Source organism: Muscardinus avellanarius (genome assembly GCF_963383645.1).
Source record: "Muscardinus avellanarius genome assembly, chromosome: 9".
In the NCBI taxonomy this organism is placed as follows: domain Eukaryota; kingdom Metazoa; phylum Chordata; class Mammalia; order Rodentia; family Gliridae; genus Muscardinus; species Muscardinus avellanarius.
The window spans coordinates 6,078,475-6,150,563 of NC_137795.1; the positions used below are offsets into that span (position 1 = coordinate 6,078,475).

The 72,089-nt window shown below is 43.4% G+C and overlaps 1 pseudogene across 1 annotated transcript; it reads left to right on the plus strand.

Moving 5' to 3' along the window:
• The first annotated feature begins 25,424 nt into the window (after window positions 1-25,424).
• LOC308267146 (U6 snRNA-associated Sm-like protein LSm5) lies at window positions 25,425-25,686 on the plus strand (annotated as a pseudogene). Its single transcript has one exon. The product of its transcript is annotated as a U6 snRNA-associated Sm-like protein LSm5 (transcript).
• The last annotated feature ends 46,403 nt before the right edge of the window (window positions 25,687-72,089 follow it).

Below are 72,089 nucleotides of genomic sequence, written 5' to 3' on the forward strand. Positions count from 1 at the left end.
TATAATTGATTCAGTTTGATGAGTCTTCAAGCCCTTGAAGGTTTTGTCATCCATTCAGTTCATATTTACTGAGCACCTTCTATTTGCCCAAACCATGCTAGGTTCTGGAGAGATAGGAGTGGATAAACAAACATGGCCCCAGTCAAGTGGGGAAGATAGAGATTATACAATGACAAGTATAGCAATTGTTATAAAAGGGAGCTTATAACAAAGAGATTTAATAAATCCTTAGAGATGCTAGAATATTGGCAGAAGTAACATTTAAACTCATTGCATGGAGAATGTTTCAGGTAAGGGCACATTATTAGAAGACATTTTGAAACAGCTGCTCCCCGTTTAGAGTTTCCCTTGTTCAGTTCTGAGTTTCCCTTGTAAGTTTAGAACAGTAAACCACGTGCCGTGTGCACGTACGTCTGTATCACATTCAATCCCACTATGATGTACAATTGCATTGCACCAATAAAAGTATTTTTTAAAAAGGAAGAAACAGGACTGCTGGACCTCTGAAAATATTTTTAAAAATAAGAAGAACTCATAAGAGGAAACCCACTTGCATGAATTTCTAGCACTAAGTTTAGATAACATTTTAGATTCAATCAAAACTCATTTGCACTATTAGCTTTTCCTAGAAAACCAAAATTTTACAACTTGATTAAATAACTAATTATATGCTCCTCTTCTGCCTTTCGAAGTCTTCAAATGTTAATTAAGTGGCTTACATCTTCCTTCTAACAGGCTTTTTGTTTTACTTATTTTATTTAGCATGAATTAGAGCTAACACAATCCCATTTTTAATAGCTCTCTTTCAAAGTCTATTGATGTGCTATTTGGTATGAATCATCCTAAATGTCCTCTCTCGTGGGCAAGATCCATCTGTCAAGATCTACAGAACGATTTTTCCTGCTTAGGAGAGTCATCTCTGTGGGGCTGAGTGCCCTGCCAAGGAGAACGCCACTGAAGCTGCACACTGATATTCCAGTGTCCTGCAATCTCATCTTCTGGAATTTTCAGAAAAATCGCAAATCTGATGGGGCCCAAACAAGTAAGAAAAAGCAGTAGTTTTCCTAACTTGACCTAGGAGTGAGCTTTTCCATGAGTGTAGGCCTGCCAGATTTAACAAATAAAAACACAAGACAAATTATTTTTAGCATAATTATATCCCACACATGGTATGCAATTATGCTAAAAAATGTTGTGTATTATTTATGTGAAACTTTCTCCTTACGAAGCATTGTGATGTTACAAAGCTTCTGCGTGGTCACTTCCTCCAGGTCTTTGCTCAGATGTCATTTTCTATCACCCCTGATCATCCTCTCTAAAATTGGATGACCTCCCATCTCTCTTTCCTGCCTTTGTTCCCTTCCGAACATTTATCACTGAAATATTTATGCATTTTGTTTATTAGCTGTCTTCCCTCTAGAATGTAAATGCCTTCAAGTCATGGATTTTGTTTATTTTATTCAATACAGGATCTCCAGCACCCAGTGCAAGCCTTGGCATAGAGTAGGTACACAGTAAGTAGCTATTGAAGCCATCCATCCACCCTTTCATTCATTCATTCATTCACTTGTAAACTATTGTGATTATGAGCATAAATCTAGATACTTGGTCATTTGATTCTGAGTTCCGGGTTTATAACTTACCTGTTGTAATGTCAGATGCAGTGTATCACTTTCTGTACCTTGGTTTCCTTCTCTGTAAAATGAATGTTACGAATAGTTAGTACTTGTTGGACAGAGACATTAGGAATAATGGCCAAAAAGTCTCTAGAACACTCCCTGGAATTCTATAAGCATTAATAAATGGAAGTTATGATGCATGTAACAAATATTTGTCGAGCATCCTTTCCATAAAGTGTTCTAGGTGTTGAAGGGACCACAATGAGCAATGCATGGCCCTGGCCTCGGAGAGCTGACAAACCAATGAAAATTGTCACAGATTATAACAAATGTTCGGCAGTGGTAGGACAATGGCCCCTGAGAGGATTAGGACCCCTGACCCAGGGCTGGGTTGGGAGCAGAGGTGGTAGGAAAGCTTTCATGAAAATAACTGATAACTAAAAATGAATAGGTTGTACCGAGCCAGAAGATGAGATGGGGACGGGTAGGGTGGAAGTATTCCAAGAGGGTACTTCAGAGTGGATACTTGGAAAAGAGAAAGGTCAATGTGACTGGCTCTTGGGGATAAGTGTGAGGGAGAGGTGAGCGATGAGCAGAGGAGACCAACAGGCAGAATTAGGAGAGACTGCATAAGCCCTGTCAAGGAACTTTAGACCGTAACCTGGGGAAAGGAGGCCACGGAGATCAAGCTGTCTATTTTAGGGAGAGCCTCCATCTGAAGTATGGGGCCTGGAATTTGGAGACTTAGGGTTGCAATAGATAATGGGAAGAGAGTGAGGAGGCTTGGGCAATTATCCAGATATACCAGAAAGGGGTCCTGGAAATGAGAAGTGACACCGTTAGAGGATAAGCAGAAAGTAGAATAGAGGGGATCGGAGGACCCGTCATCTCCTTAGAGCCCATAATAACTTTGGAAGGACCTCTATTTTCTGTGAATGGTGTTGTTGTTATTGCAATATCTTTGTATAATTTGGGTATCAATGCAATGCTAATGTCCTAGAATAAGTTGAGAAATATTCCATTATCCTGAAAACTGGAGGAGTTTATATAGAATTGCTACTATTTCTTAAGTGTTTGGTAGATCTCAGTGAATTTTCTTTGTGGAAATGTTTTCAACTACAATTTAATTTATTTAATAGATACAGGATTATTCAGGTTATCTATATTTTTTCCTTGGGTAAACTTTGATGATTTCTATCTTTCAAAGAACTTTTCCACTTTAAGTTGTGAAACTATTTTATATAATATACAAATACATGGACATTATATACACATACATATGTAAGTATTGTGTATTCTGCTATATTTGTTTTCATGCCTATAGCATCTGTAAAGTGACCACCTTTCTCCTTCCTGATATTGGAAATCTGTGTCTTTCCCCTTTATGTCGTAATTAGTTTGGCTAGGGCATTTTTGAGTGCAGTTCTGGGATGCAGTTACATTACTTAGAAGTGGTTTGATCTCTCTGGATTTTGCTTTCCTGATTTGTAAGACCTTCCTGAACTCACGGCTGTGGTGTGTAGTTTCTCTGGTCTGGTTGGCAGGGGCAGGCACCATTCCCAGCCTTGTGTGCATCCTGGACACCATTTCCACTTACCCTCTTGAATGGTTCTTTCTTCAGTTATGGAGAATTTCTTCACATGCACACACTGACCAATACCCTGTGGAAAACTTAGGGGTGCCTACATATCTCTCTTGAAACTGTCTCCTCAACTCAAGGAGTCCCGTGGACTCTTCCTGGGCTGCATCTTTCCTGTGCTACCCTCTAGAAGCTTTCTGAATGTGGAAGTCTTAGCAATCACAGGCTCATCTCTTTCTCTCCCCACCTCTCAGGGAAGACTGTTCCTTGTTTTATGATGTCCACTGCTTATAAACCATTACTTTATATATTTTGTCTTGGGGGAAAGTTATTTTGGGAAGAGGGTAAGTCTGGTCTCTGTTACTCCATCTAGGCTGGGAGTGGAAGTTCTTGCTATTTTGAACCTGAGAAATTGAGTTTTACTTATAAGTACCTTTAGTATAGACCCCTAAAAGATAAGTTTATTATTCTATTTACTGTTGCTGCAACAAAATACCTGGAACCTGTTACTTAGTTTGGTTAGCTCACAGTTTTGGAGGCTGAAAGTTCAAGATCAGGTGGCCCCATTGGTTTGGCCTCTGGCAAGGGTCTCATGTTAGATGGTCACCGTGCAGGGGGTATTTATAGGAGGGAGAGATCATACCGTGAGACAGAAAGCCAGAGACTGGGGAGGCTCTATCCTTGCTCTTTTTGTGACAACATAATCTTTCAGGAGCTAACTCATTCTGTGAGACCAGCAGCTCCAATGTCTGAACCACTTTCCACTGGGACCCATCTCACAGATGTTCTACCACCTCCAACACACCTTTCAAGACTTCTCTTTATGAGTCCCTTACAGGACCAAGCTTCCCATACAAAAATCCTTGGAAGGACATGCTCAAACATGTCCACACCATATCAATAAGAATACTTTTTAAACCATACAATTATAATACTGTTACCTCGCTTTTTAATTTTTGAATAATTTTTAAAATCTTCACTGTTGAAATGTTTCTTTTCCTTCCTTCCTTCCTTCCTTCCTTCCTTCCTTCCTTCCTTCCTTCCTTTTTCTCTCTCTCCTTTCTCTCCTTCCTTCCTTCCTTTCTTTCTTTCCTTCTTTCTTTCTTTCCTTCTTTCTTTCTTTCTTTCACCAGGAATGGAACCCAGGGGCATTCCACCTCTGAGCTATACCACCAGTCCTATATTTAAGTCTTTATTTTTATGAAACAGGGACTCACTGAGTTGTGAAGGGCCTCTCTAAGTAGCTGAGGCTGTCCACGAACCACGATCCTCTGGTCTACGCCTCCTGAATGCTGGGATTACAAGTGTGCACTTAGGACTTTTCATCTATGTGTTAACCTTTCATTTACCTCTTCCCCGGTGCATGTCCTCCTAGCCCCTCTTTCTGTTAATTTATTGAAGGAACGCGTCTTGTTTTGTAGAGTTTTCCGCAGCCTTGATTTTACTGGCTAAGCACCCATATTTCTCTGGTCTCTGTATTTCCTGTAAATTGGTAATGGGTCTATCAGATTGATCAGGTCTAGGATCCATGCCACTTCTTAATGTGCTTTACTGGCTCTTTCTATTTGAGCTAATTATGATTAAATTCTCAAGAAAGCCGCAGAAAGTGACTGCTCTATGTTCTGCTGCCAGCGCCTTTGAAGACTTCTCTTTATGAATCTACATTTTCTTCACCATGTCTAACCTCTGGTCATTCCCCCATGGCAAGAAGGAGCAGTTGGATTCAGCAAGAGTTAATACAGGGAAAGAGAAATCCAGAACACCTAATAATATTCCGAACTAAAATATCAAGCTGAGTGCCCTAGAAAGGACATAGCAAGGAAAACTGGAGATGGTTGAATTGAGGCTGGTCTGTGAATTTAATTTTAGGTTTTATTATCCTAATTTACACATTCATAAAAATGAAATAGGTCATTATCCAGTGCTTAATTTTCAATGCAAGCCATAAAAGTGTATATACATATAATACAGCGAGGAGTTGTAGTTAGGATTTTTATTCCAGCCTCAAGTGATACAGCACCCATAGGCTGAGAGAGATGAACAGTGCTGGTTGGTCTTATTCCTTTCTTCATTCAATCAATCAATCTTTCATGTCTTCAAATAGTAGGTTGGACATACACCTGTATGTGGACAGAGCTGGCAGTCACAGGGCGTACGGTGATGCACGGAGTCCTGGAGGTCTCTCTTCTTGAATGTCTCAGGCTCAGGGAAAATACAACACAAAGCATGGGTGTTATGAAAGAGAGCTGTTGAAACGCAGCGGGGTCCCAAGAGCAAAGTGGCTGTATCTGCCACACAAACTCACGAGTGATAAGCTTTTCTCCGCTCTTTGGATTTTATTACCCAAAGCGCATATAACTCTTAATTGCCCTCTTATAAAAGATAAAAAAGGAATTTTAATGTATTTAAAGTAGATGCCATCCAAGGTATTTTTCTTCTTCTAACATTCAATTGAATTTACTTTTGACACTAAATCTGTGGTGGGTTTTTTTTTTTTCTTTTACTTTCCTTCAAACCAACCAAGTCTCCAGTCTTCTGGACACAGCTGGGTACCCTACAATTAATTCCAATTCTGACACTATCTACCTGGAGTTAGCATCACAGCCCATGAGTGAAAGGTTTGCCCTGCTAGTCACCACCTCTTCTTTAGACTGCCCCCCTATGAATTCAAAGATTCCCACAGGTGAGCTTGACAAAATGGCTCACGGAAATCAGGAAAGCATTTTATTTACTATTGACAGTTTATTATAAAGGCTACAGCTAAAGAAGAGCCCAGTGGAAGCGATTCCCGGGGCAAGGTGTGGGGAGGGGCTTCTGTGCCCTCACTGGCCGGGCAGATGGATGCCAGGAGACACCAAACCCAAGGACATGAAGACAAGATTTCTCATCGCTAGGTATCGCTCGCAAAAATCAAGGCCTGTACTGACTACCCAGCACTGACTACATACCATGTACTGTGTGAAATGTTCTCATTTATTAAATGCTTAGATGAATGCTTTGGGCTTGGTTTTATTATTAGCCCCATCCTACGGGTGAGGAGACTGGGGCACTGGAAGGTTAAGTGAATTATGATTAGTAAGGAGCAGAGCTAAGATTTGAATCAGGAACATCTGCTGCAGATGTTACTGTATGTTGTCTTCTTGAAGTGTATAGGAGGAAGTGTGACATTCCAGAGTGACATTTGAGATAGCATTGGTCCCTGCTGTGATCTTAAAGGTTATATAATTTGTTTTACTAACGGGAGCTTCTGCCTTGCAACACTATTTTCAATCTTAGTAGCATTTAGAGTTACCCAAAAAAAAGAGGTTCAAGATTACAAAATTAATCTCTCCCAGAAAAAAAGACCACTGCTCCCTCCCACCCCACCCCGTTCACCTAACACGCTGAACATTACTGCTTGGTCACATCATCTTCTTGTCAACCTTAGTCTTCTTAGTGCTCCAGAAAACCTTCCAAACCCACTAGCATGGAGATGAGAGGGGATTAACATGATTCCTTTATTTTCTAGATGAGGACACTAAGTGCACATGATCATAATTTCCTAGGAGAGAGTTTCCTGTGCATAGTAGGATACATAGCAGTACCCCTGTTGGCAGGACCAGTTCTCCACTCCCATAACTTTGACAAGCACAGTTGTCTTCAGATATTGCCAGACGTCTCCCGGGGTTACAAGATTGCTTCCAGCTGAGAACCACTTATCTTGGAGCGTGACATTTGTGGTTACCAGTAGCATGGACACTTGACGAAGGCAGAGCATTCAAGAACTTGGTGTTGCATAAAACCCCAAGCACTCTGCTGTGTATCTACGGGTTACCAGCAGGGGAACGCATCCCCAGAAGATATATAACAATGCAAACAAAACATTGATTTGCCCAGAAAAAGACCCTAACTAAGCAGGGAAAGACAAACCTATCAGTGGTGGAGAGGAAAAGTTGGATTCACAACTAGAAAAGGTAACGTTTTAGCAGGTATAACAGATTTCTTCCAACATGTATTTTCTTTATTATCATCATTAGTATTATTACTGGACTTTCCATAGTATGGTATCAGGAGCTGAATGTTTGCACTGACCTGAAATTCATTGAAGCCTAATCCCCGGAGTGTTGAAATTTGGAGGTGGAGACTTGGAAAGTGATAAAGCCCTGAAGGTAGAGCCCTCAAAAATGGTATCATGCCTTTCTAAGAAGAGACCTGACTTCTGCTCCGCCCACAGCCATCTAAACACCAGGAAGGGGCCCTTACCAAACACCAGATCTTTTAGCACCTTCACCTTGGGCTACCCAGCCTTTAGAACTGGGAGAAAAATATCTTTGCTGTTTAAGCCACCCAGTCTATGTTATAGTTGTTATAGCAGCTGGAACTAAGATAGATGCTGTTAAAAGGCTCTTTCCTTGTGATGCTTCATGCCTGGAAGCATAAAAGTGGAAAGTACTGGGTTTTTGTTTGTTAATGATAAACATTTCACTAATAGCTTATATTTCTTCTATTTCAAACCATTTTTGCTTGTTTATAATGAACTGTGTTGTGAATTTAAATCCAGACCAGATGAAGGGTGTTGATTGTTATGTGAAATGTTATGGCAAGCCAAGCGTGGTGGTGCCTGCTTGTAATTCCAGTACTTGGGAAGCTGATTCAGGAGGATCACAGGTTCGCAGCCAGCCTCAACTACTTAGTGAGGCCCTCTACCACTTAGTGAGACCCTGTTTCAAAATAAAAACAATAAAAATAGGACTGGGGGTGTAGCTCAGTGGTAGAAGGTACCTGGGTTTCACCCCTGGTACCACACATAAAAAAGAAATATTATGGTGAAATCAAACTCCGTTTGTTACATGGGTTGGAATAAATATTTGAGAAAGCCATTCACAACTAGAGAAAAACTTCAGAGTTAAGCAAGGAGGCTCTGAAGTCCTCCCACAATAGATTTAAAATGGTGGTTTTCTGACCTTTTCAAGCTTTCAGGTTTGGAAAGCTATTTAACCTTTCTGCGCCTCACTCCGTTTACAGCACTACAAATGGAATTAAATATAGAACCAAGTTTTTATAGCCGTTTGAAGATGAATGTAAAAATAAGACCAATACCTGATCTATAGTAGATATTTAATAAATATTATCTTGAAAGACAGTAATTGAAGAGGTGATGCTAATTTTTCCCTCTGTGTGTTTCAGAGTAACTGGTTTTTATGAGTAACTGGTTTAACTCTAAGTCAGTATATTAGGCAGAGCTTTAAAGGTGTAGAAAGTGTGTGTGTGTGTGTATGTGTGTGATATAAATCAATAAAATAAATTTACTATAAAAATTGGCTTTCATGATTAAGGAACCTGACAAGTCCTAAGATATACAGTCAGCAAGCTGGAGAGCTAATGGCATCCATACTTCTGGTATGGGACTGAAGGCCTGAGGACCAGGAAAGCCAATGATGTAGTTCCAGTCCAAAAGCAGGGAGGGGGGAGGATCTGATGTCCCAGCTCAGGGAAATCAGGCTGGAAGAGTCCCCCTTTTCTGAATAAGAGTTAGAGGGTGTTTGTTTGTTTGTTTGTTTGTTTGTTTTGTTCTATTTGGGCCTTAAACTGATGGGAGAGACTCACTCACATTAGGAAGGGCAATGGGTTTCACTTAGTCTATTGAATCAAATGTTAACCTCACCCAGAAACACCTTTACTGATATACTGAGAATAATGTTTAACCAACCATCTGGGCACATAAAAATTGACACAGAGTTGAAACATAAAGCTGACCATCCTAGTTGGACACGGTCTTCTACCACCATCTTCTATAATCACCTTTCTCTTTAGTCACAGACCTGAGGTCATGCCCCCTGCAGTAGTTTTTATCCCTAGGTCTGTTGGAATGACAAAGGAGATATAATTTATGGAGCCCATGAACCTTACCAGCTACTTCTTAACCATTTATGGTCCCATATCTTCTAGGTGAGCTGCTTGTGGCCCTTACCAAAGGGATCATAATGTAAATTATGATATCATATTATCGATTTTATAATTAACCTTGAAATTATTATTCCAGATGTCACAGAAGTCATGATTCCATAATCAGTGAGGTCCTAGTTCATACAATTTATTTCCCCTCAAATCCAATTACACAAAAAAGACAAAACTTTTAACCTCCAGAGGGTAAAGAGATATGGAAATTGTGTGTGTGTGTGTGTGTGTGTGTGTGTGTGTGTGTGCGCGCAATTAAGCTTTCAACTGGCATTTTAGCTTCAGAGCATAAACTGGCCCGAGCTATTCCAACATCTGAAAGCATTGGGTAAGGGAAATCAACCTCTGTACATGTGAAATCAATTCACAAAGTGAGATCTGGGCTGGGAAGTGTTCCTGAACACTCGAGTAACGACAGAAGCTTTTTATGAAGCAATGTTAGAGAACTGCAAGGAAGCTTCCTTGGAAGGCCTTTGACAAAAGAGGGTTTGTCGAGTTTTTCTTTTGAGTTAACAATTGCAGAAGAGGACAGGATAGTAACCCAATGGTGGTAAGTGGTAATGGTATGACGTTATCAGAAGTTAAGTGTTTGCTCACACGTTCAAGTTCTGGGAGGCAGTGACGCCTCTCTCTACATTTCCTGGGGTCATATTTTCCTCTTGGTTTCTCCTGGTCATTCTCTGATGTCTTGTATGCAGTCACCAATTGCTTATATTCTTTGAATTTCCAGTTCTACATAAAAGAAGGCTACCAAGAGCTCTCTGTGTGTAGGATGACAGTCCCTTTTAGGGCTAGGTGGCCAGGAGAAGCTCTGTCCTCTGTGCCCCCTCTTATGGTCTGGAGCCACATGGGGGCCCTCTCTTAACTCTAATGGTTTTTGAATACATATCCGAGGTAGAGTTCTTCTGAGAAAACAAGCACTGTGTGGTTTTATCCCTGTCTTCTGCTCCTGCCTTCTCAGGCTGTTTTCTCCTTCTTCTTCTACTTCTTCTTCTTCTTCTTCTTCTTCTTCTTCTTCTTCTTCTTCTTCTTCTTCTTCTTCTTCTTCTTCTTCTTCTTCTTCTTCTTCCTCTTCTTTCTTTCTTTCTTTCTTTCTTTCTTTCTTTCTTTCTTTCTTTCTTTCTTTCTTTCTTTCTTTCTTTCTTTCTTCTTTTTTTTTGGTGGTACTGGGGTTCCTGGAAGCCCTTCTACCTCTGGGCTACATCCCAGACCTATTTTTACATTTTTATTTGGAAACAGGGTCTCCTAAGCCAGCGCGCGTGGCTGGTTTAGAACCTGCGTGATCCTCCTGTCTCTGCCTCCCAAGCACGGGGATTACAAGCGTGCACCACCAAGCCCGGCTTCCTCCTCCTCCTCCTCCTCCTCCTCCTTCTTCTTCTTCCTCTTCCTCTTCCCCTTCCCCTTCCCCTTCTCCCTCCTCCTTCCTCCCTCCTCCTCCTCCTCCTCTTCTTCTTCTTCTTCATCTCCTCCTCCTCCTCCTCCTCCTCTTCCTCCTCCTCCTCCTCCTCCTCCTCCTCCTCCTCCTCCTCCTCCTCCTCCTCCTCCTCTTCTTCTTCTTCTTCTTCTTCTTCTTCTTCTTCTTCTTCTTCTTCTTCTTCTTCTTCTTCTCCTTCTTCTCCTTCTTCTTCTCCTTCTTCTTCTTCCCAAGCAATAAAAAAGCTGACAGGTACCTAATAGTTCTGGTCACGGCTCTGCCTTTCATTGGCTTTGTGATCCCAGAGAGATATCTGAACCTGTCTGGACCTCAGGTTTCTTATCTGTCAAGTGTATGGCCTTGATTTCTAATATCCCTTTTAGCTCGACAAGTGTAATGATTCTAATTGAAATTCATAAAACATTAATAAGAGAAATTCCCCACTACAGACACTCGCTGTGGATGGTAGATACCATTCACTGTGGCTGCTTCTACAACCCTCCTCCTGAGCTTGAAGCTTCCTATTCAACTGGAAGCGTCCATTCCCTCCCTGAAGGTGCTCTCCTCTTTCTAATTTCCAGATCCCTGCTCCCCACTGGCCCATTCCCTGCTTCCTGAAAGCAATGCCATCTTGCCAAGCAAACTGGAAGGATACAATTTTTTTACCCTCTTGGAGTTTTCATAAAATTTTGTTCGTAAACTTTCATTGTACAAACACACTCTACGTGGTATTTACAGTTTTGTGACCAAAGCTCATCTCCCCTTCTACATTCTAATGTCTTATAAAGCAAGAAGATGGCCAACCCTCTTTAGTATGTCTTCCTCCCGGAAAAGCCCCTAGTGGAGTATCTTGTAAATAATGGTGCTTAAGCCTTAAAAACAGCTACTGAAAGGATAAATAGAATGAATGTAAAAGCAACCAGTGAAGGAAGAAATTAGTAAATGCCTTTGGCCATTAATCAAAAAACGTGTTTAAAAAAAAGAAACAGAAAAAAAATGTTGCTAGCATACAGAGTGAAATCAGCAGAAATTAGAAAAATCATGCCAAAGAAAATAAGTTTGGGTTCCCAAAGAGTCTCTTCCTCTACTTCTAGAGTATTATAAAAAAAAAAAAAAAAGATTGAGACCCACGCTGGCGGCCATATGGAAGCCAGGTGTCAGTTCTAGGGAGACTTGTGGGTTAAAATGACATTTGGTTTTGTCAAGGAAGTCCAAGGCACTGTGGAGCAGGTCACACTGAACTCTTGTGAGGTCACGAATTTCTATATTTGTTCTCCCCCTTCATGGGTTTAATTATAAATTATTCCTTATTCCTCTGGGTTTCTGTTTTCTTTTCTAAAGCTTGTTGCAGTGATCTAGAGCCCCAAACAAAAAGTACAGATGCTAAATTTCCCTGTTATGTTAAAAAAATTTAAGAAGACTATGACAGCACATTCAAAATAAACAAGTCCCCTTTATAATCACCTTGTTATCACGAGGGGAGATTTTAACAAATCTCAGCCTTAGAAAAACAGTGCAATAGTTTAAAATGCCAATGCATTAACTTCTAAGAGTGTTATTTTGGAGGGATTGAACTCTACCTTCCAGCTATACCCCAGCCCCCCCTTTTCTTTTTTACTTAACCAGAGTCATCTGTTTTATTTATTTAGTTTTTTTACTTTTATTTATAAGTGGAACATATTGATTGGTGCCCTCTCCCCTCTCCCATTCCCTTTCCCCCTCCCAACAATGAGCGTCCAGATTAACCGTGCTATATTCATATCTCTACACATATTGGGATTGCAGAGGCTGGTCTAGAACTTGCGATCCTCCTCTTTCAGCCTCTCGAGTACTGAGAATACAGGCGTGGGCCGCCACACCCTGTGCTGAGAGTCTTAATTAAGAGGAAAAAAACAAACTAGAGGCCGAGACTGGAGAATCGCAGGTTCAAGGCCAGAGTGCAGTAACTTAGTGATGCCCTGTTTCAAAAATAAAGAAATAAAGCCGGACGTGGTGATGCTCGCTTGTAATTCTGGTACTTGGGAGGCTGAGACAGGAAGAGTGCGCGGGTTCGAAGCCAGCCTCGGCTACTTAGTGAGGCTCTCAGCAGCTTAGTAAGACCCTGTTTCCATATAAAATATAAAATAGGTCTGGGAGTTTAGCCCAGAAGTAGAAAGACCCTACGTTCCATCCCCAGTACTACAAAAATAAAATAAAATAAAGTAAAGTAAAATTAAATTAAATTAAATTTTAAAAGGGCTGGGGGTGGAGCTCAGAGGCACCTGAAATTTTAATTCCTAGTACTAAAAGAAGAAGGAGGAGAAAAAAAGAGGAAGTGGAGGAGGAGGAGGAGGAAGAGAAGATTTAAAGATAAACTTTGGAATAATTTATATTATCTAATATTGCAGAGTAGGTATGACTTCTTCCTAAGATGGTTTGGTTTCCCTTGGAAATTTTGGAACCAGTAAGTGGGAGCAGAGCAACCTGAGGCCGAAGGTAAAACGATTTCTTTAGCGCTAGATGCAAAACGAGGTGGTGAGAGCAGACAATTTCCAGGAGAGAAATTGCACTGCATTTGGTGTGGCCATCAGTGGCCCCATATAATAGCAATATCATTCACACCTAACTTGGTTTTAGTGGCGGATATTAAGAAAAATCGTTGCTTGTAGAATGATGCACACGGCTGTCAAATTCACACTTACCTGCCCTTTGATCTGAAAGTGATTCTGTTTTTATAGCATCTATTTGACGCTGCAAAGTTCATAAATTTGGGTTAAGACTATAAGGGCCACATTATATCACAGGGAGAAAGCCAAACCCTGTTACTGAGAAAATGTAGGCCTATCTTCTGAATCGATGTCCAGGTGCGGCTTATGAGTCAGTGGAAATTTTCTAGAAATCAATGTGGGACATAGCTCATATTTCGAAAAGGTGAGATGTTCAAAGGGGTCTTATTCAAAATTTATGATACAGGTGATTGCCTAGGTCTCTACGGTGACACTGAGCCTCGATCGCCTCCACATAGAACTTTAGTGCTCCAGTGAGAAAGCGACCTAGATAAACTCTGAAACTGGAGAGGTTTCTCTTACCAAGGGAACTGAATTGGTGCTTAGAAAAAGAAAAAAAGAATGATGGTATCATCAACTTAATCCAATAAGTAGTGCTAGTTGGAGAAGTTTGAAAACAAGCCTGTAAGGACAAAACTCAAACTCATCATTTTATTGTAAGGGGAAACCAAGGAGAACTCAAGTCTCAACACCAGGACTGGAAAAGTTACTGGAGGGCAGGATTCTCTGTGTATGTAGTTCTGGGGTTTTGAGGAAATCAGGAGCAGCAAGCTCAGCTGATGAAAGATGGTGACTGGTTGGCACCTGGCCTCTGTTATGCGTGGTGCTTCAAAAAACAACTATTTGTTTAGAAGAATCTAGCAAGAGGAATATTGCCATCCAGCCCTCTACACCCTGCATCTACAAGGTTTCTGAAAGCAGAGAGAAGAATGCTTTGTTCCAGGATTCGCTCCATTTTCTGCACTCTGGAGTCAAGGAGAGATCGGAGAGATTTTCAGATTGAAACCACATTTAATAAGCACTGGATTTTGAAAAGTTAAATGGAAAACAGATAGGATCTATGACACAGTTGTTCTGGGAATAAAAGCCATGTTTCAGTGGACCAGGATATTTGTCCCCAAACCCAAAAGAGTCCAACTGTGATTAGAACATGCTATTCTCACCCAGTATGAAGCCAATGGGCTAAGAAGTAAACCCGTCCCCCTTCACCAGCCGCGGGTCGTACCCTTGCTCAAGACCATCCAACGCTCTTGCAGATCTGGCTGGGTATGGATTTTTATGACAGTGACTTTCTTTTGTAGTATTGCACATGCAGCATAGCCTGACCATATCCGCTGAGTCCTCTCCCAGTGAGATGGATGAACAGGACGTTGCGTGTGGATGCTACGCCTTTGTCGGCACATGGTCTTGTCTATACGTAATGGAAAACCAACACCCTTAGTATTTGGAATCTGTCTTCAGCCTGGTAAGTGACACCGTGTCTCCTAAGAACGAGGGTTGGCTCTGGAGGGAAAAACTGAAATAGGGCATCTACCTTCTGGTCTGTGTCCAGAGTGCATGCTCAACACTGAGGTTGGCTATAACAAGGATCTGTTTTGATTAGGGGATACTGAAAGCAGTACAAGACTCGGGAATCCCTCTAATACTCGAAAGATGGCTTATGCATATATTTATAAGTGTCCCCAAGTTTTACATCGCTAACTCCTTTTATTTCAGTTTGAAAGTAATTAAAGATATTTAACTGAACCAGAAAACCTAAAGTCAGCACTGCTTTTATTGCAGCAGCAATGAAATTTATCCTATAGGGACTCTAGGCACATAAGAAAAGAATTCAAGACCCCTCCATTAACCCATTTTTCTTTATCCTAACAAAAGACCCCTGTGCACAAACAATACAGCAAGGATGTAGCAGAAAATGCAATTGAGGGGTCAAAATACCTCACGGTAAAAAATCAGACCTCTCTGGTTTAATAACTGAGCCAAGGTTTACAAGACAGCTTCTTTGGGAGAAAGACCAGACACTTGGTTTTTTCCCCCCAATATTTGGTGTCTCATTTTTGAAAACCACAGGAACTTTGGTTTCTTGGCAGGTTGGGAAAATATTATGTGCGTCTGAAATTATTTTCCTTTGGGTTTCATTCCATTAAAGCAACTGGCCTTTTTCCTGAAAGATTAGCAGCCCACACATTACAGGGCTCTCAGGAATTCACAACCAGAGAAAGCACGAGCATTCAGATGTGGCCTCCTAGTGCTTTATGTGGAGGATGGGACAGGAGGATGCACACAGGGGTAAGTGCATCCTTGGCTCCAAGAGAGGTCTGCACGTGACAACCCTACTGTCCACCTAACCGTATCTAGGCAACGGGCCAGAGCCGGTTGTCCTTAGGGACTCTTGTGATGGTATCAAGCAAATCTGTAAACTGACACATCCAACTTCTCCGAGTTTGCAACTTTACCTACACCTTCTCTCACACACACACCCGCACCTGCAGACTCCTCTCTTCTACTAGAAGGGCAATGGAGCGACTGAACAAAGACACAAGTCAGAAACAAAATCAGTGCTGCAGGAGCATCTCCGAGAGAGAGGACAGGCCACAGGGCAGGGGGTACAGCCTGTACCCACATCTGTCACCGCTGCTTCCCTCTCTGGCAATGCTTTTGGTTCCCAAGAGCTTAAAAGACTACAAAGAACATTGGTGTGGGTATTTCTCCAAAGTGGTGCCAAGTGCACTGTGCTGTCCCAGTAGACATTTTAACTAATCTGTGTTTAAACAGGACAGGGAATGCTCACTTTCCTGGGAGGACTGAGGGGTGGTGATGCACCCAAGGAAGGAAATGGAAGAACCAGCTGCCCCAGTCCTTGGGTTCTCTGATTGCTTTCTTATCTCACGTATAATCACCTAAATGTGGCTTATTACTTTAAAGCTTTGGGTTGGATAAAGTCATTCACCCCAAATTCAGTGATAACGGCCAAGTACTGTTTGTGATCGGCATTTGTCAGCGGGGTTCTCGGGTCCTTCGACTGCTTCCGGCTGCAGAAGCCTGTTCAGCTCTTCAGACCACCATGGCCAGCTGCTGCTCTGCTCCAGCAAGGCCATGGTGAATATTAAACAGTAAAAGTACGAGAGATGGAGGTGATGGTCCAACAGTCTGCTGACTGGTCGCAGCTCCTTCAAAATGCATTCTGAGAGCACACGTCAAATGTGCCTGGAATCCATGAGATCCATGTTCTTTCAAAGACAGATATCTCTAGATCTAGGGATCCTGGAGATCCCTAGAGCAGCAAGTCAGGAGTCAGAATGTCTGTCTGGATTCCTGGTAGCATGAGCCATGCCAGGAAGATCAATGATGCTGAGCCCAGCAGCAGCATTTGTTCACAATCTGCTGCCCAAGTTCAGCCCACACTCCCAGGAGTGAGGCATTTCCTTTTCTCTCTGTTGTGTTACTCACCTCCTAAGCTAGGATGAGGTATCTTACACTGATTTCCAAAGTGCAAGAAGATTCCCTCGTGTGTGAGAGGGCTGTTTGAAAACCACTTCTCAGTGGGTCACATCCACACCTCCGTCCATTAGCACCCATTCTCTGACATAGCTGGCCAATCCGCACGGGTGAAATGCCATGGGAATTATAATAAAAGTAACAAACCAGCTCTGGTCCTTAAGATCCTCTGATCTCATACAAGGCACAAGTTATAAAAATAAATAACAAAAAAGGCACAAAAATGTCAAATGTAAAAATTCACTCCCAGAGCCATCTGTCAAGACTTGAACAGATGTCAGGAGATTGCTTGTGGAACTCAGAGTCCTGGGATCCACCCTGATGGAGAGGGAAGGAAAGCCTTCCCTGCAGGGCAAATAATAGGGGCTGCTGGTGAGTTTGGTGGATGTTGGGAGTGGGAGTCAAGACTCATTTGTCTGAGGGAGTGATCCCAGGGGAAGCCTGGGCCCAGAAGTGACAAGCAGCCCGTCAGGGTATGCTGGAGAAGAGAACTTTAGTGCCGAGCGAGTTGCTTAACCACTGCAAGACTTCTCTGTAAAACACGGATGATAGACATACTTATTTCACAGCGTTTGGAAGTGCATGTATCACAGCTGACATTTTAGGATAGTGCTTTGGCAATGAAAGTTCTCAGTAAACATTGTCTGTCAGTCCCAGGTGTCAGTCTTTTCTGTGTTTGCCTGACTCCAAAGCCTTTTCTAGGGGAGAGAATCCGGCCCATGACCCACAAAATTTGGGATTCCTAAACGGAGAGTTCCTAACCTAGGGTTCTGGCTAAGTAGAAGGAAACCAAACTGTGTGCATGAGGCTGAAGGTTGCTCCTCCATATCACCCCTCAACATGGTCAGAGAGAAAGAGTTTCTCAACAAAAGCTCAATGGAAAACTTAAGAGGAACCAGCAGGTTTCCAGAATTTAAATTACATGTAGCCGGGCGTGGTGGCGCACACTTGTAATCCCCACGCTTGGGAGGCGGAGACAGGAGGATCACGCAGGTTCGAAGCCAGCCGCGCTGGCTTAAGAGACCCTGTTTCCAAATTTTAAAAAAAGTATAAAATAGGTCTGGGAACGTAGCCTGGAGGTAGGAGGACTTCCAGGAACCCCAATACCACCAAAATAATAATAATAATAATAATAATAATAATAATAATAATAATAATAAATTACATGTTCGATGTTGGTTGACACTATGTGAGAGCTCCTTTGGGAAGGGGGATGAATCATATCTATAAGGAAAGATGATTGATGTTTGGTTTTAGCTTTAGCCAAAAAAGTGCATGATATATATTGAATTCATTTTGAAAGTTTGACATATGAGTGTTTTAGGGCCAATGAAGTTGGCACATAGATGGCTCAGAATGATGTTCAATAGTCCCATACTATCTCTTCTGTTTTTCATATCAATGCAGGTTGACTACTTCATTCTGACCATTCTGCTAAGAAAAATTAATCTCTATACATAAATCCATATATATGTATAGAGATTATAAATTAATTATGATTTATAAATTAAATTAATTATAATTATTTATAATTATAAAATTAATCATAATTAATTAAAAATTAATCTCTACACACACACACACACACACACACACACTTAACAATTGTAGCTTCCAAGAAGAGGCATGGGAGAGACTGGAGCAGGAAGAAGGTACACTTTTTTCTTTTCAGACAACTTGAATTCTCTAAATCTTCTGTCCATAATCCCAGCATTCTGAAGTCTGAGACAGGAGGATCGAAGTTTGCGGACAGCCTCAGCTACTTAGCAAGGCCCTTTGCAACTCAGCGACACCCTGTTTCAAAAATAAAAAGACAAAAAAAGGGCTGGGGTGTAGCTTGGAGGGACAATGTCTCTGGGTTCAATCCCCAGTACCACAAATAAATAAATAAATAAATAAATAAATAAATAAATAAATAAATAAATAAATCACCTGTCCATGTACAGGATTCAGTTTTCCAATGAAAGAGAATTCATACACAGAACTGCAAGAGGGACCAGGTCACAGGAAGCAGGGGAGTCTGGCAGAATCACAAGGCCCAAATCTGCTGCTCTTTGTTGCGTATGGGTTACAGATGGTGAAACTTATTAACAGAAACTAAGACTTCAGCCTCCTTTGTTTCCAGCTCAGGTAGCCTTGGGTCTGCCGATGTCGACTGCCTTTGGAAAAGCAAGGCAGCAGGTAAGCGAAACCCAGGCGCCGGGGCAGGGAGGCCTCGCCGCAGCACACCTGGCTCATTCTTTTAGAGTGTAGGATTCTCTTTGCTCTATTACTTACCTGTCCAGTTCTCAGAAAAACCTGGGCTAGGGGTAAGTCACCGTCCCCAAGGTTACTAAGAAAATTCCGAGCATTTTGTTGACCGTAGCAACATGGCTAGGGCGGCATTTCGGATCCAGCGGAATATGGATCCTAAAAACACAGGAGCTCTTTCTCTGGAGCTCAGTGCAGGGGTGGGACAGAAGACGTGGGAGGAGTTTTTAACCAAGAGTGCACAGGAATGGGGGGCTTGCTCAAGGGAAAGCAGTGGGAGAGGATCTGGCCCCTATAAAAGATTTCCCCCAGGAACATCAAAGAATGGACAAGAGGAGGGGGCAGGAGGACAAAGGTGGAGCTGGGGATGTTGGCTCTTCCTCAAAGGCACGTCCTATGCGTTTTCTCTTCTGAGAATCAAATCCAGAAACTTGAATGATAATGACTCTCATTTTATGACCGTTTTATTATTCAGGGTTGGCTCAGGATTTTCTCCCCAAAGGTATTTGAATGAAGATGAAAAGTGTCAAGTTAATATCTTGAGCGCGCCAAGCCGCCCTCCTTCTACAACCAAGGTCTTTGTGCACAGATGTGGCGCCAGCTTGCTGGTGGAGCTCTGTCTCCGCCATGCCAAGGACCAAGGCTGTCTCTAAGTTGTGGGGCCGGCATTTCTGAGTGGAATACACAGTGGAATACACAGTTCTTTCTTTCCTTCCTTCTTTCTTCCTCCTTCCTCTCTCTCTCTCTCTCTCTCTCTCTCTCTCTCTCTTTCTTTCTTTCTTTCTTTCTTCTGATCCCATCAGCCTACTTTTGAAGCTCTTCCCAAGACAAACCTGTAGTAAAGATTTTCGACCAAGCATACTGGAATCCACAACACTGTGCTGTGAGGCTCATTCCAGGAACACTGGCTGAGTTCTGGAGGACAGCTCTGATCGTGCCACGGCGTGCCACCACTCACTGACTGTCAATCCGACGCCAACTGTGAGTCAAGAGAGGTCAGGAAAAATCAGAATGGCATATTAAACAGATGGCATTAAAAGAAACTTGAGGCTGGGTGTGGTGGCACATGCCTGTAATTCCAGAACTTGGGAAACTGAGGCAGGAGGACCACAGTTTGAGGCCAGCCTCAGCAACTTAGCAAAACCCTCAGCAACTCAGTGAGACCCTGTATCAAAGTAAAAAATTAAAAAAAGGACTGAGAATATAGCTCAGAGTAGAATGCCCCTAGGTTCAATCCCCAATACCCAAAACAAAACAAACAACAAAAAAACACTTGAAGGTTAAACATGAAATTAGCCAAGTTATGTTATGTGTGTACAAATATATAACAACAAATCTCACTCTCACTATTATGTGTAATTATAATATGCTAATAAAAATTATTTTTCCAGTACTGGAGATTGAACCCAGGGGTATTCTACCTCTAAGTTATACCCCCAGTCCTATTTTTTATACTTTATTTTGAAACAGGGTCTCACTAGGTTGTGGAGGCCTCACCAAGTAGCTGAGGCTGGCTGCAAACCTGCAATCCTCCTGTCTCAGCCTTTCAAGTCCTGGAATTACAAGCATGGGCCACCATGCCCAGTATTAAAAAAAAAAAACTTTTAAAAAAAATTAAACACTTTAATGATCAAGAGCTTCTTGTTTGTGTCTAATTATTGTTATTATTATTATTTACCAACAATAGTGGTGGCCACAACTTCTTTCAGACAAAAGGGAAAATCTAACCTTTATTGGATGTACCCACTGATTAGAAAGAGGCATCTGCCTGTGGCTCCTGAGTTCAATGCTGTTACCAGCCTATAAACCTTTAGCAAAACTCATAAACTTTTAGCAAAACTTCTGTATTATATTCATCGCATCTGTAACACATCTGAGAAGTTTGATCTTAGTATGAAAAAATAAATAAATCCATTTGCATCCGATTGGGTAATTTCTACTACAGGGAAGGGAAAAGGTTTCAAAAGTCTTATAAAATCCAAGAAAAAGTTTGTGCAATACAAACCGGAAGCAGGCATTTTTTATTTCTTCATGAACTGGTTGAATCTGTGATCGTAAATGTGATCAAGATGGTCGATCTTCTTCTATTTGGCTCTTTACCATGGCCAATTTATGGGATGTTTGCCAGAAGTAGAAAGGAAAAGCATATACCAAATTTAAAGGAATTCTTATATAGCCAGGTGGTAGAAATTTGTTGAAAACTATTTAGTTGATATTTCAGGTCATAAAATTGGTCTGGGATTTTTTTTTTTCCATTTATTTACCTGCAGAGCTTCATAAGGTTAAATTTCCTTGCCCATGTGGCACAGGATCACAGGAAAGTGAAGGAAAGAAGAACACTGCCTGTCTCTCCTTCCTTACACATATCGGCCAGGCCAAATAAATAAATGTGTAGCTGGAACAATTAACAAGTGGAACCTGAGTCTGTTTCCCAACATCGTTAACTATGAACGTCCAGCGGCTGGGATATTGTTTTGTTGTCGCTGTTGTTGAACAAGTCCCAATTTTAGAAATAATTCACAGATTTACGTGGCTTTTAAAATTTCTATAGGTCCTCTTGGAATATAGCCACATTTGTCCAAATTATGGAATAATTGTGGGTGGCAACGTTTCAAGAAGTACTGATTAAGCTAAAACTTCCTGCAAAGGAAATATACTATCCCTGAGATTCTGGGTATCCATTTATGAATTCCAGGCCTACCACCAAATGTTGGGCTACTTGGTCTATGTCTGAATAGTATTTGGACCCCCTTGGCTCTGGAAAAAGACATTTTCTCATAGAGCCATTGACAGCGGTGTAATTCTGCAGTCAGAATTAAGATCCCCTCCCACAAAGCAAATAGTAGTTCTAAAGACTAGCTCCATTTGTTAAATAATAGCTGTAGCCCAAGTTGCCTACTATTGGAGGTGGGAGAAGGAGAAGGAGACAGAAGAGGAGAAAGGGAGGGAGGGAGAGAAAGAGAGAGAGAGAGAGAGAGGAAGGAGGAGGAGGAGGAGAAATAGAAGAAGAAATAGAAGAAAAAGAAGAGGAGAAGAAGGAGGAGGAGGACAAGAGAGGAGGGAAGATAGATATTGAGATCCAAAGGACTACGCTGGCTTATAAATTCAGAGCTAGCTGACTTTATTGTTAAGCAAAGCAAATCTCCCCAATTCACGCAGCTATCCAGCAGGTGACCACAAAGCTCTGCTTAAATGAAATTAAAGGTACGATTGTTATATGTCATCCTGCTTTCAGTGGGCAGATGTTCCGTTGGCAGTAGTGGTTACACCGAGCCTTCTCTGGCAGCCTGTGCTTCCGTCCTTCCTTATCAGTCTTGCTCTGACGTGTCACTCTTCATCTGCATTTCCTACAGTTATCCCAGATCGTGTAGATCACAAATATGATGAGTCCCATCCTCCAACATTTCTAATAACCAAGTGACTTCAGTCTCCCTATAGTCTCCAATACTGCCTTTTCTTTTCTTCTCTAGTAACAGAGACCCGGTTTTCAATAGGGGCAGCACATGTCCAATTCAAAGACTTTGCTTCCAGACTCTCTTGCAGCTCAACATGGATGGCCGTGTGATTGGCCAGTGGGCAGGAGAGCGCTGTGTGACTCTGCAGAAGAGAGTTCCTTAAAGGGAGCTGACTTGACTGGGAGGTGCATTCTATTGGCTCTCTCCTTTCTCCTATTTTGCTGGAAAGGACCATCTTTCTCTTTAAGAATCAAAGTCAGCCAGGTGTGGTGGTACGCACTTGTAATCCCCGCGCTTGGGAGGCTGAGACAGGAGGATTGTGCAGGTTCGAAGCCAGCCTCAGCTGGCTTAAGAGACCCTGTTTCCAAATAAAATATAAAATAGGTCTGAGAGTGTAGCTTGGAGGTAGATGGCCCCTGGGTTCCATCCCCAGTACCACCAAAAAAAAAAAAAAAAAAAAAGAATCAAAGTCACATATCAATAAAGACAGAGCAAAAACCTGGGTCTCAGTCTCTGATAATATCTGGTCTGTACTTTCTACTTTGGAATTTATTTTATGTGAATGAACAAACTCGTTTGTGTTTAAGCCACGTGAGTGAGTGAGTGTGTGTGTGTGTGTGTGTGTGTGTGTGTGTGTGTGTGTATTTAACAAACTTATCCTTAGCAAATATACCAGAGTACTTTTTATCTTGGTAAACTTGACTAACTTTATCCTGAAGTAATACCCCCTTTTTATGAATAGAATATATCTGCCTACTTTTAGACTGTCTTTTTATTACTGCTGATGCTTTTTTTAGACTGAAGAGATTCATCACTGTTACAGCAAATTATGTGTGGTCTATATAGGTTGCCGATACCAAATTGACTACCGAATAAAAGCTCGACTTGGGCTCTCGCAGAAGGGCCAAAATCTGAGAAGCAAATGACGGGAGCCGGGGCCTGCAGGAGTGAACAGTAGCCTGGTGAACACAGAGGAGGCTGCCCAGACACAGGAAATAGCTGGGGCAAAGAGTGGGGCTGGAAAGCACGGGCATTTGGGGGAAGTCAGCGTCTTGTGACTGCAGAGTGTGATGTGCAGGGGTTCGAGCTTGTCTCCTGTCTCCTAAAGTTCATGCGTTTCATGCTCAGTCCTCAGTGCAAAGTGTTAAGAGGGGGACCTGTAAGGGGAGATTAGATCCCAAAGGCTCTGCCCTCATGAGTGGATTCTTATTGCCTCTATTGGGAGAGTGAGTTAGTCATCGAAGGAATGGTTTCTTGATCCAAAGGACAAGGTAGGCTCTCGCCCCATATTCTCTTGCCCTTTCACCTTCTGCTATGGGCTGACGCATCAAAAAGGCCTTCACTAGATGTCATCCCTCAACCCTGACCGTGCCAGCCTCTGGAACTGTAAGGAATTGCCTTTATGAATTACCCACCCTCTGGTATTTTGTTATAGTGGCATACAACAGACCAAGAGCAGGGCATTCTGGGAATTGTATCCACAATTCTTAGGCTATACCAATTGCACTGGAAGCCTTTCTCTGTACACTTTGTTCAGAACATCAACAAGGGTGGCTTGGGATTAAGAGTCAGCAGCATCATTTGAGTACTGGCTCATCTGAGCACTTGGGAGGCTGAGACAGAGGATGGCAGGTTTGAGGACAGCCTCAGCAATATAGTGAGACTTTCAGCAATCTAGCAAGACTCCGTTTCAAAGAATAAAATAAAAAGGGCTGGTGGTAGCCCAGAGGTAGAATGCCCCTGGGTTCAATCCCCAGTAACACACACACACACACACACACACACACACACACACACACCAGACATATTTGGGCTCCGGAAGTCTCTTTTTTTCCACTGATACCCAACTTTCTCATAAGAGAATTGGCAAGGTTGTAAATTCAATTTACATTGGAACTCAGCAACTGGTAGGACCAGAGTACTTCTAACTTGTGACAACTTCAGCCTCGAGGCGACATATAAAAGGAATTTTTTTTTTTTTTTTTGGTACTGGGGATGGAACCCAGGGGCCTTCTACCTCTGGGCTACATTCCCAAACCTATTTTATATTTTTATTTGTAAACAGGGTCTCTTAAGCCAGCTTCAACTGGCTTTGAACCTGCACAATCCTCCTGTCTCAGCCTTCCAAGCGCGGGGATTACTAGCATGCGCCACCACACCTGGCTAAAAGGGAATTTTTTAAAGGGAGTCAAAGGCCAGGCATGATGGCTCATGCTTGTAATCCCAGCTCTTGGGAGGCTGAGACAGAAGAACTGCATGGGTTCGAAGCCAGCCTCAGCTACTTAGCGAGGCTCTTAGCAACTTAGTGAGACCCTGTTTCCGAATAAAATATAAACTAGGTCTGGAAGTATAGCCTGGAAGTAGAAAAGCCCCTGGGTTCCATCCCCAGTACCCCCCACACACAAATAATAATAATAATAATAAAATAAAGGGAGTCAAAGGAACTTCCTGATTCTCTCTACCATAAAGAGTATTTCAAACCCAGTATTATTTTCTGTCTCTAATCTCTCCTGTACAATTAGAATTGGCCAACTTACCCCATAATCCTTATATTGCTTATCTCCTTAAGAATGGCCTAGAGCAGGGGTGGCACATAATACAGGACCAGGACCAGCTTCAGCCCATGGCCTCTTCTTGCAGAAGCCGTCTCTTCAGACGCCGCAGCCCGGCTCAGGTGTTCTTGTGGTGTCTTTTGCATTTTTTGTGCTGTATCGTGGAGTTGAGTTCAGTATGTGCATCAGAAATCACCTGGCCTGCAAACCCTAAGTCTTTACTGGTAAGGCCTTTGCAAAAGTGTTTGCTGACTCTGATCTAAGGCAAAAGATGGGGAGCAGAAGCCAGTCCCAGAGTAAATGCTGGCCCCTCACTTCTGCTAAATCTATAGAGGCCTGGGCCTGCATCTGGACAGCTCCCCTGTCTGTGGCAACCCACCCTCCAGCCCCTCACTCTATAATTCTCTGCCATAAGCAGGGCGTGGTGGTACACGCTTGTAATCCCAGCGTTCAGGAGGCTGAGGCAGGAGGATCGCAGTTCCCGGACAGCCTCCGCTACTTAGTGAGGACCTTTGCAACTCAGTGAGACCCTGTTTCAAAATAAAGAATAAGGCAGGCCACTTCCGGCTTAGCCATGGCGGCTAACGCTACCACCAACCCGTCGCAGCTGCTGCCCTGGAGCTTGTGAACAAGTGTATCGGATCAAGAATTCACATCGCAATAAAGAAATTGTTGGTACACGTCTAGGACCTGATGACTTTGTCAGTATGGTGCTGGAAGATGTAACAGAATTTGAAATCACACCAGAAGGAAGAAGGATCACTAAGTTAGATCAGATTTTGCTAAATGGCAACAACATAACAATGCTGGTTCCTGGAGAAGGACCTGAAGTATGAATGGGTTTCCTTGACTTTTGCTAGATTCCATTTTGTCTAATGATGGCAACAAAATAGATTTTTTTTTTTTTTTAATGGTACTGGGGGTGGAACCCAGAGGCTTTCTACCTCCGGGCTATACTCCTAGACCTTTTTTATATTTTATTTGGAAACAGGGTCTCACTAAGTGCTGAAAGCCTCACTAAGTAGCTGAGGCCGGCTTTGAACCCGTGCGATCCTCCTGTCTCAGCCTCCCAAGCGCGGGGATGACAAGCGTGGGTCACCGCGCCCGGCTAGAATTTTTTTTTTTTTTTTTTTTTTTACCTTTTAATGTTTAGATTCTATAAAGCTAAGTTTCCCGTTAAAGGGAAATGCTTTGAAGATGTATGACCATTTTTCTAAGTTAATCATGATTATCTTGGAAAAAGAAGAAAAGAGTTTGATCTTTGAAGAAAAAAACTAAAAGTGTTCTGGTTAACTGTTAAAAAAAAAAAAATAAAGAATAAGCACCTGGCGTGATGGCGCAGGCTTGTAATCCCTGCGCTTGGGAAGCGGAGACAGGAGGATCCCGCAGGTTCGAAGCCAGACACGCTGGCTTAAGAGACCCTGTTTCCAAATAAAAATATAAAATAGGTCTGGGAGTATAGCCTGGAAGTAGAAAAATATACAAAGAAAATATATATAAAAATATAAAGAATAAAAAAATAAAATAATCGGGCGGGGGTGTGTGGCTCAGTGGTAGAATGCCCCTGGGTTCCATCCCCAATATCATAAAAAAAATAATAATTCCCTTTAGCATACACCTGCAGGGAATGTGGGGAGAGTGTGAATCTGGAAATCAGGTGATAAGCTCTTCCCTCATGAGCTCCATGACCAGGAACCTTAGTGTTCATGTTTACAAAAGAGATGTATCGCCAGGTGTGGTGGCGCACTCTTGTAATCCCAGCACTCGGGAGGCTGAGACAGGAGGATCACAAGTTCGTGACCAGCCTCTGCTATTTAGTGAGGTCCTCACAATTCAGTGAGACCCTGTTTCAAAGCAAAAAAATAAAAAATTGGGCTGGGGGTGTAGCTCGGAAGTAGAATGCCCCTGGGTTCCACCCCCAGTACTGCACCAAAAAAAAAAAAAAAAAGAAAAAAGAAAGAGAAAAGAAAAAGAAGAAGAAAGAGTTGTATTATTGATGTTTTGATGCCTCCAGGGGTCATTATGAGAAATGCATGTGAGAGCCAGGCGTGGTGCACAAACCTGTAATCTCAGGACTTGGGAAGCTGAGACAGGAGGAGCACAGGCTCATGGACAGCCTCAGCAATTTAGCAAGGCCCTAAGCAACTTAATGAACCCTGTTCCAGAATAAAAAATAAAAAATAGGATTGGAGGTGTAGCTCAGATGTAGAATGGGTTCGATTTTCAGTACTGCCAAAGAAAAGAGAGAGGAAGAGAAAAGGAGAAGGAGAGAGAGAGAGAGAGAGAGAGAGAGAGAGAGAGAGAGAGAGGAGAGAGAGAAAGAGAGGGAGAGAGAGAGAGAGAGAGAGAGAGAGAGAGGAAAATTTGTTGAAAAGTAGACCATGACATTTAAGCTGTGGCTCAGTTGGGTTCGTATCAGAACAGGCAGCAGAGACATTGCATAACTGTAAGACTCACTCTTCCGTTCTTTAAAGTGGGGATGATAATAATTTCTAGTTGTTTGTGACCTGGCAGGTTGGGGTACCGGGGAAGTGTCTATTAGAAGCAAAGGCTCATGCGAAGGCTGAGTTGGTCTGTTTGGGTCCATTCTGTGTTCCTACAACGGAGCACCGTGGACTGAAAAATTTGCAAGGAACAGAAATGGTTCTGGAAGTTCAGTATCAAGGTGCCAGCAGGTGGTGAGGGTTCTTGTCCCATCGGGAAAGGCAGAGGGCAAGAAAATGTACAGGAGAGGAGAGATGCAGCCTGCAGCCTTTCAGGCCAGCGCCCTCTCCTTGGGCCCCGCCTCCCAACGCCCTGCACTGGGGACTAAGTTTCCAGCATGTGCTTTTGTTCGGAGGCACATTCAAAGCATGATGGGCGCTAAGGGAAGAGGAGTGGCCCTGACTGAGAAGATGGGAGGAGCTCAGATGAGGACCAGGCCATGTTGAGGGCTGCACAGGGGCAGAGAGCAGCTGTGCCTGCTTGTGGCAGCGTATGTGAGCGGCAAGGCTTGGTAGAGCAGGTGAAAGGGGCAGGTGGAAGGCAACCTGCACATTTGGTCTTGATCCTGGGAGACCAGGGACCTAGTGCGAAAGATCGCTGTTGTGGTCCCTGTGTACGGGATGTAGGAGTCGGCAAAGATGGGAGCCATCAGGGCTGGGGAGAAGGGTGTTGGGAATCATGGTAGAGCTGGTGAACAATTAAGGGAGTCTTTGGTCTTAATAAACATCCCCTAAAAATAATTTGGGGATAGGTGATAAGATGCTACCTGTCATTTCCTGTCGATGACTACCATCACTCGGATTTCTTTCCAAGCCTCACACAGGATCAGCTGTCCTGAAGATGTTTTAATCAGGAGAATGAGAAAAGAGCCAAGTAGTTCTGGAGCATGGGAGTGTGGTGGGAGAGGACAGGCAGAGAGATGGAACCAGGGACAACCAGAGTATAGCACAGAGAAGCAGAAGCAGGGCCATGCTGCCTTCTTAAACAACCCAGCCATCTTTTTACTTCTGTTGTAGTACCAGGCGAAATAAAGGATATTTCCTCACATTGAATAATGGGGTAATATTTTTATTAAGAGAAATAATATGCGTTCTTGTTATAGTCAGATATAAAATGTCGCCCAAAGAGCTCATTTATTAATATTCAAGGTCGATGTAGTGGAGCCATGAGGGTTATAATCCTAGAAGTGGATAATGCTCTGTAATGGATTAGCTGGGTGGTAGCCTAGGCTGGTTGGTGTGGCTGGAGGAAGGGATCCCTGGGGTGCGGCCTTGGAGATGATATTTCTGTAGCTCATCCTCCCCTCTCTTGTTCTAGCGTTCATGATGTGAGGGGCACTGATCTTTCAGCGCCAGACCCCTGGTCCCCAGCTCCACTGAAATGAGCTCAAATCCGTCTGAAAATAGATCTTCTTTCCTCTAAGTGAGGTGGTCAGATATTTAGATTATGGCTGCAAGAATGCTGATGGATACAATTTCCAAACATAGAAAAAAAGAGTGCCAGGATCTCTAGCCAACGTGAGCAGTGATGAGGTTACAGGTAACTAATATGTTTATGCTTTATTTCCTGAGTTTGCCTAAACATACATCAGCACATATTAGTTTTATCATATAAATATTATATGAATATAAATATAAAGTGCTATGAAAGGGAGAAAGAGAAAAGAACCATGCATGTTGTGAAGTACTTGAAATCTCTATGCACATACACACACGTGTATGTATACAAACACATACACACAAGGTACACATGCACACGTGTGCACAAACACATACACACAAGGTACACATGCACACGTGTGCACATACACACAAGGTACACATGCAGTTTACACTATTGTTTTGTGGCATTTAATAAAAACAGATGTGCAAACAATCCGTTGGCAAGCAACATATTCAAAGACTGGGGCTGCCTGTAGCTGATTACATCGCTGGTGTGTCAGAAATAGGGTTTTAAGTTCAAAATGCTAGCTAACAGAAATCATTATAATACGCAGACTAGGTTGGAGGGAAATAACCCCAAATTTGGATACATTTAAAAGAGAATGTTTCAACGTGTTTATACTCAAACTCAGTCTCCAAGAAGTAACCTTTCAACCCAAGAGTCATTCTGGACAACTCTTCTTGAAACTGTCTTCTATATAAGACCCAATTGGTTCTGACTATCAAAATCATATTACTTTTTTCTTGTACCCAGAATATGGGAAAAATGAGAGCCCTATAAGGGATTTGGCCAAAAACTTACCTTCAGACCATTTTCATGTTGAAATTTCACTGTTCTGGGTTTTTTGTTTGTTTGTTTTATTTTTTATTCTTTGAGGAAAATAGATTGTAACTATTTCCATCAACAGCCCTTCTTAGAGCCTCTAGCAAAGATGTATTTGCTGTTTGGTTGCTATAGATTCAAGGAATTTATAGAAGAAAAGGGGGTGGCTTTTAAATGTAGTAGGTAGGGAGGAGCTTTGGAATCAAAAGATGCAAGGGGGTTAGAAGCCAGCGTGTCCACACAGTGAGGAAAGAGTCCTTCCCCCTGGAGCTGCCCTGGGAGGTGACAAGTCTCAGGGGGAAAGCTTGGGAGCCATAAGTAAAGGTGTTCCTCAAGTGTGGCCTTGAAGGACGAAACCAAAGGAATCAGGGGTCTTAGGGGCAACCAGAACAATCATAAGTAACCACCCCTGCCCTGACTCTGTTTAAAACTCTGGAACCTAGAAATAGCTCTGAGTTGGGAAGGAAGTCCCAAGAATAACTAAAGTTATATTTCCAATTGATCCTAGGAGTTCAGGAACTTGAAATTGAAATTAAGTAGCATCACCAGATAATATAATATTTCTCATCCACCGACTGGAGTATAAAGTCTGATGGTTAAAAAGTTCGTCCAATTTTGAATACTGGGATGGCCCAATGATTTCCCCTTTGAAATACATGTACATTTGGTGAAGACCCGAGAGACCACATGCGGCTTGTGCCTGTTCAGATCCTACTTCACACCCGAGGCGCCACTTTCCTCAGCTGGGGAAAGCTGCTGAAAGTTCAGATCCTGTCTGCGCGTCGCCTTCTGCCATTGGATCCGCCTGGACCCCTTCGCAAAGTCCAGGCGTTGGTTGATGCAGGGACGCACAGACCCAGCCTCATGCCTGTCGTTCCCAACAAGTAAACACAATAATTTCAGTTCTGCCCAAATATAGCTATCTCATACATTCAGAGTAACTCTTTTTTTTTTTTTTTGCAATTATGTAAAAGAACTGGATTTGGGCATGGCTTTTTCTTTAAAGACAAGAATTCCTAGAATGGCTTATGAATCAAGGGTTGAGAGGAAAGGAGGAATCCTGGGGTCATTCTAGAACTTTCTTCTCAGAGGGAATGGACACAAGCCAGAATGGTATTCCAGAAGCTCGTTTTCAACGCAGGGTGGTTGCCATCAACAAAGCAACTGCCAAACACAAAGTGAGTGAATTAATAAACAAATGAATGAATTAATAAAACACCGATTTATAGTGCTTTGATCTTTCCAAATAGAATGAAAGGGGCTGTGCTTTCCTCACGTGCTCTTTGAGGCCAGCGTGGAACTCTGAGCTGAGGGGAGGCCAGGCTTTTCCAGTGTTGAGGCCATGAGAGAAAGATCAGAAAGTCCCAGGAAGAGAGAAAGAAGTTGGCAGCTGCTTCCGGTGCTCCTGGGTAGCCCTTGCTAAGATGCTAATGCCGTCCTTTATGTCCTTTACTCTGCAGATGCCTCTTCCTTTGAGGGCCCTGACCCTGGGCAGGAGACTGCTGGGGAAGGAGGCTGTCTCTTTTCTCTCCAGAACTGTTATTGGACCATGTTTTCATCATTGCTACCAATATCCACCAACAGAAGAGACCCAGGGATGCAAATTAAGGAAAAAAATAGCCCTTATAGGAAAATTTTTTTTTGTAGTTGATAGTTTTAAAGGATGTAGGTACTGTGTAAATATTTAAGTGTGTGCATATATTTAACCCTCAGTTATTAAGGTTGATGAAAATACTAATTGTTGATTAGTTTTGGTTATATATTATTCCTCTAATCAAGTCCTCTAGTCAAGTCTAGAATTAGTGGAGAGTGGTCTTGGGAGAGGCAGAGTTTGGACTTTTTTCCCCCTCTAATATTCTTTTTTTTTTTTTCTTTGTAGTGCTGGGGATTGAACCTAGGGGCATTCTACCTCCAAGCTACATCCCCAGCTCAATTTTATTCATTTATTTATTTATTTATTTATTTATTTATTTATTTATGTATTGGGAATAGAACCCAGGGACATTCTATCTCCAAGCTATATCCCCCAGCCCTGTTTTTTATTCTTTATTTTGAAACAGGGTTTCACCGAGTTGCAAAGGGCCTCACTAAGTAGTAGCTGAGGCTGTCCGTGAACCACAATTCTCCTATCTCAGCCTCCTAAATGCTGGGATTACAAGAGTGCACCACCATGCCTGACCTATTCTATATATATATATATATATATATATATATATATATATATATATATATATTTTGTTGTTGTTGTTGTTGTTGTTGTTGTTGGGTTTTTTTTTTTTTTTTTTTTTTGGTGGTACTGGGGGTGGAACCCAGAAGCTTTCTACCTCTGAGCTATACTTCCAGATCTTTTTTATATTTTATTTGGAAACAGGGTCTCACTAAGTTGCTGAGAACCTCACTAAGTAGCTGAGGCTGGCTTCAAACCTGTGCCATCCTCCTGTCTCAGCCTTCCAAGCGCGGGGATTATAAGCGTGCGCCACCACACCCGGCCTATTCTATATTTTGAAACAGGGTCTCATTAAGTTGCAGAGAGCCTCACTATGTAGCTGAGGCTGGCCATGAACCTGGATCCTCCTGTTTCACCCTCCCAAGTACTGGGATTATAAGAGTGCACCACCATGCCCAGCTTCTAATATCCTTTTTTATCAATTATAAACACCTTTATTTTCTTCCTGCAAAGAATAAGCATTTCAGCACTGTGTATTTTGTCTGTCCACTTTTGTATTAAGGTAACTTAATATGGTTAAAGTGGCAGTTGGGCCTCTTTTTAGAATGTGCCATTTTTAAAAGATAAGCCCATATTTGAAATCGGGGTAACATAACCCCAGTCTGATTTGTACTACCACAAGACAACTGACTTCAAGTGATTTATTTAGGTAAAACAGACAAATCAGCCAATTGCTATTTATATCATCAGTGTTCCCAGCCCGAACCAATTTCCCACCTGTGTGAATATAACACATTTCTGCAGTTACCAAAGGTGTCAGTATCACACAGGACAATTTGGATGTCAAAGGCTGTGGCTCAGTTTCCCAGGGTTATTGGGCCAAAATTATAACATTAATTTGACAATAGTTTTATTTGCATAGATTTTTTTTCTTAAGAAAAACAAAAAGATTTAACAGAGAGAAACAAAGTTTGAGAAACTCTAGAGAAATAAAGAACCCAGACTGTGAACTGTAGACACTTGGTTTCTGAATGGCGCTCACAGTGCTTGGCACAGACACTAGGAAAAGAATTCAAGTGCTTCACTGAACATCAAATAGGGAACATCCAGACCAGTTCAGTTTGGAGTCTATTGTGGACTAAGCAGTGCCTCCACCTGCCCAAATTATTGTGTTGAAACCCTAACCTCATATATGTGACTGTGTCTGGAAACAGGGCCTTTGAGAACACATTTCCTGTTAACTCATCAAGGATAGAGGTCTAGTCTGATAAGTGTGATGTCCTTGTAAGAAGTGAGAGGGATACCAGAGACCCCACCACCACCTTGAGTGGGGAGGAAAGGCCGCGTAAGGATGTAGTGAGAAGCCAGCCTCTGCCAGCCAGAAAGAGGGGGGTCCCCTCACCAGCAACTGACACTGCTACCCATACTTCTGGCTCCAGAATGTGAAAAATACATTTCTGTTGTCTAAGCCACCCTGTCTGTGGTATTTTGTTACAGCAGCACAAGCTGCCTAATACAGGCATTGGTTGAAGTTCCAGGAGTTTGTCAACTCACTATTGACCTTGAAGACTAGACACAGGGACAAGGTCACTCTTCCCCATACCTTTTGTCTGCAGCTGCATTTGAGGGCTTTTTTTATTTTTCCACTAGGTATCTATCTTCTTTCTCCTCCCCCTCCTCCCTCTCCTCCCCCTCCTCCCCTCCTCCTCCCCTCCTCCTCCCCCTCCTTCTCCCCCTCCTTCTCCTCCTCCTCCTCCTCTTCTCCTCCTCCTCCTTCTTCTCTCCTCTCCTTTCTCTCTCTCCTCTCTCTCCCCTCTCCCCCCCTTCCCTCTCTCTTCTCTCCTCTCCTCTCTTCTCTCTCTCTCTCTCTCTCTATCTCTCATTCTTGGTTGGCGGTTGAGAGGCAGTAAGTTGTGAGACGCAATACCACATGCTGCTCTAAGCCACAACCAGGATTCACCAGGTCATCAATTTAACAAAATAAATATACTGAGTACTCCCCATGTGCGGATCCTGTACCAGGTTCCTGTTGGAAACAAAAAGGTGTGTGTCCTCTAAACACTTGCTGTGTTCCTCTTCTTAAGCTTTTCGATAAAATGCATAAATGGCTCTTAATTACATGATTAATGATCTTACCCCTTGAATGAACAGGATTATGGTAAGTGCAGCATAGATCCATAAAAACAATATCCTCCCCTTAGGTTTTGAGTGAAAAGCAAAAATCGTCAGGTTTCTAAATTTATGAATAAATTTTGTGATGTGTAAGATATTGACATTTTTATTGAAATCTCCCAGTGTTTTAGTGAAATCTGCCCCCTTCCCTGCTTTGGTGGAAGGATAGAACCCAGAGCCTCACCCATCCTAGGCAAGTGTTGTACCACTGAGCTACACTCCCCAGCCCAGCCTTGCCCAGCTTTCTAAGAATTCTCCCTCCCTACAACCTTCTCCCTCTTCACCTGCAGAAGAAAACCAGGAAAGTGTATCCCAGCACTTACCCACTTAGTGAGACACCAATTCAATTCATCTCGCAATCAGCCTAGGCTGAGACGTGTATTTTTACTGCAGTCAACCTGGGTTGGGACCTGCATATTTTCAAGGGATAAATACTAATAAAGATTATTATGTTCAACCGTTGAGGATAACTACCAACCCAAAGAACAAAGACCTAGTTGGTCCAGCTTTCAATCTCGGGTTCACCTTTTGCAAGTATTTCTTTATACTAAGTAGCTGAGTCTGTAGCAGGGACCACACAGCGTGAGCTCCTGTTCCAGCCTCATATCAGTAATGCCGGAAAGTCCACTTTAGCATTGCGAGCTGATTTGCAACCAGCATCTCGATCACTCTTCTCTGGTTCCACATTCTGTTCATTCTTTTCCCATTCTGTTTCATGCTCTCCCACTCATGAACGAGGACTGTGTTCCAGAAGAGGACCTGAAGGATGAGGCGTCCCGGGGTCTGGTGTTGAGGGGACATATCGCTTCTCTTGTTCTTAGTGTTCTTTTCTTATCTGCAAAGGAATTGCACACATATGGGACAGTTTTTTCCCCTAGCATTACAGTTATGTGGGTTTAGTATAATATCTTAGAAAAGCACCATCTTGTGGCTTCTGTATATTTAAATTTTTAAGGATGAAGATAGAGAGAGAATAAACTTTTAAAGTCACAAGATTATTATGTTGAGAGGGCTCTAGACACTAGATTCCATGATTCCTTAGGAGGCCTCGCAGGATACACTATATAGCCACAGTCGATGCAGTGTTTTATTACAGGGAAGGAAAATGAAATACACTCAGCAGAGGGGAAGTGTGAAATGTCAGTCAGAGAGGCTTCTATGAGACTCAGTGCCCAGAGCCTTTACTGGGGGACACTCACGTAGTCTCTGCGTGACAACGCACCCCCATTCCAAATTCTCGGAAGGAAAGCAGGTGTTCAGCATAACCATATTGTTGATGGTTTAGATGTAGTAAGCCACTCTTATCAGTTAATGGTAGCAGGGGCCCTACTGAAATCTAAATTCCCAGACACCAGCCACAGACCAACTTCTTGAGCAGGCCTTTCAAAGGATAACAGTCAGACATGCCGCATCAACTCTTCTCTGTGAAAGAAAACAACACTGTGTTTGTCTCTTGTGTCGCTCTTGGAAATAGTCACTGGCATACCATTCTGAGGTTTGTAGAAATCCATGGGAAGTAAAACAGCATTTTCCCAACAGAGTTTAATTTTGTTTCCATTATTAAAGTGATGTTTTCATTCAAGAAAACTCAAAAAAGTAAAGTAGAAAGAAGAAAAACATTGCCCGTGCTACCGTATATAGTAGTAGTTTTGAAACTTAATTGCCTCTGGAGAATTATCTTTCACATATTATGCACATGATTTTCACACTGTCTATTTAAATTATATCCTGTCCTGATTTTGATCTCACAATATAAAATGCATGTTGAAAATTTTTGCAGCCATCATTTGTAATGCCTATCACCATTAACTCACAATTTATGTCATCAATATCCCTTTTACTATCGTAACTAACTCTGGAATGAACATTGTCGTGCACCAAGCTCTTTCTGTACTTAGAGTCATTGCTTGCCGGGCGTGGTGGCGCACGCTTAAAATCCCTGAGCTTGGGAGGCGGAGACAGGAGGATCGCGCAGGTGCGAACGAAGCGTTGGCTCAGGAGACCCTGTTTCCAAAAAAAAGTATAAAATAGGTCTGAGAGTGTAGCCCAGAGGTAGAAGGGCTTCCAGGAACCCCAGTACCACCAAAAAAAAAAAAAAAAAAAAGAATCATTGCTCTTGGTGGATTCTCAGAAGTGAACTTTCCAAGTCAAAGGCGGTGGACTTTTTTTCTTTCCTGAGCAATGAGGTGTGAATTCTCCAGGTTTTGCCTGGGAGACAAGCAAGGGCAGGAGGAAGGAGGTCAGAGGAAGAAGTGAGCCGTGACGGGTGTGTGTGTGTGTGTGTGTACACGTGTGTGCGTGTGTGTGTGAGTGTGGAGTCCATTGCACAGGTGCAATGCGTAGGGCCCTGGGGAAGTAGAAGAAGAAAAATGTGCTCTACAATACAAAGTTTGAAATGAGATCAAAGGATCATATTCTTTACCGCAGTGTTGCTGACAAACAGCGCCAGCCCAAAGACCCACCGGGAGGTAGCTCAGTTGAAGAACTGCTGAGCATAGGCTCAGCTAGCTCAGGTTGGCACTTTCCTGCCATTTTCTGCCCAAGCGGAAGTTTTGAGCGAGTCAGTTACCAACTTCAGCCCCTTTGTTTCCTCACTGGCAAAGGAAATAGATAATAGAACATACTCAACGTACCTCCCTGCTGGGAATCAAGCTCAACTTGGTAACCAGTGTTCAGGAGAGCCCTGCGCCTGGTTCGGGGAATGCATGAAGCAGTGGTTACTGAAATGAGCAATGAGGTGTGAATTCTCCAGGTTTTGCCTGGGAGACAAGCAAGGGCAGGAGGAAGGAGGTCAGGAATAATAGGGCAGAAGATTCTTTATGGCCTCGCAGAGTACTGAAAAGACATCGGAGCCTTTTACTCTATTCCGAACTCTGTTTTAAACACCAGGCAATCATAAGATTCTGGAAAAGGTGGTTTTTTTTAACTGGGAGCAAATACTATTCCATTCTCTGGTGCCATGAATCAAACCCAAACTCATTCCACTAGTAATAATCTAGCTTTATTGTGATGAGAATATTTTTAATTAGGAAAAAGTCCTGCTGTGCCCTAATTTGTGTTCTGTTGTGGTTTATTTGATCAAAAACTCACATATTCAAACGAACTATTAAAACAAAAATCTCTTGCTGAATTAACAATAATTAAGTTTAGCCAGATAGCAGGCTCTTTGGTTCTGTGTGTATGTGTTGTGTGTGTGCATGTGTGTGTGTTTTAAAGTTTCCTACAAATATAAAACTTGTACAACTTAAAAATGCAAAAAAAGCAAAAAGAATAAAAATTTCATCTCTCAAAGGCAACCATAGTTAATAACCACCATTATGTCCTTCCAGTAATTTTTCTGGCTGCTTTTTTTGTTTGTTTGTTTGTTTGTGGTACTGGGGATGGAACCCAGGGGCTTTCTACCTCCGTGCTATACTCCCAGACCGATTTTATATTTTATTTGGAAACAGGGTCTCACTAAGTTGCTGAGAGCATCACTCAGTAGTTGAGGCTGGCTTCGAACCTGTGCGATCCTCCTGTCTCAGCCTCCCAAGCGCAGGGATTACAAGCGTGCGCCACCACGCCCAGCTCTGGCCAGCTTTTAAATCACCACTTCTTAAAACTTTACTTTGGACTCACACAGAGCTTATTAAAAATCTTGTCACAGCCAGGTGTGGTGACGCAGGCTTGTAATTCCAGTACTTGGGAGGCTGAGACAGGAGGATCGCAGGTTCATGGCCAGCCTCAGCTACTTAGTGAGGCCCCTGCAAAATTAGTGAGATCTTGTTTCAAAATAAAGAATAAAAAATAGGGCTGGGGTTGTAGCTAAGAGGTAGAATGCCCCTGGGTTCCATCTCCAGTACCAATAAAAATAAATAAGTAAATAAATAAATAAATAAATAATCTTGTCTCTGCCACATGTTAGTTTTGCTGTCATAGGAAAGTTGCTTTGTTTCTCTGGGCTCATTTTCTTCTTCCATGAAATAGAGATAACGATAGTTTCCCCTTTAGGATTTATCCAAAATAATATGCACAAAAATAAAACACACAAAGAATTTAGCTGCCTACGGGTCAGTTTGCAGAAACCACGGTGCATACAAAACTATGGGCCGTACCCAGAGAACGGACGTGTTCTCATGATTTATAAGCAGTGTGGCAAATAATGTGTATAGGTAATAGATATCAACACTTACATATATCACTAGCAAACGTGCATGCGCGGATGCTTTCTGAGCAAGGATAATCCTATTGTAAACATTCAAGGAAACAATAGGTCTACTGTTGCTGCCTTCACGTGAAACTGCTGGAGGTCAGAAAGGCTCGGCCGTCTCCACAGGAGGAGGATTTCACCTTGTTGGCACTCGGGGCATATTAGAAACATAAATTTTATTTAAGAATTATTCCCTGTCTCCTTCCAAAAGGATGAGAGAGTATTGAGGTGTCAACGCAGCTTTAAATAAGTCACACACAGGGTAGAGGATGAACAGACCATGCCTCTCGCTGTTGTGGGTTGATTGAGCGCCTACTCTCTCATTCAATGGGTGCTGGAGCACCCACCGGGGCCAGAGGTGCAGCTGAGACCCCTCTCAGGTTAGGAAATTTTTTCTCAGAGTGCCAGCTCAAGTCCCCCTCCCCCCATCCCTGCTGCGCAGAAGCAACCAGGGTGCTTCTGGGAAACGAGGGGGAGGGGAAACTGAAGATTGCTAACTCTTTGCCTAGGGGTCCTTCCTAATACTAGATGTCTGGGAATCTCTGGCGTTCACTGCCTCTCCCTCTCTGCTGGATGGTCAAACGCACTGGGGTTTGAGAATTTCCAGAGCAGAAACAGACTTAGCAACAAGGAATTCCAAAATTCTGTACCAATGTAGTGGCCAGTTTAGCAAAAGGTTGGGAGTAGGGACTTTAGAAGCCAACAGACCTCCAGGTGTGGTCTATAATCCCAGTACTTGGGAGGCTGAGACAAGAGGATCAGGGTTCGCGGCCAGCCTCAGCTATGTAGTGAGACCCTCCGAAACTTAGTGAGACTCTGCTTCCAAATAAAGAATAAAAAATAGGGCTGAGGGTATAGCTCAGAGGTAGAATGCCCCTGGGTTCAATCCCCAACACTACCAAAAATAGGAAGGAAGGAAGGAAGGAAGGAAGGAAGGAAGGAAGGAAACCAACAGACCTAGACTCAACTGCTGACTAGTTGGTAGCTGGGAGCCTAGTGAAGATCTTCAGTCAATCTGAGCCTCAGTTTATTATTTGTACAATGGGTTTAGTGTTGCCTGCTCGAGTCATGTCGTATTAAATGGAATGGTGTTCTAGAAGAAAGTATTTAAGGCATCGCCTCATTCATAGACGGTACTTGAAATGCAATGGCCACTGTCATCGTCTGCCCAGAGACAAACACAGTCATGTTTCATTCTAGGACCTACTTTGATGCCAATCCAATCTTAGAGCACAACACAGGCATATCCAGGGACCAAGGGTCTTCGAAGCATTGACAAAGTCCTGTCCCTAGAGCCTGACCATTCACCTGTGACAGCTAAGAGCGGAATTCACTAAGACCCCCTTTTTCTCAGCTGGTCTTTCTCCTCACCTCTTTTCTTTCTTCTCCTTTCTTGTCTCTCTCCCTTCCCATTTAGTGGAAAACACGTAACACCCCAAGAGACTGCAGTGGCAGAAACCTGTTACCAGTTTGTCAGCTCACAAAATGGCAGATGGCTGCAGCCCACAGCCGCTCATAGCACCCAAGATGTCTTCATCGCTCCCCCTAGAACCCCAGCAAAATGCTTTTGGCAAAAGCAAGAGGACGGGATAGAAATTAAATATAAGGTGCTGCATTCAGAAGGGCTTTTATGGGTTCGGATGTGTAATGATGGTTTAATGTCAGTCAAGAGGCAGGTAATTAGGAGCAGCCGCGCTGATCACCCTTGTACACAGCCCCAGATAGCTCCTCGACACTCTGGAAGCCTTGTTTGCTTTCTCTGAGGCAGAAATCCCACAAGGCCTGCGCGTTGCCAGCTGTCGAGCTAACGAACTGCCAGCGTGCTCCTGAATGGGAGGCTCAGCCTGGCGGGACTCCTGAGCAGCCGCGCTGCCTTAGCCCCTGATTTCCTTTATCTAGCCTGCGCAGGAGCGGCTCCTAATCACGCTGCAGCTGGCCTCTAAGGGTCAAACCCGGGACCATGCTACCTAAACAAACGACAGCGATGTCACCTTTGGGGGAGACTGATAAGCAGTTGGCAGGCAGGTTGTGGGCAAGAGAAGGCGCCAGCAGCCTACAATCTGCAAGAGCCGTAAATATGTTACACTCTCTGCAGGGAGACCAGCAATATAGCCACCAAGAGGCCTTTGTTTAATGAGCTGTCAGAAAGCAGGCATGAAATTATGTTTGAAAACATGTGCGAGCTGCAGAGACGGAGCAGGGGCCTGCAAATGGCCCTCTTCCTTCGCGGTGGATGTTTGGAACATCTTATCAGTCTGAGAACTGTCATCGGATGAAAGCTATCATTAGCAAACTAATGGTGTTTGAAAGCTACAAATTTTTCTCTCTCTTCTCCATTTTTGACTTAAATGGATTATAGAAAAAATCTTAATGGCTTTTTTTTTTCTGTCTTTGGGATTTTGGTAAACATGCAAATTGGAAGAGAACCAGAAACAAACCACACAAAAAGTATCTCCGGAAGAGCGCACGAAGCAGTTATGCTCCGCATCTCTGTTCAGTTTATATTCGTTCCAATCCTGTGGAGACTCTATTCAGAGAACTCTAATGCAACTCCAGCCAGCTTTTTATTTCAATCAGGCCCATAAAAGAAAGCATAAATATAAAATGAATTGCCCTCCTATAATCTGAGTATTAAAATTAGCGAGTAGGTGGAATATCGTTTCTACCACACCAGTGATCAAGTATACAGAATAATTTTCCAAAGACTCAAATTATTCTTGTGGGTCACATGGCTGAGGAGTTTATTTCTATTAAGGGCAAAACTTAAAGACTTTAAAGGATCTGCCAGGACTGAAAGGCACCGCTGGTTCTGGGCCTACTGGGGCCCCAATCCTCAAACTCTGAAATGATACATGAGGGTCAGGTTGCCGTAAGATGAATCTTTTCCCGTCAGCACACACCAAACCTGCATTCCCCTCTCCACTCAAACCAGGCCGCCAGAAACGACTTTCACAAAACCCTTTCCCCATTAAAAGGCCAGAGCCTAACCAGCCGAAGCTGCAAGCAGGAAAAGTGGCCAGATTAGCAGGGAATCGTCTCTCTGGACCCATCAAGCCCCAAACTGAGCGCTGGCAAGCTGCTCTCTTCTGACTCTGAGAGTGAAAAGTCTGAATAGGAAATAGCAAAGTTAGGTTGAAAAGGGAAAGGAGCAAAGGCCAGAGAAACGTTAACTAAAAGAAAAAGAGAAGAGAAAAAAAAATACTTCTGCTTCACACCAAGGCGCCCTGGCATTCGTATGCCAAGATGTCGTCCTGAGCGTTATGCCCTCTCCTTTTGCAGATGAGAAGAGCCAAGGTGACCCAGCCGACACCAGTAAAAGCCAGCGATGGGCCAGGCCTGGCTCCAGGGTCGTGCTCCGTCCCAATCAGGGAAACCTATGAACACATTCTTTCACCACCCCTCTTGAGCCCTCTTGTGCAGAGGCCGCCTCGGGTGGATGCTGGGGCTGGATTTATTAGGAAGGGAGCTCTTGTCCACAGAGGAGAGGGGCTCATGGAGACAAGTACAAAATCAGAAAGAAGGCAAGCATACCCAGGGTGTGTCCTGCGTCCAGAACAAGGCCCGGGAGACCACCTACTCCTCAATCTCCCAAGTGGAGGCAGGGGAATGATAGTTACAGCTGAAGTTGTGCAGGCTCCTGGGATCATGGAGATTTTCTGAGCTGTTTCGTAGAAACTGGGATTTCTTTAGGCTGAAAAAAAATGTTTTTAAATGTATTCCAGTTCCACAGTTATAGAATGAGCCCTTATTACGTGCTGGTAGTGTGCTTAGACTGTGAAGTATGTTGCAAAGGATGTGCTGGGTCTCACCACCCCACCCTCCTCTGTCTTCAGGTCCCACCTCCCCTGTACCCACCTTTTCCCATCTCTACCAGCAACTCCTGCTTCCTCCCGGAGCTCAGGCAAGCTCCCTTGGTTTGCAGAAGGACTAAGAATTTTTTCTTCAGTACTCCCAAGGTCTTATATTTGTTGAGTGCCTACTCTGTGCACTAATCTCACTAATGCAAATATATATATATATATATATATATATATATATATATATATATATAATTTTCTTTTTTGGTGGTACTGGGGTTCCTGGAAACCCTTCTACCTCCGGGCTACACACCCAGACCCATTTTTATACTTGTTTTAAATTTGGAAACAGGGTCTCTTAAGCCAGGGCGGCTGGCTTCGAACCTGCTGGATGCTCCTGTCTCTGCCTCCCAAGCGCGGGGATTACAAGCGTGCGCCACCATGCCCGGCCTAAGGCAACATATTTAAAAAATAAAACCATCTTGGTAAGTTCTGCTCGACGACTTGACTTGCTTATTGTTGGACTTTGTCGGCATCCTCGTGGTTCAGAACTCCCTCCTGCGTGTGACCAGCAACCTGGTGCTCAGCCCAGAGGCAACAGCGTTAGCAGTTTCTTGCGTCTCTCCAGACATTTTAAAATGCATGTATAAGCAAATGTTTACGATGTTTATGGCTTCTTTTTTATGGCATTTCAGTCTCTGATCCCCACTGCAATGGACTCTGGTATGAGAAGTGAGGCATAGATTCCGCTTAGATTTTTCTAGAGTACTACCTAATTATTCAAACATCATTTATTGTGTAATCAATTTGCTCCCAATGATTCGAAACACCGCTTTAAACCGTGTCTTTAATTCCTCAGGTGTGTATATATCCTTTATATACAGTTGCTAAATTTCTACATGTATGTAAGCCTATGTTAGGCTTCTTATTTTTTTATCTTATTTGCTACTTATTTATATGTCAACACTACACTGTTCTAATTATTGTAGGTTTTTTTTTTGTTTTTTTTTTTTGGTGGCACTGGGGTTCCTGGAAGCCCTTCTACCTCCGGGCTACACTCCCAGACCTATTTTATATTTTTTTTATTTGGAAACAGGGTCTCTTAAGCCAGCAAGGCCGGCTCCGAACCAGCGCGATCCTCCTGTCTCCGCCTCCCAAGCGTGGGGATTACAAGCGTGCGCCACCACGCCCGGCTAAATATTGTAGTTTTATATTTTAGTATCTAAGACAGCTGACTCCACTATATTGCTATTTTTTTTAATTTTTCTAGATATTATTGCATATTCAGTTTTCCATAAACTTTGGAATCAACTTGTCCTGTCAAAAACTACTATTCATATTTTTATTGTTATTTGTTAAATTTGTAAATTGGAAAAAATTAATATTTTAATGATATTGAATCTCCCTTAGTCTTTCCATTTTTTGAATCTTTAGTCTTAGAAACATTTTAAAGTTTTCTTCATAAGATGACTTAAAGTTTATTTATAAATATGCTATATTTGTTGTAACTCCTGTAAATGTGATCTTTTTATTTTAATTTTTAAAGATTGATGTTTTTTTAAAAAAAATTGTGATCTTTTTAAAAATTACATCTTTCAACTACCTGTTGGTTGTTTTTCGTATGTGTGGTACTGGGGATGGAACCCAGGGGCATTCTACCTCCCCGCTACATCCTCAGCTCTATTTTTTATTCTTTTTGAAACAGGGTCTCACTGAGTTGCAAAGGGCCTCACTAAGTAGCTGTCTGTGAACCTTGATCCTCCCGTCTCAACCTCCCGAATGCTGAGCTTACAAGCGTGCGCCACCACACCTGGCTTATTGGTTGTTTTAATAAAGGTATTTTTTTAAAAATTTTTATATGGTATCTCTGTACCCATCCATTATAATTTTCAGTGAATACATTTAGGTTTTCCCAGTATGCAACCCGCAAATAAAAATACTTTTACTTTCTTCTTTTCAATATTTGTATGTTCAGGTTTTTTCTATTACATTCCTAAATGAGCCACTATCTTCGGAAATTCTTCCATAATGGTAGTGAACTTGAAGTATCTATATTGAATTTACTAGGAACGAAACTTGAATGAATGCTGAATTTTCTGGAATGCCTTTCCAGTATTTATGAGATTGGTCGTATGATTTTCCTTTTTTATTAATATGGTAGATAAACAAATAGATGTCCAAAAATTGAACCCTCCTTGCTTTCTTGGAATAAACCCAACATGGTCACCCGGACAGACTTCGTAAGTAGTAGTTTCATTGTTATCACTTTCATTATATTTAAGTTGCAGTTTGGTTTTTGTGTTTTACCCCAAAGTTACTTAATTATGAGGTTTTTCTTGGAGGGGACACTGGGGACCAAAACACCCAGGGGCATTCCATGTCTGTGCTACACTCCCAACTCTTTTTTATCTTTTTATTTCAAAGCAGGGTCTCACTAAGTTGCAGACGGCCTCACAAAGCTGCTGAGGTTGGCCGTGAACCCGAGATCCTCCTGTCTGAGCCTCCCAACTACTGAGATTACCGGAGTGTGCCGAGCTTGGCTTTTCAATAATGAGTTTTTAGTATCCAGGGAATGGGAGCTTCTTACTTCTTGATTAAATTCCAGTCTGTTGCATTGTGGCTACAGGCTCTTGTTTGTACCATCTCTAATTGGGGAGGGGGATTGAAATAATCTTCTCTCATAGACAACTGTTTCATGAACTCTTGGCTTCTCAAGTCTCTTAAAAATTCTCCATCTTCACTCTTAGCTGATGACCTTGCTTCCCACTTTAGTAGAAAACAAAATGGAAGCATTGAGAAGATGATTCTCAGGCTCCCACAACACCACCCTCCTACCTCCACGGATCTGGGACTCATGCAATGCTCCTCCACCTCCCTACCCACTGCCCCATTATGGTATTAATTGTGCTTTTATCAAAGACCAACTTTTTCATGGCATTTGGTCTTATCTCACTTCTTCCTAAAAGGCTTTACCCCAGTAATTCTCCCTATTTTCTCTTCGAGCATCAATTCCCCATGCCTGCGAGGTCATTTTCACCACCATACAATCATAATATTATCTCCCTCACCTTAAAAATAAAACACAAGCACAAAATTGAATTGACTTCTTTCCTCTGTTTTTCTACTCCTCTGTCCCATCAAATAGCAGGACTTCGAGAAGCCTGGTTTGATCTCACGGCCCTTGTTTCCTCTCCTCAGTGAAATCCATTCCAGCTGGAATTTGGACTCCATCACTCCACTAAACCAATGATGCCCATGCTGCCAATTCCGGTCCCTATGGTACTCGACCTATCAGTAACATTTTGCCATTAATTGCTCCCTTCTCACAGAGATGATTTCTTCACTTGTTCTTTAAGACACTGTAGACTTCATTCTCCATCATTCCCGCTGGCTGGTCCTTCTACATCCATTTACCTGGTTCTCTTTCTCCTCTTAACCCTATAGCATGGATGTGCTCCAGGGCTCAGTCTATGACCTGCTGCTGTCTTCGCTTCTTACCATACTCACCCCCTTGCTGATTCTCTTTTAATTTTATGTTTTTAAATAGTGTTATGGTCCAATAATGCTGTAATGCAATGCCTCCTCCCATGGCTACGACCCTGAACATTAACTCAAATAGCTGTCAGCTTTACTCTTTCTACTTTCATGTCTAACATCTCAAAGGTATCACATACCAAACTGAAACTTGCTCTTTTCTACCCTTTCAGTCTGCTTTTCTTTTGCTGCAACCAAAAATACCTAACGTGAAAAGCAGAGAAGAGGACTAGTTTCTGTGGCCTACAGTTTCAGAGGCTCAGTGTGCTGCCTAGGCAGGCATCCTGGCCACACAGTGGGGAGGAGGAAAGCTGAGCCCAACTCAGTGGCGCCCCCTGGAGGCAGAGAGCGAAAATGGCCATGGACAGAGGTACTCAAAGCCGGTGATTTGCCTCGCCAGCCATACCTAAGTTACCACCCAGTAAATCCATTCAAATTATTAACCCTTCTGTGGATTTATCCATTAGTGAGATTAGAGCCCTGATTCAACTGATTCATCTCTGAACATTTTTTGCCAATACACAAACTTTTCCCAGGCTCATTCTATATTCAAGCCATAACATCCACAGAGCCTACTCTGCCTTAATCTTCTCTACCCCAGTTAAAGATGTATATGCCCTGGTTCTGGAGAGGCTTCCAAAATGCAAAAATGTATTTTGTGTCAGTTGAGTGTCTACTATTATTTTAGCAAAGGATAGCTTCTGCAGAAATGGCAAAGAGAATATTTCCATAATACAAAATCCTCCAAGACATGAGCTAACCTTGATATGTAAGATTTCTGTTTTACTTCCTTTCAAGTTCCAGTATAATACTCTGACCTGAGAAAGACCTTATCTTTGTACATTTGGGGACTATTCTCTCTCTTAATTAAAGTCAGATGGTTGGCTTGTGGGGGTTTTTTCTTCCCTTTTTTCTTAGCTGCCTCTTAACAGCTGTGGTGTATTGCCAATGAGTTATCAGCAGACAGGCCTGAGATTCCTTTATGATGTTAAATGACATATTACAGTGTTTCTTCCACAAACTACAAAAGCTGAACATCATGGACAATATTAAATCTTGTGCAAGAATTATCCATTTTATAAAATGCATGTTGATTTCTGAAATATAACTGCACAATATTTTTTGGCTACATTCCTAACATATGTTCCATTTCATGAAAAAAATGTTTTCATAGAAGTGGATGATTTCCTTTCGTCTCAAATTTTAGACAATGAACAACAACAACAACAACAAATAATATCTGACCTTAAATGCTGGAATGAAGCAATCTTTATTAAAAATTCTTAAATTAAAATGAAGGCCTACCAGTGTAATAATTGATTCAGGCAAGGATCATCAACAGATGCTTAAACCATTGAATAATGCATTATTTGTCCTCAGATTATCATCAGATTATTTATTAATTACGATGGAGAGAATGACAAGATATCCCCTATCCAATTGATCCAAACTGGCATCATTGATAAGGCTGTCACTATGTCATCCTAAAAGGGTGGTGGTGAGGGAGGTAACCTCACTTATCTAGTATTTACCTAAAATATTTAACCTGAATATCATAAGAAAACAAATGAAAAACCTAGTAATAAGGATAGCATGGTTGTGTAGGAAGAAGTTCTTTGTCTAAGAATATGTATTTAGGTTGAAATATCATACTAAGTACAACTCACTTTCAAATAGCGAGAGAGAGAGAGAGAGAGAGAGAGAGAGAGAGAGAGAGAGAGAGAGATTTTAATAGTTGTTGGGTCTCAGGAAAGGGTATACAGGTGTTCATCATCCTATGGTTTCAAAATGCTCTGCAGATTTTAAATTCTTTCAAAATAAAGTTAGAGAAAAGTCATATATTGGTGGTTCTAGGAAGTAAAGATGCTAATTGTTACTGTCAAAATCATTTATCTCTAAACCTGTAGTCATAGCCATATTTAATGCAAATATATTAAAAATGACAGATACAGCTAAGCATGGTGGCACACGCTTGTAATCTCAGTACTTGGGAGGCTGAGACAGGAGGATTATAGGTTCGAGGTCGGCTTCATCTACTTAGTGAGGCCCTCCACAACTTAGTGAGACCCTGTCTCAAAATTAAGAATAAAAAATGGGGCTAGAAGTGTAGCTCAGAGGTAGAATAATCCTGGACTCAACCCCCAGTTCTGAAAAAAAAAAAAAAATGACAGATACACCTACTTGAATACTCTAGCAGAGAATCTTTTCAAAGATGGTAGGCAAAACTGCCATGAAAACTCAAGATGTTATTTATTTGGCAGTACTGTAGTTGGAACCCAGGAGTATTCTACCAGGAGCTATGCCCGAGTCCTATTTTTTATTCTTTATTTTGAAGCAGGGTTTCACTGAGTTGCAAAGGGCCTCACCAAGTAGCTGAGGGTATCCGCTAATTGGGATCCTCCTGTCTCAAAAGCCTCCCAAATGCTGGGATTGCAAGCGTGCGCCACACGCCCAGCTCAAGGTGTTATTTAAACTTGAAGAAATAATGAATATGGTTGCCATTTACGTCATCTGAGTAGCAGGTTCATTCACTCTTAATTCCTCCCCTCTTCCACCCTCCAGTCCCGTATCTAATCAACCAGACACCAGATCCTAATGATTTTATGACACTGTCTCTCCTGAACTTAGCTTCTCCTCTCCATGTGTCAGTTCTGTGTGGCCACCAGAAAGAAGACCTGGTGGACACATGCTGCTCTTATACATGGTGCCCCTTTCCTTCCTTCCCTCTCAAGTGACTCTGCTCATTCAGGAATCAGTCCAAGGTCATCTCCTCAGAGAAAGCAGAGCTTTGTTGCTCCATCTGCCGGTCCCACTGCATCTTTTTGTCCTCATAACATGTCTCCTATGGGACCAAATTGTTCTCTAACTGGATGTTCCTATACCTCCAGCATCTCTGTATTCCAATATCCGTCATAGCAAACAGGCACATAGATGGTGTTCAGCTAATCTTCACAGGAATTAATGAGGGAGCCAGCGAAGACAAGATACACTCAATGGAAAACTTCATTTTGACCAAGATTGTTTCTAAAGTTATGCTGATCCAAATGGTATGGACAATCTGTTATGATTTTTGTTTTAAAGCTTTGTAAGAAAATTCTCATTTGCACTGTGAGAACGTAGAAGGCTGCCATTTTGAGTACTGGATTCTATGAAACTAACTCGTTTGCAACTGAAAATATTAAGATCAGAAATGGGTTGTATTGTACCAGCCAGAAGTGGTGGCGCACGCTTCTAATCCCAGCATTTGGGAAGCTGAGACAGGAGAATAGTGGTTCGCAGACAGCCTCAGCTACTTGGTGAGGCTCTCTGTAACTCATTGAGGCCCTGTTTCAAGATAAAGAATAAAAATAATAGGGCTGGGGGTGCAGCTCGGAGCTAGAATCCCCCTGGGTTTCATCCGCAAATAAAGGAGGAGGAGGAGGAGGAGGAGGAGGAGAGGAGGAGGAGGAGGAGGAGGGGAGAAGGAGGAGGAGGAGGAGGAGGAGGAAGAAATAGGTAAATAGGTTGTACCGCAAAAAGAGAAAGAAAGAAAGAAAGAAAGAAAGAAAGAAAGAAAGAAAGAAAGAAAGAAAGGAAGGAAGGAAGGAAGGAAGGAGTTGTACAAAATGGGTCAAAGGGAAAGAAAGGTTATCTAGCATGTCAGAATCTTGGGAGAATTAAGGCTGGAGAAGGAAGGCGGCTAGTGCAGAGCTAAACCTAGAAATTGTCACCTTTCACTAGATCCCCACCCCACTGGTGAGATTCCCCACACCATTGGTGAGATCCCCACACCACTGGTGACATCTCCACACCATTGGTGAGATCCCCACACCATCGGTGGTCAGGAGAATTGTATGTTCTGACCCATCCTGGAGGAGCTACTAATAACAGTTGGCCTCCCTCTGTCTCTTTTAGAAACTGTTTTAAAGGGAGGAGAAGCAAATTCCAGGACTGTCATCTATCCCAGTTCAATATTTTGTAGCAGCTGTTGAAAACTCAGTTCTGTGATAGAAGACTTCTGGAAGCCTTCCTCAGCATCTCGTAGCAGCACACAAGGGCATCCAAGAAACTTTATAAAAATATACATTTATGAGGGCGCATTGGAAATGACAACCATATCTAAGGTTAAATTTCTTTTCCAATACAAATGGATGTAAAGTCAAGTTATTATTTAATGGGTGCAGAATTTCAACTGGGGATGAGAAAGAAAGCTCTAGAAAAAGATAACGGTGATGGTTGCAGAACAGTGTGATTGTATTTAACATCACTGAATTGTATACTTAAAATGGTAAAATTGGTAATTTTATGCTTAATATATATACAATTTATAAAACTATGAAGGAAGAAAATATTCTCAAAGCGAGACACTTTTAGATTCGTCCAGCCACAGACCATTGGGAAGCTGGTTGGGACACTCCGGAGTCCTTCTCTCTCATCATCCTAGCTTGGGGGTCTTTACTTATCATCTCTGTTGCACAGCATTGCTCAGTGTTGGGAGAGGAAGAGGCTCAGAATCTAAACTTTCCTCTGTGTGTGTGGAGAACTATTCAACAACATCAAACATAAAAGATGATGCGATGTCTCTTTGCAAAGATCCTGAGTCTGCCCGGATCACGCTTCTGTTCTGGTGTCTTGATCACCTTCCTCTCTCATCTCTCTTGTCTTTTTTTTAAATAGACACACCTGGGAAGCTACCCTGCTAAATTTAGGGCCGGGGAGGGGAAGAGGAGTGTGTCAGGTGCATCTACCTAGCACTTCCTAAGTATGATGTTGTCACATGTTGAATAAATGTGTGTATATACAATAAGGATTCTTTCTAAAATGAACCCTGACTCAGGATTCTCCTCCTATGTCTACAGATTTATTGATATGACATTCTTGCTTATAGCAAAAGTCTTATGATGAGAGAAATATAACAAAAAAAGTTTTTTAAATGGTGGACTCTTCTACATCATTCAGAAAAGTGTCTCCTCCCTTCCTGTCAACTTGCCCGGCTTTCTTCTCCATTTTACAACTGGCCTTCAAATTTCCTTGCTGAAGGGAACTCTACATCTTTAAGATGTGCTCCACAGGGTTATCGTGACATTATCCACATTAAGGTGAGACCATGAGGACCTCGAGACATAGGCAGACATTGTGGCCCGATGTCCATGTTATGAAACAACGGCCAGATAGCACATGATCATTCATGTTACTGAATGAATGCCAAATGGGATCCTCTGGTGCTTGTGGGCGTCCATTTGTGTTGAAAGACTATGTAGCATATTTTGCTATTATGGTCTAGTCTTGAAGAGATTTGATCCAGACTTTTCTCTCAATAAGAATCTCCAATATCTGCCTGTCAACAGTGTCCTTGAGCCAGTTAAGACGATGCCAGCGGTACCTGGCCTGCACCATATTGCCCTTCACAGTCTTGAACTCAGACCGTCTCTTCCCTTTGAAGGTGTCTGAGAACCCCAATTCTTCCCTTTTCTTTGACAGCTTTACCTTATATTCTTAATGTCTGATCTATCATTCTTAAAAATACCAGTGAACATATCTTTCTCCTGTATACTCTGCCTGTATGATCACATTTGAATTCTAAAAGCTGGGCTAGATACTACTGGTTGCACTTCCCAGATGCAGAAATTTAAGAACTTGGGAGGTTACCTGGTTTGCCTAGGTTTCTCTGAAACTCTCTCTGCAATCCTTGAGACTCCAGCGTACAGCATGGGGCCAGCTTTGGGTCTTCAAATGGGTAGCGGGGTAGGGAGATATTCCAGAATCCTTTCTTATTTTTCAGCCTTTTCTAAAATGACTGTCATTCTATCAGGTTGAAAAGAAAGTCTGATGCAAATAACATCGAAAAGGACCAGCTGCAGAAAACAAAGGGGTCACAGAGCACTGAGGAACACACAGGAACACGTCCTGACCTCCGGGAAGACTGGATCCACATCACTGGGGACCCCGAGCACACATCACAGAATTTTCCATTGTATTCTCCCAAGTAGCCCGGCCCCATGGGCGGCAATAAATAACACGGACAGAGAGATTCAGTGTCGACTGGAGGGGTTCAAAATACTTTAAGAATGAAAAGACACAGGGTATAATTTATTAGGAATTAGCAACCACTTTTATCTTGAATTCTGCTGGATAAAATGAAGAGCCAGAATGTTTCCATCTGGTTTTTCTACTCTTTGTGTTTTCCTCCCTTCCTTGGCAGTAGCAAAAAGTAGAAAGGATTTAACATTATCAGAAAACAGATTATTTAATATTTGCTGGATGTTTAAAAATATATATAATGGAAGCCAGGTGTGATGGCACGCGCCTGTAATCCCAGTACTTGGGAGGCTGAGACAGGAGGATCATAGGTTCGAGGTGAGTCTCAGCAACTTAGCAAGATGCTGTTTCAAAATAAATACAAAGGGCTGGGGGTGTAACTAAGAGGTAGAATGCCCCTGAGTTCAACCCTCAGTACTCAAAAAAGAACAAAATATATATGTACGTATGGATATGGATATCTAATGCATAGGATATAAATGCCTGGCATTGACGATACCAACACACATTAGCATAACACAGCAGAACTACGCACAGTCCTAAGGGAGTTTTCTCTATTATGTTCACACATCCTAATGTTGTAGGTAAGACTCAAGAAGAAGGGGAAATAGCAGGATTTATGTTAAGTGAGCACCAAGGGCGTAATTTAATAACGCTTGGAAAACTGATGCTAAAAGATACTGACCTGGGAGTCAAGGAACCTCAGCTCCTTGACTCTGCCTCTTATTCTGTGCTCTCAGGTAAGAAGTCTAAATTTCTTTTGTTACAATTTTCTCACATGTAAGACATGGTAGCTAAAAATGCTATTACAGACCTCCCTACCTCTAATTTCATAAATGTTTCCATTTGAAGATGAACTGAAATTGTCATATAGAAGCAACTTTCATGGACTCCATCTCTCTCTCTCTCTCTCTCTCTCTCTCTCTCTCTCTCTCTCTCTCTCTCTTCTCTCTCTCTCTCTCTTTCTCGGCAGATCTAGGGATGGAACCCAGGGGCACTCAACTTCTGAGCTACACCCCCTGCCCTATTTTTTTTATTTTGAAACAGGGTCTCACTAAGTTGCGGAGGGCCTTAATAGCTGAAGCTCTCTGCAAGCCACGATCCTCTGGTCTCAGCTTCTCGAATACTGGGCTTACAAGCATGCGCCACCACACCTGGCATCCAACTCTCTTTTTTATGTCCTGTTTTATTTACTTTTTTAAAAATTCACACATAATAATTATGCATGTTTATGGAGGACAGTGTGATATTTCTAAGCATATATATAATATAATGATCAGATTAGAATAATTAGCACTTTCTTCATTTCAAACATTCCTCATATCCTTTTTGTTGGAAACATTCAAAATCCTTTGTTCTAGCTATTTTGAAACATACAGTAAATTATGGGTAACCGCCGTCACCCTACTCTGCTATAGAACACGAGAACTTACTCCTCCCACCCAACTGTGTTCTGTACCCAACCACCTATCTCTCCCCTTTCCCCTTCTTCGTATCTGGTAACCACTATTCTACTCTCTACTTCTGCGAAGTCAACTTAGTTTGCTTTCGGCATTTTGTCTTCTTAGTTCATCGGAGTGTTACAAAAAGAGCAAGTCCCCAAGAATCTGCAAAGTAATAGATAGTAGACACTCAGATTTTGTTTATTTAAAGGAGGCTAGAGGGGAAAATTGAATGACTTGACTTGGAATCCTTTTAAAAAAAACAATAATTATAACACTGATTGACATGTACTGAGTGCTTGCTGTTTGGCAGGTGCTGTGCTCTACATACACTATTTCATTAATTCACACCCTTTAGCATGGAGGACACCCCATCATCTCACTTATTGGATGAAGATTAAAGGGCTTTCAGCAGATGGCGCAGCTCTTTCAAACCCAAGTCTATGTGGTTTCGGAACATTTGCAAACAACTACAATATCACAGGATGGAAGGCCTTGTTCTTCAAAAAAAGATGTAGAGAAATATTAAAGTGTGAAAACATGCTTTAACAAATGTAAGTAAAATGGGAACTCTGAGGTTAGCAATTCACTATGCACATACTCCTACCAGTCGTTCATTACCAATTCATCTGGTAATTTAAGTTTAATATTATAGTTATTTTATAGTAATAAGAAAGGAAACTAAAGTAATCTGTTGTGTGTTTCAAGTGAAGGAGAAGGGCTAGAGCTGAATCCATTCGAACTCAATTCTACTGCCACAAATCTTTTATGGAAATCAGGTTATAATATAAATGAATGTATACTTGTACTAGAGGCAAACATGTATAGTCTTCAAAGTTATTCAATTTATATTGCTATTCGGTTGTTAAAGTGTTGGCGAAGGAGCCCGCGTATAAATATGACACCAGTGACAGTTATAAAGATAAACCTTCTACGTTGTAACTTCTCAATTTAAACACAAAAGACTAAATTTAGCGAATGAATCATGATAACGGGCAGCTACTACACTTAGAAAAAAATGAATAAGTGTCCAGTACTATCAGTTTATTAACCTGTAACGAGTAGATACTTTATCATCACTTTGTAGATTTTTAAAAATACCTTGGCACCGCTGTGTTTGCGGCTAATGCAGACCCATCTCGTTGCCAAGAATTAATTTTATTACCTGAGAAATTGATTTTCTCGGCACCCAGTGGTAGGCGAGACTGGAAGAACATGCAACGGACCCATCTCATTAGCCTGCTCTGCAGCAGATCCAGTGGGAATATGTTCAGTTATAGTCTTGCTTTAACTGGGGGACATAAGAAGGTATAAAGATTATTTGCAAGTAAAAAAGGATTAAAGGCAGTAACAGCCCCCAGGGCATGGCCATGAGGAGGCTCCGGGAAATAAGTTCCCAGGATTCTTCTATGCAATTACTATAATGGGAATGGCTCCAGGCCAGGGCAGGACCTCCCATAGCCACCCCCCACAGGGTCTATTGTGGCAGCCATTTCTACACTGTGACGGGACAGTCATCACAAAACCCTTTGGTCCCATGTCTCCTGTCTCACACTTACTCTGTTGTTTGGTCCCATTATTATTACTTATTTTTCTTCGGTAGTGGGGATGGAACCCAGGGGCATTCTACCTCGGAGTTACACCCCCAGCCCTATTTTTTATTCTTTATTTGAAACAGGGTTTCACTGAGTTGCAAAGGGCCTCCCTAAGTAACTGAGGCTGTCCTCGAACTGCGACCCTCCCGTCTCAGCCTCCCAAATGCTGGGATGACAAACGTGCATCACCACGCCCAGCTTGGTCCCATTATTTTAATGCCCCAAAATAAAGGCTTTAATTTCAGAAAGCTCTGAAGAGTAAATATAGAGTAGTGGAAAGAAGAAGATTGTCCAAAGAACAAGGTAGGCATTTCCCTGGTTTGTATCAACAAGCCAGCTGTGAGCCCCTTTTCTCCTGCTGGAGATCCTGGATGGCCAATTTAATGTCCAAGGGAAAAGAGGAATAATCGGCTCCAAGTAGACTAGCACCTGAGCTCACAACTTCCTGGGCAAAGACGCCATACTCAACCAGTAAAAGGAAAATGTCGGAGGAGGTTGACCCTCTCCTGATGCACAGCCCCCGCCTCTCTGCAGAGCATAGAGAAAATGACACCCCCAAGTGTACCAACTCTTCTGCCCCAAACTTCAGTCAGCACCAGAAACACTGGTCGTGCCTGCCTAAGCCCTTTGCATAACACAACCTGAAGATTAAAGCTTCAAGAACTTTTGACTTGTTATTCCAATCCTTGGGAGGCTAAGACAGGAGGATCACAGGTTCAAAGCCAACCTCAGCAATTTTAGCCATGCCCTCTGCAACTTAGGGAGACCCTGTTTTCAAATAAGAAATAAAATTGGGTTGGGGGTATAACTCAGAGGTAGAATGCCTATGGGTTTCATCCCCAGTACCAAAAACAAAAAACAAATAAACCTAGGAGATTGTCTAGACCAAGCCCCAGAAGGAGGTAATTACAAATTCAAGGTCACTTGGCCTATTAATGGCGGAAACAGAGTAAGAACTAAGGTCTCGGATGCTTCCCACAGGAGGCTGACACCTTAGCGCCTCCCAGGCTTTTCTCTTTTACATTAGCGGTCACTTCCTGGGTATTCAGTGAAAAGAACTGAAGGCTCAGACTCAAACAGGTATTTATACACTGATGTTCATAACAGCATCATTCACAAGAGCAGAAAGGTCAAAACGACCTAAATATCCATCAGTTAATGAGTAAGTGAGCACAATTTTACATTCAACTATGCAATATCATTTAGCTGTAAGGAGGAAATTTCTCATACATGCCCAACATTTGGATTAATCTTGATGATGTTATTCTAAGTGAAAGAAGCCAGGCAAAATGGACAAATATTACGTGATTCTACTTAGGTGAGGGACCTAGAAGAGTCAAATTCCAGATGCCTGATGTTCTTGAATTTCCCACTTGATCTATGTTGATATCTTCCTGGATGCCTTTTGCTACTGGGTAGAGAGCCAGCAACCACAGGGTCTGAGCAGCTCTCCGCCACTGGGTAGAGGCTCCTCAGCGAGGAGGGCTAGAAGACTCCAAGCCTGAATGACTTACTACCACTGGGTGATGTGCCCAAGAGACACCTGACCTGGGCTGTCTAATGCTGCTGGGGATGCAGCAGGATCTGCTTGGCCTTCCTGGGTACTCATCCCACCACCGCCATCGGCAAGTGGGCGCTCTCTTGGCACAGGGCATGCGTCTCCCCACTGAGTCCCCACTTAGTCCCCCTCCCCAGTGCCTTGTCTACAGAGACCAGGCTTTCCTTGTTTCTTTTTTACTTTGTTTTGTTTATGCTTGAGGGTGAGTCTGGCTTGCAGCCCTCTCCACCACCCAGCGTCTCGGCCAACATTCTAGATGCTAAAATCCAAGACAAATGAAACCACAACAGAGAGGAAGGAAGATTTATTTGCTCACAGGTCTTTGGAGCTCTTGGAATTGAGTCCATGTGAGGCTGGAGTCTGGAGATCAGGGCATGGCGGCAGGAAGAGAGAGAGGACAAGCACGCGGGCTCCGCTCCTCACCTCATGGAGGCCAGAGTAGAGACAGCAGAACCAAGCAAGGGGACTCAAAGCACAAGCACAGTCCCGAAGGCCACAGCCCCAGGCCCAGCTTCTCCAGCTGCCCCACCAAGCTGGACCACCACCCAGGAAATCCACTGTAATGGAGTTATCTACCAATGAGATTACAACCCTCAGGACTCCATACATTAATGAACATTAACACATGAGCTCTTCAGGGGCATTCTGTGTCAACCATGACATCCAATGTGGGATACAGGGAAGGAAAAAGGAAATGCCAGGGATCGCATCATGATTTCATTCTGAGTCTTTCCCCCCATCTTTCAGAAGTATCTCATAATTCTTGCCTTTAGTCATAGTTAAAAAGGAAGTGCAGGAAAGGGTGAGTCCACACCACCTTTTTCCCAGAGCACTCTGGTTCATGCTTGAAATAGAGAGGGCAAAATAAAACTGATAACAACATCATCTTATAGTGTTATAAATGTGTCCACTTATACCCAGCTCCTGCAGGGCAAGTAAATGTTGGACATTGCTTTCCTGATGTGGGTTTGGAGTTCTCCTTTAATCTGGTATTTATAATAATTTGAAATACTGAATGTTGGCAGTGTAGCAATCCCAGGATTAGCATTCTCTTTGGGGAAACCATTATTAAAGAATAATGCGTGGTGACACAAGCTTGTAATCCCAGCATTTGGGAGGCTGAGACAGGCAAATCACGGTTTGCAGATAGCCTCAGCTACTTAGTGAGGCCCTCTGCAACTCAGTGAGACCCTGTTTCAAAGGAAAGAATAAAAAATCAGGTTGGGGGTGTAGCTTGGAGGTAGAATGCCCCTGGGTTCCATCCTTAATACTGGAAAAAAAAAATAGGAAGAATAAATGAGCCGGGCATAGTGGCACATCCTTATAATCCCAGCATTTGGGAGGCTGAGACCAGACAGTTTATGGACAGTTTGTGGATGGTTTGTGGACAGCCTCAGCTACATAGCGAGGCCCTTTGCAACTCAGTGAGACCCTGTTTCAAAAGTAAAAGATTAATATATGGGACCGGGGGTGTAGCTCAGAGGTAGAATGCCCCTGGGTTCCAATCCCTAGTACTGCAAAAAAAAAAAAGAAGAAGAAGAAGAAGAAGAAGAAGAAGAAGAAGAAGAAGAAGAAGAAGAAGAAGAAGAAGAAGAAGAAGAAGAAGAAGAAAAAGAAAAAAGAAGAGAAAAGGAAGGGAAAGAGTAAATGAATTAAGCAACAGTTTTGAAAACTCTTATCTTTCTTGAAAATTCAAAGAAAATACAGCAATTTGCACTATTACATAACACTCTCTTTCCATGGGCCTATAAAAGTAATCTCCTGCCTCTCACGAATAACTGTCTCTTCAAAGTAACATGCTGTTTCCATCCTAAGAATAGTATGGATCCAGCATTTGTTTGAGTTTTCTTGTTTACAGTACAGTAGCAACCAAAGACGCTTGGAGCCAAATGTGTGCTCCCCAAGCCAGCGCATAAAACTTTACGGCACTTTATGTCTTGTATATTTCTTCCTACTCGGATTTCCCCTTATGTTCCTTTCATTTTCACCTTATGACCCAAGATTTTTATACCCGCTGTGGAGTATGATGGAATAAAAATTAACACAATATGTGAGTTTCACATTCATATATACATATATACACATATACACATATACACATATACACATATACACATATACACATATACACATATACACATATACACATATACATATATACATATACACATATACACATATACACATATACACATATACATATATACATATACAGATATATATATATATATATTTTGTGTGTGTGTGTGTGGTACTGGGGTTTCTGGAAGCCCGTCTACCTCCGGGCTACACTCCCAGACCTATTTTATACTTTTTCATGTTTGGAAAGAGGGTCTCTTAAACCAGCGCGGCTGGCTTTGAACCTGTGCAATCCTCCTGTCTCCGCCTCCCAAGCACAGGGATTACAAGCGTGCGCCACCACTCCCGGCACAACACTGTTTAAAAATAAAGAATAGCCGGCCGTGGTGGCACATGCTTGTAATCCCCACGCTTGGGAGGCAGAGACAGGAGGATAGCACTGGTTCAAAACCAGCCGCGCTGGCTTAAGAGACCCTGTTTCCAAATAAAAAAATATAAAATAGGTCTGGGAGTGTAGTTCAGATGTAGAAGGGCTTCCAGGAACTCCAGTACCACCAGAAAAAGAAAGAAAAAAAAAAGTAAAAAATAAAGAATAAAAAAATAGAGCTGGGGGTGTAGCTCAGAGGTAGAACACCTCTGGGTTCAATTCCCAGTGCCACACACACACACACACACACACACACACACACACACACACACACACACACAGAAAGGCCTGAGGGTGTAGAATATCCCCAAGTTCCATCCCCAGTACTAAAAATCCCTCCAAAGTCTCTTTGGAGACCTAGCAGTGTAATTACTTGCAAACAGCAGTGGTTGCGGCCTTACCAGAAAATGACTGAAGAAGAGTAAGTTTTGAAAGCACAGACTTCAGTTTCCAAACCAAAAAGATGCCCCCAACCCCTTCAGTTATCTGTGTACCCACGAGGGTGATTAAGAAACCAGCCCCCCTGTCTCAATTGCTTTCCATGGTAGATCTGGAGGTAGCCCCCCAAATCACTGGAGGTAGTCCATGCACAACAGTAGCCAGAGGCCTCTTTGAGACAACTTTCTGTGTTTCAATCTTCCCCAGCCGACTTCAAACACATTTCAGCTCCACTCCCTGGCATCTGCAGAATGGCAAGGCTGAGTGTGGCCAGAGGTCACTGCCGGTCAGCAACCTGCGCAGACACCTTCCAGGCCGGCTGCTCCTGGCAGACGTCCACGTGCATCTGAACGGATCCGCAGATGACGAGAGCGATGCCTCCCGCTGCCCTCTAAAATACTTTCGTACCAGAGCTCTCAGCATCCCCATTTCAAGCCACTCAGGTACCGAAGAGTCAGTCAGCAGTTCTAATTAGGGGATCAGAAAAGAAATGCGTATGTCTTCTCCCCAAAGGCTCTGGCAGGAGAAGTGATTGGCATGGCTCTCGCTAATAGATTTTGCCCAACGTCTGGACCAGGAGCCCGACAAGCACAAAGAGCCCATTAACGCACCAGCCTTCTTTACAGCCCCCAGTTTGCTCCTCAGGACATCTGGGCCACACATCAACTCCGAAGCCAATTTGGTTTCTGAGTTCCCGTGCTTTAGTTTATCACCGACAAATAAGGCCTGTGGTGGAATTATCATCAGCCCATCATCAGAGTTCCGCCATTCCCCTCGGCCCTCCACTTTGCAAAGACTTTTCTGCCGAGGCGCTGCCCTGATAGGATTTGAGCAGCCATGCCAATTAGCAATGACCTTCATCCCCCAGAACCAGGAGTCCTGCTGTGGCTACAGAGAAAATGGCTCATCAGAATGGAAAACACATCACGTAGCCCAAATGGCATCTCTTTGGGGGCAGTCAATACATAAATAGAAACCTTACATTCTAGGATGAGAGAAAAATGGCCACTAAAATGGTGACCCGGGCTGTCCCCTCCTCTCCTCATCAGCATTGCACCCCCTTAACCCTTTGTGGAAGAAGAAGGACAAAAGGGAAGAGAAAGCACATTGGTGATGGGACCAGTTATCCCCCTGTGTAATGAGCCTTCTAGAATGCGGGAGCAATCGTTAACCATTTAAGATTTCTCCCAGCCTCAGAGTTGGCACCTGGTTCACTGGTGGCCACAGCTTGGCAGATGTCCGCAGGACATCTTGCTCCAGCTTCTCTCATCAACTGCAGGGCTGGCTGGCAGGTAGGTCCCCTGGTGTAGGGATGACTCTCACTTGGTGCCTTCCCGCAGGCCGGCCCAGGCTGGTCCAGGTGGCAGAGGCGGGGTTCCAGCGGGGAGAGCGGAACCCAGTGCGGGGCTGGCATTTCATCCATGTTCTGTTGGTCAAAGCAGGTCACGTGCCTAAGCGAGGTTCCAGAGCTGGGGAAACCCTGCTACCTCTTGATGCCACCAAGTCCCATGGCAAAGGGCGCATAGATGCAGAGATGTGTAGCGAGTCGGAGACATCATGTGATCCAGCAGCTGTGATGGGAAAGGCAATGGGAGAACTGAATTGGAGAAAAGAGGAACAGGTCCGGGTTGTCTAAAGAACACCTTGCCCCTGTTGCCCTCCCTGTCTCTCCTGCCCACGCCCTCTCTTCAGCCTCCTCAGTATACTTGTCTAGGAATAAGTTGGCCAGGTCAGATGACTCAGTAAGCATCTGGCTCCTCCCAAGGAGTACCGCGGCTTCCCCCGGCATCAGGCTGGCATCTTGGTAGGTAGCTATGAGACCAACAAGTCCTAAGGCAAGAAAGCACCCCAGACCCCAGGGATGCTCAGGACACCCTCGCAGAGGAGCTGAGGGCAAGGTGGAGATTCTCGGTGTCGCCCGGCAGGATTCTGCGCTGACCCGTGTCCCAGATTCTCCTCTGTCAGCCCCTCTCACAGGCACCCACCACCTGGCACACTGAGCTGCCTCCTTTTCCCAATATGTGCCATCAAATCCTAGCTCCATGTCTACACACACACACACACACACACACACACACACACACTCTTCTGCCTGGAATGCGCAGAGGAGATGTGGCCAGGTGTGAGTCTGGGTGGCGTTCAGTGTAAAGGTCACTCCCAGCCTTATCTCCTCTGACCTTTTATTTATTATTATTATTATTATTATTATTATTATTATTATTATTATTTTGGTGGTACTGGGGTTTCTGGAAGCCCTTCTACCTCCGGGCTACACTCCCAGACCTATTTTATATTTTTATTTGAAAACAGGGTCTCTTTGGCTGGCTTCGAACCTGCGCGATCCTCCTGTCTCCGCCTCCCAAGTGCGGGGATTACAAGCGTGTGCCACCACGCCCGGCTTCCTCTGACCTTTTAAAACCGAACTCCACTGGCCTCCACTGGCACTCTACTGTGCTTATTTAGTCTTCTGTCTCCCTTGGCAATTTGGCCAGTTCCCTTAGGGCAAGAACCAAGTCTTTGTCTTCCTATTTCTAGGGCTGAATTCAAGGGCTCGCAGGTGAAAGTGGGTCGACACACCTTCCCTCTCTCCTCTGCGATTATCCTGCACTGATGGAGTGAAAGCAGCTTTGCAAAACCCCTCATTACCTTTCCCTCCAACTCTGGGGAAAAAATAAATAACTTGCCCCATTCCAGTTTGTAAATGACTTGGGCAGATATTAACTGATTTGACTCAATTTTGTTGGCTCCAAGTGGCAGCGCCAGCCTGATGTCTCAGTCCTCCAAGTCTGAGCTCAGTTGGGTTTCTCTAACACCGGAGCAGCAGGAAAGCCGGGTGAACAAGGGAGAGAGGATGAGGGAAGATGTACTCAGAAAGGCGCGGAGGGCAAAGCTGGTGTGTGGTGCTCACCTGTCATCCCAGCGCTTGGGAGGCTGAGACAGGAGGATCACAGGTTCAAGGCCAGCCTCAGCAACTTAGTGGGACCCTGCTTCAAAAATCAAAAGGTTTAGGAGTGAAGCTCAGAAGTAGTAGGCCCCGGCTTCAATCCTCAGCACCAGAAAGAAAAGAAAGAATGGTACCAGGAGAGAAAAGGAGAAATGGCCTGGTTTTTTAGCTATAGAAACACTATGGATTTTGTTCTAAGTATGATTTGTAAAAGCTTACATAATTATAAATGAAATAAAGGGTAATAATAAAATCAAATAAGTGAGAAAAAGAGTGGGTGAGGAGGATTGGGATAAAGGCAGAGAAAAGACACTAAGGATAGGTTAGATATAAAATAGAGGCCTTACAATTTTCTCATGTATTTTACTGACAGCATCAGGTTTCATATAAACTTCCTAATGGCCACTACAAGGAGGGAAAAATGTAAGGAGAAAGGTGTTGAGAAGCACACCTATTAATCCTAGCACAAACACCTTAGCTAATTCACTAGCTGACTGGAAAGTGAGTTAGAATCTCAATAAATCAAAAGGAAAATTAAGGCTTTTTTTTTTTTTAACTAGACAAAGGTATTTTGTAACTATTTTCAGATGGATAAAGTTCCAGGGTGTTAGCCCATGGCGACTACATTGAAATTGAATGTCTAAGAACTTGCTGTGTCTTCTTATTTCACAGGATTTACAAAGACCACTGTTCAAAGCCAGATCCTGTCGGTGACGATGAAATGGCTGATTCCTGGTTCAGGCTGGTCCAGAGACAGCACAGTCTATCTTGTACCATCCTTATGATTATTGAGGAGGGGAAGCTGATCGCCTGGCTCCCACACAAGCTGGGCAGAGACAGGACTGTCTCTTTGCTGGCCTACAGGATGCGGGTGTCATCTGTTCTCTCGATGATAATACAATCAATTTTTTCTCTTTCTTACTAGAAAATGGAGAGAATGGGCACATTGGTTAATGAAGCCATCAGGGAGAAGTTTCTTCGCTAACCCGGGCCCTCGTCAATAGTAACAACAGCTCCTGTGTGTAAGGCTTTCACCCCATGCCTGTCCGCTCATGTCGCTTTACCTTCTGGAGGCCACATCTGGCCAGCAGTTATAGGATTTGATGGACGAGGAGTCTCCCAAACCTTGGCCGGTTCAAGCCCTGAGGTTTTGATGATGTAATAAAAAAGAGCACTGGGAAGCCATGCGAGTTGTCAAGCTGTGCAGAAACTACCCGAGCTCTACTGGTCCCTTGGAGCTAGTGCTAAAGATGGAGACTCTGAGATCATACTCAGAGGTAATTGCCAATTAGCATACTATAAGAGAAAAAGAGAAGGGACCGTGGGGCTGTGGACCCGTCCACACTCCCGACCCACATCTGTTCAGGCCTCTCCCGACGCGTGCGTTGCGTGGTCTTGGGTTCCTCTTCCTGACCCATGGGTCTTGTTGTGGAGGAGGGGCACTGGGGAAGCACCATGACGTATGTTGTTAGAAGGGTCTGGGGCCTTTGCAGACACGGGAGAGGCTGGAGCCAGGCTCAGAGTGCGCAGATGGCAGGGAGGGAGCCACAGTGGAGAACTCACCGGGAAAGAGGCCAAGACCAGAGGAGAGAAACAGCGTAGTAAGATGAAGAGACAATGGGACCCAAAACATCTGTTCTTCTAAAACAGAGGAGACGTGCTGTGCAGGTTGGGAAAGAAGAGTCTGAGCGGGTCTGGGCAGGAACAGGGCCTGTGTCAAGAAAGCAGAAGCAGGAGTTAGATTTGAAGTTGACCGTGGCAAAGAAATAAGATGCTCCCAGGCAGGTGCAGAGGAGAGGATGCAGGAGCCGTTACTAGGAGGTGAAAGAGTGCTGAGGCCCGTGTGGACTCATTCTTTACCAGGAGAAAAGGAAACAGTCTCCCTCCAACTCTTATAAGAACTAGTCCCATTTATTTTGTTTTTCTTTTTTCTTTCAAAATGATTTTTTTATTGGTACACTGTAGTCTCGCATCCTAGTGTGGATCATATTGACAATGGCATATACTCACACAGTACTTGTTGCCTCCCCTGCCTACCACTTCCCTCCCTCCCGATATTGAGTGTCCAGGTTAACAATGCTATATTCATACGTATGCATATAGTCAGATATAGCTTTTCCATTCATAAATCCCAGCCTTCTTCCTCCCTGGCTTTGCCTAAGTTTACCCTCCATTACCTGGAGTCCCTCTGCATTCTGTATTTTATTTTCTTTTTGCTCTCCTGACATTAGTCACCCCCCAAGGTTCCCCATGCACTGGGGTTTCAGTGTCAACACATGAATGGGGGAGGGGACAAACATTCAGACCACAGCACCAAGGAGATAAGGGCCCTGATTGACATTCTGGAGCCAGGAACTCAGGTTGGTTTCACCAGGACTTTATGGGCTGAGAACAGGGGAGGGGATAGTTCTTGAGAGAAAAGAAAATAACCAGGTCCAGGAAAGAGAAAGAAAGAAAGAAAGAGAGAAAGAAAGAAAGAAAGAAAGAAAGAAAGAAAGAAAGAAAGAAAGAAAGAAAGAAAGAGAAGGAGAGAAAGAGAGAGAAAGGAAGGAAGGAAGGAAGGAAGGAAGGAAGGAAGGAAGGAAGGAAGAGACAAAAGCAATAGATACTACCATCCAAAGCCATTTGTATCCCCATTTTGTGAGGGAGGAAACTGAAATTTATCAAGTAACAAGCCTCCTAGCACTCGGTGTGGGCCTGGAATTCAAATGCAAGTGTGATTGCAAATGACATGCGATATTTACTGCTCTCGTTTGCCAACTAGACATTCCTGCTGCTAATCTAATAATCTGGAATGTATGACAAAAATGCTACATGAGCTTTTGAATGCTTAAAGGAAAATAACGCGATCGACGGTATTTCTTAATAGCTTTATAAAAGTGTTGACAAATAGGATGACTACAAGTACCACGCCATCTAAGTCTTTCTGCAAACCACAACAACAAAAATGCCACGGTGCATATTTTTAAAGTTTATAATATTCATTAGAAAAACTGAATGGCGGAAATGAGTTAATTGATAAGTACAAATTCCTTTTTAGAAAGGACACCAGTTTAATATCAAATAATTGCGTCCTTATGACTGATTTATCTTCAGCCTGACTGCATTTAAATTATATCTTGCCCTTATTCAGACCTTATCTAGGGAAATAAATGAACCTTTCAGTATGAAAAGAGATAGAATGGAGAATGCCCCATGAGGAGACAAAGAAGAAATACGCTGAGCTCTTACAAGATGGATGGAGAGCCCTTCCTCTGCTCGGGTTGGTGAGGAAGACCACCTATCCCACTGCAATCAGTCGTGAGCACTGATGAAACAGTCCCTCTAATGAAGATCTATCGGGCATGCGTCTCCCCGGCCCCCAGAGCACATCACATCAGGGCCACCCGGAGGGAGGCTCGCTCGCTGGGATCCAGACTGGATTCGGAGGCCAGGCCAGCGTCTGCAGGGCCGGTGGTTGCTGCTGCCTCCACCGTGAAAACAGGTGCAGCCTGCTGGATTCTAGGCCTCCGTTTTCAAACTTCACTTTCCTTTGAAGAAAGTGTGTGACATCCTAGGCCTTCCGCTGGATTCCATGGACCCATCCCCAGGATGAGGGGTGACCAATACCGAGACAGCCCTTCACATATTTAAAGGCCAGATTGTACCTGTTGACACAAAACAGAAAACAAACAAGCAAAGGAGAGAGGTGGGGAAAGGGCAGAAAGTCTCAGTTGCTTTTACTTTACCTAAACAGTCCAAACTTACTGAATAATTGGCAGTGCCCCACTGTGTGTGGATTGACCTTGACACTTAATTTTTTATTTTTATTGATTTATTTGCTTTGGTCCTAGGGATTGAACCCAGGGGTATTCTAACTCAGAACTATACCTCCAGCCTTATTTTATTTTCTAAATTTCAAAACAGGGTCTTGCTAAGTTGCTGAGGGTGTCACTAAGTTGCTGAGGGTCTGGCTAAGGTTTGAAGGCTGGCCTCAAACCTGAAATCCTCTTGTCTCAGCTTTCCAAGTACTGGGATTATAGACATGGACCACCATATCTGGCATTCTACCTTCAAGTTACACCCCCAGCCCTAGGTTTTATTCTTTATTTTGAAACAGGGTCTCACTGAGTTGCAGAGGGCCTCACTAAGTAGCTGAGGCTGCCTCAGCCTCCCAAATGCTGGGATTACAAGTGTGCACCCCCACACCTGGCTGAGAATTGTTTTCTAACAGGAGAGATCACAGTAGGCTTGTATGCTAGTGGAAATAATGCAGAATAGAGAGAAAGACTGATGCGGGAGGAGGAAGAGGAGGCAGGTGTCTTTGAGGAAGGTCCTAAGGAGTAATAATACCTTACATTAGTGAAGGGTTGACTTCAGGCAGCGCACACATCCACCTACCCACCCCAGGGGCACACGGCAGCCCCAGCGCAGGTGGGGGCGTAGCAGAGGTGGTGACAGGGGCCCATGAAGGGGAGGACATCTTCAGGTTGCTCAGTCTCGCTATTCCACTGAGATGGGGATGGGGCCAGGGGTAGTGGAGTTTAAGGAGGAAGGAAAAGATATATCTTAGTCAACCTAGATGAAGAACAGGATGAGCGGCCTAGAAGAACCGCCCGAAGGAGCTTATTTCTGGATTGTGGTTTGATGGACTTGACCCCACACCCTCCGGCTGTCAGTACAAGATTTGAATTTGGATTGGAAATGTCATGTGGTGGTGAAATAATGCCTGCCACCCAGCGGGGAGCTCTCCAGGTGGGAGGTTTAACCTAACCGTCTTTCGAGTATTAAATAGTCTACAACAAAAATATTCTCAATTAAAATAAAGGAAAAACATTCTCCCTAGCCCAAGATAGACCTGAAACCAGAGCCTGTCAAAAATTCATTTAAAAACATTTCAAGGGCCTCAGAAAAACCACTGCAAGTCAAGAAACCAAAAGATACTGCAGATTCCTAGGGAAGAAATGTAATCTGAGTCAGAGCACTGTTTAAAGACTGGGGAACCAAGGCCTTCGGGAATATTTTTGCAGTGTAATTTTACAAGTGCAGAGGACATTAATATTTAGGGCAATGTTGATAAACTTTTCTGTGGTAGTAGGAATTGAACCCAGGGACATTGTACCACTGAGCTACACCCCTAACCCTTTTTATTTTGTATTCTGAGACAATGTCTCCTTATGTTGCCCAGTCTGGCCTCGAACTTGTGATCCTCCTGTCTTAGCCTCCAGAATAGCTGGGATTCCAGGTGTGTGCCACTGTACCAGGCTAAATCACCTTTTAAACAATGTTTTGACCTGACTTCCATACTACCTTAGGATAGCATTCAAGTGGTCTTCAGCCCCCTGAACTTGCATACCATGGGGTTCTCTAAATGAGCAAATGTGTATTTCTGGACGTGGGCACACAAGTTTTGTTAAATTCTCAACACAGCCCATGATTCCAAAAGCACTCAGGATGAATTCCTTAAGAAACAAAATAATCTACACAGCACAGTTTGTGATCGCAGCAGAATATTTCTTCAGCAAAGTGAAATGGAGATATTGTAACTTTAGAGTAGTAAACACAGTGGACCAGGAATCAAGGGTTTGGTTTCCAAGAAGAGCTTCCAGAATGGAAAGCCATTTCCTTACTTCTTGCTTGCTATTCTCCAAAAAATACTCTACACCTCTCAGAGCAGCCCTGTGGCCCACCAGGTAAAGGTTTCAACCAAGCACCTGAATGGAAACAGATGTTCCTGTGGGAGGAGACTGAGAGTGGGCCAGCGTTGGCCGTATCAGTGGTGTGGCGTTTGTGCCACAGACGTCACCATGCCTCCCTGGGGAGACACAGGTGATAGTTGTGCTGGGTATCGAGCACAGTGGGGAGAGGCAGGCACTCTGATGCTCTGAGCCCCTCTTTTGTCCCAATCTCCATCGGCTCCTGACATCCCAGACCCTCCTAGTTAGAACTAAAGAAGAAAAAAGACCATATGAAGACCGTGTGTGTGTGTGTGTGTGTGTAAGATTGTATAAGACTGTGTTTCCTTGGAGGCTACTGTAGTAGTTCAGGTGAGACAGGGCACTGCCTTAATTCACAACTTCATCCGAGGCCATGGCCATGGTGTACTACACAGCAACTATGTTTTGGTTTTCACAACGAACCCCAGGTCCCTTGCAGCCACCTACCAAGCCACACCCTGATAGGCCTGCTACCCACCTGCTGGAAACCTGGCAAGCAGCAAGCCCCTTCACAGCCTCAGCCCTAGTGGGCTCCCACATTCTTTTTTTTTTTTTTTTTTTTTTTTTTGCAGTACTGGGATTGGTGATAGGTCGGGTCCCTCCCCCTCCCCTCACGGGGAAGGAGGTAAAACCCTGGAGGCCAGAAGCAGAGGTGCGAGACTCCAGATGTCGTGGGGTAGATGCCAGATGTCACAAGAGGACAGGGATTCCCACGCTGCTAGCGCCACCCCGAGATCTCAGCTACATAAATACCCTCACTTCCTCTCTGCAGCAGGACTGCTGACCGTGACTCTGCTGACCAGTCATCAGCCCCTTCCCACAGTTTGCAGACCTCGCCCAAAGGCGCCAGTTGATTAAAGAGGCCTGGTGTCAGGCAAAACTTAGCTGATTTTTGCCTCCTTTGTGACCTTTGACTCAATTTCAACGTTACAGTTGGAACCCAGCAACATTCTACCTCCAAACTATGCCCTCAGCCCTATTTTTTATTCTTTAGTTTGAAAATAAATAAACTCACTGAGTTGCAAAGGGCCTCACTAAGTAGCTGAGGCTGTCTGTGAACCACAATCCTCCCATCTCAGCCTCCCAAACGCTGGGATTACAAGCGTGCGCCACCATGCCTGGCTCCCACGTTCTTAACAACAGAATGGTGGGGATGGATGGAGGGTTTTGTTTCTTTTTACTTGTTTGCTTTGTTTTTCAATCTGGGCATGGGGGGGGAGGCAGTATGGTATAGTGAGTAAGAGGCTGGACTCTGGCGTGGAACCATGCAGGTTCAAATCCCACCTCTGCTGCTGCTGGTCATGGCCTGCTGTCAATTACATCAATCTGGGCATGGAGAGGCCGGGAAGGGAATGGGACTCCATTCTCTACAATAATTACAGAGCCAGCCATCATATTCTAAGGGCTTGTTTTCTCATGGAAATGTTCCGCCTCCCAGAAACCACATCAACTGTTTTATAAACAGAACCTGGAAAGTATTCTGCAAATATAACCAGGTAAGAAAGCAGCCTCTTAAGGGCAACAGCTGGTGGCTCTCAGCAGTAGTGTAGGGAGGGCAGCCTTGGATCCAAGTTTAATTAACAAACACCATCACCTCTAAAGCTGGGTGACAATTTCTTCTTAGTAGCTGATCTCCAAGCGGTTACCCAACAATCTCACCAAAAGGGGCAGTAAACTGAACTCTAATTGAGGAGCACAGCAGGTGGGCCATACCTAACACTGAGCAGCTGGAGCAAAGGCCAACCAGGCAGGGCACCCAAATCACAGCCCAGAGCAGCGTTGCAGTCTTGGAAAGAAATAAAGACAAACAAGCCGGGTGTGGTGGTGATGCACGCTTGTAATCCCAGCATTTGGGAGACTGAGACAGGAGGATCATGGTTCGAGGACAGCCTCAGCTACTTAGTGAAGCTCTTCACATGTCTGTGAGCAAACTAGGAAGAAGAAGAAGAAGAAGAAGAAGAAGAAGAAGAAGAAGAAGAAGAAGAAGAAGAAGAAGAAGGAGGAGGAGGAGGAGGAGGAGGAGGAGGAGGAGGAGGAGGAGGAGGAGGAGAAAGGATAGAAGGGGAGGAGTAAGACAAAATATTTTATCAATCTGTGACCAAACACACCATGTAGGAAAATATTTTTACTATATCAATGGCTACATTTAGTAGTGTAGTGTATGTTTTAACTTTTTTTGCCCAGTCTCCCAAAGGTAGTCTTATTTTGCTGAAAAGGCAAAGAAAGGGGTTAGAAAAATTAGCATTAATTAAACTTTATTTCTCTTGGCCACTGGCCACCAAGTTCAAATAAAGTGCAGCCTCTAGCCAAGTCCCTCACAAGTTGAATTCAGAACGCATGGTTTAATTCATATACAGTTTTTTTCTGACAAAGTAAAAAAGGAAAGTTGTATGTGTGTATGTGTGTGTGTGTGTGGGGGGGGGGAGGATGTAAAACCAGAAAGAGTTAATCAAGTAATCAGTAATGAGAAGCTTGTTTTCTGTTTTGGTTTCTTCTATTTTCTGGTTTTAGGAGAAATAAGTGTGAGTCAGAGGGGAGACTCAGGATAAAAAGAGATGCTTCATTATGTAAAAATACATATGGGTGTTTAAATAAGCAAATATAAAGCACTTTCTTGAACAAAAGCTTTATTCTTCCAGGTCAGGTCAAAAAGTCCTCGGCAATAGCTTTGCCCGGAACAGGCCCCTCAGACTTGCTTTCAGACACTCCCAGCTCCCATGGCCTCTGGGCTCCTCAGCCACTACCCTCCGGGGACCCGTGGCCGGCACCTCCTGCACACTCAGCCTCCGACTGGTTCCCGCTTTATTCCAAGAAATGGCGCTCACTGGGTGAGGCGTGGCTTCCTGCCACCTCCACGACCAAGTTCCCTTCTGCCTCTCCTTGCTAGCTGTGCTCATCGGTAGCCCTCCTGAGACCCCTCTCGCCACAGGGCCTTGGCACCTGCGGCGACCTCTGCCCCCGCCGACGTGAAATGGCAAATCCCCACCCAGTGCTCTGGAGCCCCCTTGCCCATTCATTTGTCCATGCACGAATCACCACCAGACTTGCATTTATTTATTTATTGCCCAAGTTCCTTCCATTAGAATTTAGAGCCCTTGAGGTACTGTTTCTGTATCCCCAGTGTCTACGACAGTGCCATACCATAATCAATGTTCAAAAAAGACCTGCAGAATACATAGGTGAATGAAGAGATAAAAACCAAAAATGAATGCTTGTGAAAGAAAGGGAAGCCAGGCGTGGCGGCGCACGCCTATAATCCCAGCATTTGGGAGGCTGAGACAGGAGGATCGCAGTTCGTGGACAGCCTCAGCTACTTAGTGAGGCCCTTTGCAACTCAGTGAGACCCTGTTTCAAAACAAAGAATAAAATATAGGCCTGGGGGTTCCATTTCCAGTACCACAAAAAAGGTTGGGGGGGGTGGGAAGCCAGGCATGGTAGCAAATGCCTATAATACCAGTACTGAGATAGGAAGATTGCAGGTTCAAGACCAGTCAGGGCAACCCAGAGAGGATCTGTTTCAAAATAAAATAAATAAATAAAATAGGGCTGTGGGTATAGCTTGGAGGTAGAATGACCCTCGGTTTCATTCTTAGTGCCCCAAAGAAAGAGAAAGAGAGAGGGGGGGGAGGGAGGGAGGGAGAGAGAGAGAGAGAGAGAGAGGAGAGGACACACACAACCTGCAAGATGTGTTGCTTCCATAACAAGGAAAAGATGATATTTGTCATAAAATGATTTGTCAAATTTAAAGATATAGTTATGATTTGAGAACAGAAAGTGAAAGTATACAAGTATGTGTATATATTTATCAGTCTCTTTGACATCAGCTTGACACAGACCACCCACACAACAGGACGCACTCTTGAGGGGAAGGCCCAGTGTCTCCGGGCACTGCCACCCTCTGGGTCACTAATCTGGCCCCACAGGCTGCTTGTCACCCCCTCTGTCCCCTCATCTCCAGAGACGAGCCCATCACAGCTCCCCGCCCACGCCACCCACTCCGCCTGGCGCCGTCGTCCTCCTCACTTGCTGCTCACCTCTGAATGGTGCTCTCAGTTGGCCTTGCTCCATCTCTGGCTGATCCATCTCTTCTCCCCGCATCACCGCCATTGCCTCAGGACAGGCCTTGACCCTTCCCTCCCCGCATTCTGGGTCCAAGCCCAGCTCGCTCTGCCCAACCCCTCCCCCCAGAGTGTGGCAGGACGGGGCTTTCTAGAACACAAACCTAATCCTCTCCTACCCCCTGCCTGTCTGTCTTCTTGGAATTTTAGTCCACTGGGTACCTACCCTTAAAACTCAGCTGTCTAGCCACTGCCTCTGGAAGGTTCTCCCTGGCTCCCGTCATTTTATTTCATTGGTACTGGAGATGGAGTCCAGGGATGTTCTAGCTCCGAGCTACACCCCCAGCCCTATTTTGTTTTATTTTATTTTATTTTT